Source organism: Macaca fascicularis, chromosome 15 (assembly GCF_037993035.2).
Source record: "Macaca fascicularis isolate 582-1 chromosome 15, T2T-MFA8v1.1".
Lineage (NCBI taxonomy): Eukaryota > Metazoa > Chordata > Mammalia > Primates > Cercopithecidae > Macaca > Macaca fascicularis.
In genome coordinates this window covers 87880023-87952111 of record NC_088389.1, presented here as the reverse complement: position 1 = coordinate 87952111, position 72089 = coordinate 87880023, and the positions used below count along the sequence as shown (strand labels likewise).

Here is a 72089-nt window from a genome sequence, read left to right as displayed (position 1 = left end):
ACTCACTTTCCAGGAACCTAAGCAAGTTGCATGGCTTTAAGCACAATCTTTATGCTGTAGACTTCCAACTTTATGTCGCTAGCCTAGAAATCTATTCTGAATTTCAGACACAAATCAAATTTCCTCTACCACATTGTCACTTGGATGGATAAGTGTCATCTTAATATGTCCCAAATGTAGCTTCCCAAGTAGTACATGATAATTACATTCTTCTAGTTTCTCTCTGTCTTAAAAATAAATTACTGGTATCTCTGCGTTTCCTTCTCTCTCTCTTTCTCTCTCTTTTTTTCTCTCTCAACCTCTATCTGTTAGTAAATTCTGTGACTCTACTTTCAAAATATAATCAGGAAGGTATCAATTTTCACCATAATTACAGTTGCCATGATAATCTGATCATCAAAATCTCTTGCCTTATTACTCAATATCTTCCTAACTATTCTTCCTTTTTCCATTGTACTTCATTTCCATCTGTTCACAAAACAGAAGCCATAATAAAAATATCCACTTTAAAAATCTTACATCAGATTATACAACTGTTTCTTCAAATTCTACAGTATTTTCTCATTTTATGTACAATCATAGGAAATGCATTTTGTAAATAAGTACATATTATGTACATAATTTTGTTGGAGATGATTATGGTAAGTGATTAAAAAAATTTGTCAGCATAAAAAAATTACACTAAAGTGAAATTCAGCAGTCAGAGTATAACAAAAACATATTTATAACAGAATAGGTATTAAATAAAAGCTTTTTTATGGCAATATTTAAAGAGTTGATATTGGGCAGTATATTGCAAAATATTTAGTTTTCATTGGATAAAACTAAATCGGTGATATGATTATTTATTTTAAAATATCAATACATAGAATACACAATAAATTATACCCTTTCAATTATATTAGAATTTATGGTGAAAAATGTTTAATTTCAACTCAAAATGTATAAGGGAGAAAATTCTTGAAATTAATTTATGTTATGTACAAACAGAAGTGCTTGGGGATCATTGCTATAGAGCGCCTTTTAATTAGAATTGCCAGGGCCATTTGCAAACACCAATTGCTTTGATAAACTCTCTCAGCTTAGGCAATTTTAACACATCAATCATGTTTTGCTCTTTTAAAAAAAACCATTAAAATCTTCAATAAGGGAAAACTATAAATTTTGCTTATTCATCTGAAAATACTTTCAATGAAAACCAAATATAAGTGAGGTACCAGGAAGGCTCTGTGAACAAGGTGCAATCTTGGAGCCTGGCTGTCTTTGCATAAGTTTCATGAACATGTTTTTCAAGCTAAGTCTTGAGAATTTAAATACAACTTACTTTTGCCTTTTTTAACCTATTTTTAATTATTTAACTATTCAATTTTGTGGGTATACTTTTCAATAAATTATCATGCTTGGTACAGAATCGTATATGAAGTGTGTTACTGTTACATAAGACAGTATATCTCAAAGTATAGTTTCTCTGAAGGGAGAATTCCTACTAAAGACTCACATTCTAAGGCGTTATCATAAATGAAATGAGAGTTTGATGCTGGGAAAAGAAGTTCCACAGTTAATTGTGATAAACACTATTTCAGAACGACAATGAGAGATTATATAAATCTATAAAGTACAAATTTGTAATACATTGAAGTGTATTACATTTTTCTAAAGAGTAGGAAAAGTTAGAGAAACACACGCAGAAGAGAAGATACTGAAGTAGTCTTGAAGAAAGAGTATGAATTTAGTAGGAAAGCAGAATATTCCAGCAATAGGAAGCACCACATGCAAGAGCACACAGCACTCCGTAACATGATCTTCTAAAGGGAAAACTGCATCTCATCCTTCACCGGCAGTCAGAGACAAAGTTAAGCTGTATTTTGTGGCTATTAATAAAGTAAAATAGCCATCAAACTGCGTGGCTTCCAAGTGATTTTTTCTATCTCAGAATTTAAGAAGGTATCTCCAAGAGATATGAAAGTGAATAAAATATATGAGACCCAAGTATAATTTATTTTATAAAATACACATTTTGTGGGAGTGATTTTAGATTTACAGAAAAGTTTAACAATAAAACATAGTTTCTTTATACCATTCATCCATCTTTCTTAACAACCTAACAATAATATATTTGTCCATCTTCTAAAGTTAACAAATTACATAACATTTCCTAAAGTTAACATGTTATATAACATAACATCTTCTAAAGTTAACATACTACATTTGTGATATATTTCTTTTACATAACTATAAGACATCCATCAAAAATTAAATGGTAACATTGAAACAATAAGCTAAACTACAGATTTTATTTGGATTCCCTCACTTTTTCCACTTTTTCTCCACAGGATCAACTCCAGAGAGGGTACCATACCGCACAGATCATTTCCCATCTGTCATATGCTTTATTGATATGATATGTTTAAAGTAAAGGCTGAATCTGAAAAAGTTTTTAAATAGACCAGTTACCTTACAAAGTCTGTACAAACAGTGTACCAGAAAGCCATATTAAATCTTTCAAAGACAGGCTGGGATACCTGCTAAGTCCCTGTATCACTGGTAAGTATTGAAACTTAGTAAGTTTATAAAAAAAAGTTCTACTTATCTGTCTATTCATCAGTCCATATGAAACAAATCAAGACCATGTTACATTTTAACAATAAATTAACAGTCTATTGCTTTCACTCATTTATACTCTGATATGAAAGCCATGCTAAATGCTGCTAATTTTAATATGGGTAATCAGAGCTATGACATTTAGTAGTAATTTGAAAATTAAATTCAAACTCTAGAATTGTGAAGAAAAATGTCTTTAGCTAAAATCTGAATGAGCTTGCTTGAGAAAAACAACTAGATTTAATCATTTTACAGGAGCATGTTAGGACATTTGTGATACATGTTGTGAAATTTATGACAAAGTCCTCTGTGAGAATTTTAAAATAACATTTTTCTTCTTGTTTAGTTTTACTGTCAAATTTATATTTAATTATTTCATTACCTTTATCATAATTGTTCTAATATTTAAAAAATCAGATATTTTTCTTCTGTGAATTTTACCTGCATTTTTTTCTGATACATGTGAATGTATATTGTCAGGGATGAGGTCTTACCCATTGCATTCTTTTCTTTAACTTGGTGAAAATGAACAGAACTGTCTTTAAATTAATTCTCTTTGAAAAGCATAATGCAAATTTCAGGGAATTGACTACGATGCCAGGGTCTAAACTACATGAAACAATAAAAACACCAACTTAACTACCAATCGTCCATCCAAGTACTCATCTATTAAGCACTTTCTGATTTTTATTATTGTTATAAAATACCAATTTATCATTACTTTACATCCTAAAATTATAAAGTAATAGAGAAAGTTGAGTTTAGAATGAAAATATGATATATCCTTATTAGATCGGTCTTTCTAGTTGCAAGAGCCAGAAACTGACATCATAAATGCTTTTCCATAAATGAAAAGTCTAGGATGAGTTTTCAGATATGGTTTGATCCATCAGCCTCCAGTGATTTTTTAAGATTCACCTCTTTCTTATCTCTGAGTTATGCTTACTTCTGTATACTCTTTACCCTCAGAGTCCTCTATATGTAGTGGCCTCTAGCAGAACCCTCTGAAATTTTGTTTTTCTCCTCAATTCACTAAGACCACAAGCTTTTTGTGTTTGGAGTTTTCCCTTTCTTCCTCCATAGTGAGAAAATCTCCTCTGGAAAAACACTGGAATAATTGTAGGATTTACCTTATTCATTTTTCTTCTTGCTGAAATCACAGTCCTGTCTTGACTACTGTAATATCTTAAAACAATTGTTGCAAATCTTTTGTATTATTTTCTAGTTGTTTATAATGGCATGCGAGTCGTGGAGGGGTTATACTTTTAGATTTAAAAGGAGAAGTCTGTTTACCCATTTTTAAACGTAATATATTGACATAATAGTTAAACCTGATGAAAAGACACCAGAAGTACTGAGATGTGTACTTAAAATGTTTAGGCAATGAGGGCCCCTATGCAGGAATTTGCAGGAAAGACAATGGCTTTCTTGGTTTATCTTATTGGATGTTAATTACACCTTTGAAAAATCTCTAATCTAATCTTGTATTTATTACCACCACAGCCTCCAGTACCACTGCTCAACTCAGATGCACTATGAACAGGTTCTTCACGATATTTCACAGTGTTCTATCTTCCTTCAGGCCTTTTCTGTATAGCTATTGAGTCTTTTTTCCTATTTAAACTAAATTCCCAGGAATCATTCTAATTAACTCCCATTAACTGAGGTAAAATGAGAGCCTGTTTCTCTCTCTTATTTAGCTAAAAGGAGTTCATAAGCAATAGTTTACGTTAACATGGTGACTAGACTCTTATATTTAGAATATGCATTTGGCGGTGACACCGGGTCAATGGGAAATTTATGAAAACTCTATCTGCCTCTTTGTTTGCATGCAGTGGCCAGTGGTATTTTGGGTCTTATATAGTTAAGTAAGAGAAGAAGTTGCTCTGAAGATGAGGGTTTGAGTATTTATTCACCGCTAATATATAGCATTAGTAGGTTTTTTTAAAGTGGAGGTAGAAATTTGTATCTTCTATTCTTAGAAACCTAAAGCAGGAAAGAAACCCATTATAGAAACATCTCTCCTATTCTGAGTGGTTAAAAAAATCCATTGTTGAATATAATGGCTATAAACTCACAGCTCAACTAATAAATCACCAGTAAAGAGCAAATTCCAAAATAATATATTTTATATAAATATAAAATTTGTAAAAATTAAAGCCCTGGTTGGTAATGATTTAGAGTTGCATATTTGAATAAACATTTTTAAAAGGATTTGGATTGGCTCATGTACATGGAAAATGCTACCTAAAAATCCTTTTTACCTAAGCATTGTGTGAAAATGGCAATATTCTTGTCTTGTAGAACATCCTATGACAATATTTAAAATAGTCTGGACTGTGGAGTGATCTGTAAAACTGTCTTAGGAAAGAAATAAATTATATTAAATTGAACTGCAGAAAATTTTAAGGGACTACATGCAATTTGTGGGGAAATATATAACAGTTTAGAGCATTATTAGATCTTGTATTAAAGCAGTATGATCAAGGAACAGGTAAAACATTGAAATATAAATCATTTTGGCTCAAATGGAAGTAATAGAGGTATTTAGTTCAAAAATAATCTAACGTGTACAAATGTAAGCTTTATGTTTAACAGCTGCCTTTCGTTCCCAGTTGATAAAGTATATTTAATACGGCCTACTGTGTGTCAGGATAAATTTCAGATATCTCTCAATTATTTTTCTTGTTTTAAACTTCCACATAATACTATGAAGATTTTATTATTATGCTTACTTTTTTATATATGAAATTTAAGGCTAAGAAAAATTACTAATGTCACATGCTTATTAAACAAACACATATTGCACAACTCCGGGGAATGTGGTGAAAGAGTTCAGTATATGTCACTCCAAAATATACCTTTGTATTAACCTGCTCTTGTACTACTATAAAAAAAAATACATGAGACTGGGTAATTTATGAAGAAAAGAGGTTTAATTGGCTCATGGTTCTGCAGACTGTACAGGAAGCATAGTGGCTTCAGATTCTGGGAAGTCCTCAGGAAGTTTCCAATCATGGCAAAAGGCAAAGGGAGAGCCAGGCACTTCACATGGCCAGAACAGCAGAAAGAGAGAGAGGGGGAAAGTGCTACACACTTCAACAACCAGGTCTCTTGAGAATTCACTAACTATCATGAGTGACAACACTAAGGGGGATGGTGTTAAACCATGAGAACTGCCCCCATGATCCAATTACCTCCCACCAGGCCCCACTTCCAACACTGGAGATTACCATTTGACATGAGATTTGAGCTGGGACATGGAGCCAAGCCATATCAATCTCTATGGCATATTGCCTATTTTGAAGTAAATGCACTTTAAAAATGGCAGGTGCAAAAACAATGCTGATATTCTTTCTACTTCTTAAAAGCAGGAGATAAAATTCTCATATAAAAGATGCCCTCCCTATACCACAAGGAAAACATCATTCTTATCATCAAGGGCAAAAAGTTGAGACTAAGGGACATCTGTAAACACAAACTTTGTTAAACTTACCCTTATCTTTCTAGTCAGTTCTCCACCCAATTAACTCTCTTAACCCAAATCCCTTTGCCTTTTCACATTTTCACAACTGACTACTCTTTGTCAAACCCATTATATAAACATTCAACACTAACTGCTTCTTTGGGTTTTCATTTGTTTAGGGGATCTTCATTTCTTTATGAAAGCTCTCATGTCATGTAAAACTCATGTTAAATAAATGTGCATGCCTGTTTCTTGTTAATTCGTCTTACGTCAATTTAATTCTCAGGGCCAGCACAAAACCCTAAAAGAATAAAGCTAAAAATATGCCTTCACTACACTGGCATAGTAAGATGAGAACAGACTTTGAGCAGGGGTACAGGAGTAGAGAGACATATCCTACTATGTGTCCTTTGTTCAGTTACTTAAATTCTCTGTGCTTATTCAGCTTTAAAATGGTTATGAATATAATACTTAATTTCTGTTAGTGTAAATGTTAGCCATGATCTCTCTCTCTCTTCCCTCTCTTTCTCTCTCTTATCTAATCAAGCAAAGTATTGGCCCATTCTAATTATTCTAAATGTTATAGTGGACATAGCTGTTCTTATTATGGTATATTGGCAGGTACTGTATGAAATACATTGCATTTATTATCTTATTTAAACAAACCTATCTATTTTTGATGACCTGGAATGACTAAAATGATGAGGCACCAAGGCTCAGACAGCACATTATTTTACTGTCTATTTAGGTTAAATAGATAACCTAAATAATATGGTTTGGCTCTGTGTCCCCACCCAAATCTCATCTTGAATTATATTCCCACAATTCCCACAGTTTGCAGAAGGGACCTGGTGAGAGACACTTTGAATCATGGGGGCAGTTTCCCCCATACTGTTCTCATGGTAGTGAATAAGTCTCACAAAATCTGACAGGATAAGGGGTTTCTACTTTTGCATCTTCCTCAGTTTTCTCTCGCTGCTGCCATGTAAGAAGTGCCTTTCACCTCTCACCATGATTCTGAGGCTTCCCCAGTCATGTGGAACTGTAAGTCCAATTAAATCTCTTTTGCTTCACGGTCTCGGGTATGTCTTTATCAGCAGCGTGAAAAAGGACTAATACGGTAAATTGGTACTGGGAGTTGCGTGTTGCTAAAAAGATACCCGAAAATGTGGAAATGACTTTGGAACTGGGTATCAGGCCAAGGTTGGAGCAGTGTGAGGGCTCAGAAGACAGAAAAAAAAAAATGTAGGAAAGTTTGGAACTTTCTAGAGACTTGCTGAATGCCTTTGACAAAAATGTTGATAATGATATGAACAACAAGGTCTAGGCTGAGGTGGTCTCAGATGGAGATTAGGAACTTGTTGAGAAGTGGAGCAAAGGTGACTCTTGTTATGCTTCAGCAAAGAGACTGGTGGCATTTTGCCCCTGACCTAGAAATGTGTGGAAATATCAACCTGAGAGAGGTGATTTGGGGTATCCGGCGAAAGGAATTTCTAAGCAGCGGAGCATTCAAAAGGTGACTTGGGTGCTGTTAAAAGCATTCCGTTTTAATTGGGAAACAGAGCATAAAAGTTCAGAAAATCTGCAGCCTGATAATGCATTAGAAAAGAGAAACTCATTTTTTGAGGAGAAATTCAAGCTGACCGCAGAAATTTGCATATGTAACAAGAAGCAAATGTTAATCCCCAAGACAATGGGTAAATGTCTCCAGGGCATGTCATAGGTCTCATGGCAGCTCCCCATCACAGATCAGAAAACCTAGGAGGAAAAAATGGTTTTGTGTGCCAGGACCAGTGTTCCCACGCTGTTTGCAGCCTAGGAATTCGGTGTCCTGCGTCTCAGCTGCTCCAGCCATTGCTAAAAGGGGCCAAGGTACAGCGTGGCCCATTGTTCCAGAGGATGTAAGCCCCAAACCTTGGCAGCTTCCATGTGGTGTTGAGCCTTCAGGTGCACAGAAGTCAAGAATTGAGGTTGGGGATCCTCCACCTAGATTTAAGATGTATGGAAACGCCTGGATGCCAGGATAAAAGTTTGTTGCAGGGGCAGAGCCCTCATGGAGAACCTCTGCTAGGGCAGTGCCGAAGGGAAATGTGGCGTCAGAGGCCCCACACAGAGTCCTTACTGGGGCACCGCCTAGTGGATCTGTGAGAAGGAGGCCACCATCCTCCAGACTCCCTAATGGTAGATCCACCAACAGCTTGCACCTTGCACCTGGAAAAGCAGCAGACACTTAATGCCAGCCTGTGAAGGCAGCCAGGAGTGGGGGCTATACCCTGCAAAGCCACAGGGGCGGGGCTTTGGAAGACTATGGGAACATACCTCTTGCATCAGTGTGACCCGGATGCAAGACGTGGAGACAAAGGAGATCATTTTAGAGTTTTAGAATTTGACTGCCCCGCCGGATCTCAGACTTGCATGGGCCCTGTAACTCCTTTGTTTTGGACAATTTCTCCCATTTGGTACAGGTGCTTACCCAATACCTGTACCTCCATTGTATCTAGGTAGTGAATAAGTCTCACGAGATCTGATGGTTTTATCAGGGGTTTCCACTTTTCTATCTTCCTCATTTTCTCTTGCTGCTTCCATGTAAGAAATGCCTTTTGCCTCCCACCATGATTCTGAGGGCCTCCCCAGCCATGTGGAACTGTAAGTCCAATTAAACCTATTTTTCTTCTCAGACTCAGGTATGTCTTTATCAGCAGTGTGAAAATGGACTAATACACTAAACCAATGCAATTATTTTTACATTGGTTTAGATTAAGAGATATCTTAGGTTAAGAGACAATACTATAAAGACATATCTGCAAAGATATTTTGGGATGATATATTCCAAACTCACCACATTTTCTGGAGTTGTGCATTGTTTGCTTTAATGAGAGTGTGACATTAGTAATTTTTCTTAACCTTAAATTTCATGTATACAAAAGTAAACTCAGTAATAGTATCTTTTAGTATTATGTGAAAGTTTAAAGCAAGAACAAAAATTGAAAGATATGAGGGAGCATTATTTTTGCACCTGCCATTTTTAAAGTGCATTTTCTTCAAAATACTCAATAAGCCACTGAGATTAATATGGTGTGGTTCTGTGTCCCAGCTCAAGGTCAAATTGTATTCCCCAGTGTTGGAGGCAGGGCCTAGTGGGAGGTAATTGGATCATGGGGGTGGTTTCACATGGTTTAACACCACCCCCCTTGGTGTTGTAACATCTATTATCTTATTTTACACTGTTAGATAGGTAAAGTAGGGTCATTAATTTAAAATCATACAGAAACTGATGTTTCTAGTAGTGTGTGGCTTTAAACTAGAGATCAATGTTATTGTACATTCTGAGAATCGACAAAAAATAATGCCAGGAGAATGGGCAGAACAGATGTTCTGCATAAAGCAATGTTAATTAGCTACAGTATTCTCTCTGTCTCTCTTATCAGCAGTTGGTCTCCATTCTACACCATACAGATTCTGACTCAAATCAATTTTTGTCGACTTTTTAAAAAAAACAGCAAAAAGATGAGATATTTATGATATATTTTAATTTGTGAAAACAAAAATAGTTCTTGTTCAATGTTTAATTTTGTTTAATAACAATGATTTGTAGTTATTGCTTTAATATTTTATTACGAAAATTACTTTTCAATAGTAAAAGAATCAAGTTAAAAAGAACGATAAAATGTAGATATAAATGTGTGTTTTAATCAAAACAAACATCTTAGGACTCCGATAATTAAACACACTATTTTATATATATTCAGTTTCACTTGTATTCATTTTTTTAACACTTGAACAAAAGTATCTTAAATTGTTTTGGGTTAGTCTGAGACAAAGTATAAATGTCTATCTAGATATTCACACTTTTGTGCAATTGCATTCTATAATGGCTTTAAGCTTTATTCTTTAAAAATTTAACAGTGTTTCAAACGTAATCACTTTTGTTCTGCTGTTCTGCAGAATTACACAAAAATATGTTTATGCTTAAGCTAAAGATCACATTTTCCTATGAATGTTTTTTTCGAATTTTTATTTACTGGGAGATAAGTAGGTTCAAATGTATCTTCCATATACAGTTTTGGTTTGATCTTTAAAAAATCTTTTATTTAGAAAAAAACTATTTTAAGTAAATAAATTAACTGAAGTTATTATGAATGTCTTCAATGTTTTCATATTTATGGCATTTTATAACTAAAGATCTTGCTTGTGAAAAATGTCCTTACTAAAATATCTACTAACAGTGCAACATTTTAGAACTCAGAAAGTACTTTCAATTTAATCTAGTCTAATCTCAAAGTAATTATACAAAAATAGTAACATTCAGGAAAACCAAATGACATGGGCTTCTAGAGTAACTGGATTATGATTTAGACTATGGGTGGCAAGCTCAAATTCTTCAATGGTCAGAAAAGAAATATAAACCTGTGAGACAAACGGCGAAGGCAGTGGGGCCGTGGCTTGTCTTTGAGATGTGAAGAGTGCATGCCAACTGGAATGCACTGAAATCTATTACAAAACAAAAATCTATTACACTGAAATCTATTACAAACAAAAAATATAGACCATCCAAGTAGACAAGCAACATGAACCGAGCCAGTCATTCTTTTTTTTTTTTTTTTTTTTTGAGACGGAGTCTCGCTGTGTCTCCCAGGCTGGAGTGCAATGGCGTGATCTCGGCTCACTGCAAGCTTCGCCTCCCGGGTTCACGCCATTCTCCTGCCTCAGCCTCCCAAGTAGCTGAGACTACAGGCGCCCGCCACCACGCCCTGCCAATTTTTTTTTTTTTTTTTCTCCTGCCTCAGCCTCCCAAGGAGATGGGATTACAGGCGCACACCATCACACCTGGCTAATTTTTGTATTTTTAGTAGAAACGGGGTTCACTATGTTGGTCAGGCTGGTCTCAAACTCCTGATTTCAGGTGGTCCACCCACCTCAGCCTCCCAAAGTGTTGGGTTTACAGGTGTGAGCCACCGCGCCTGGCCAATTTTATTTTTTAACATTGTTTTTTATTTTAAAATATTTAAAAATATACGTAAAATGAAAACATTCACGTACCATGATTAGCTTTCTCGGACATAAACATTCCAGGATATTTATGTCAGTATATATATATTTTTAAGTAAATATATTAAGAATAACAATTTAAAGGCTTCTATATATCCTTATTGTTGCATAGAGGTAAACACCATTCTAAATTTTGAGTTTATCATTTCCATGCCTGCTTTCTACTTTTCACTACATACATATATATGCCCATAAATAATAGAACTGTTCATAATGTTTTTAAACTTAACATGAATTTGTCATAATTTATGCAACTCCCTGAAATATTAATTTTTACTTTAATTTTATATATAGCAATGTTGCTGTAAACAGTTCTAGTCAATTATTTTCACTGTTTCCCATCATATGGATGTTTATTTCTTTATTCCCTATTAAATAGCATGTAGGTTTCCCCTCAATAGTCAGAGTATCTTACAAGCCATATTACAATGAGTTGTCTAGTATGTTTCATTAGACATACTTATGCGTAAATGTGCTTTTAGAGAAAATACTTCAGGTGCAATAGTTGAAGAGTAAGAATTGGAATTCCATAGGCAGGTCTGCAATGTTATTAACTATTGTCTAATATCTCCCCAAATGGCACTCATTATATAAATTTTACTTGACTGTGATGCATTTTTAATACACTGAAGAATTCAGCTTCCTAATATTTTACTTAGTGCTTTATGTCTATATTCATATTGATTTTTTAGTGTTATTTTCTGCTGTCATTTCTGTTCTCGCTTCTTTTATTCTATTCTCATAAAATGAGTTTGGTAACATTTCCTTTCTATGTTTAATCTGAATTCTCTAAAATGTGTTGGATAACACAGGAATTAACTGCAAGTTGGAGACTTGATAGAACATGTTCAGAGAATAATACATATCCAGTGCCATTTGCAGGGATATGGGGACCCCCAAAAAATTAAATTTTAAAAATTGTGGTCTTAAAAATGATCCTGTTTTTCCCACATAAATTTGGTAACGAATAGTTATACATAAAAATGCCAGTATTCCTCCACTTTAAATTTTTAAGCAAGAATTTGTTCATAGCATTTTTCTCATATTTAACTCTTCTTCAATATTTGAACAAATGTTTCTACTTCTCCCTTTTAATTGTATGGTTTTAATGTATGACAAATAAGGTAAAGTTACCTTTTATATGGAATTTCGAAGAATTAATACTATTTAGACTGATAAATGTCTATTTCTTTTTAAGTAAGAGGATTTTTTATTGTCTATTTTCTTGGGTGTTAGTTTTCGATTTGTATATTTATACACATATTTTTCTTCAATATATTTCTTTGTTTATCTCCTTTATTCCTTTATTTTATTAACATAAGTGTATCACATATTTGAAATTTCATTATTAATGTAAGTTCATTGAAAACCTGAAATTATATTTATTATTTTAGCTACACCCTGACATTTTTTACAAATGACACATTCATCATTGCTTTATTAAAGAAGATGTTATGTTTTCTATTGTGATTTCTTCTTTAGTCTGTGAGTTATTTAGAAATGTATTTTAAATTTTTCAATATATAATAATATAAAAATATATTTCTCTTTATCATTGAGCAAACACACAGAATTAAACTATCAAATCAGATGCGCACAAGCCAGACATCTAATCCAGTATCACTCTTCTAAATAATTTTAAGGATACAGGCAATCAAAAGGCTCAAACAAAGAGAGGGACGTCCAGGACTGGGTTGATACTTGTGTCTTTCTTTCCCAGTCAGACATGCCTTTGTGGCCTAGAATAAATGACCTTAAAGTGAGGGTCGTGCAGTTTCTCAAATAGCCAGATCATTTAAATTATGAAATCTCTATTTTATGCTTCAAACAGTTGTATAGCTTCATAGATCCTAGGTTCTGTTTACTATAGGCAATCCTTAGAGAGTGATGTCCTAGTAAGGACATTTCACAGGCAAGGCCTCCTCTTTGTAAAAAATATTGCTAGCCTATTTACTTTAGAGATAGAGTTGAAAAGATTAGGTCACTATGCTATGTAGGTTATAGGTTTTTTGTTGTTTTGTTATTTTTTAATAAGACACCTCCTTCCACTTCAAGTGAAGGGGGTGAATGGCTCCCAGGGCACTTTCTTCCTCTCATTTTAAATAAAATTGCAGTATGCACTACATTGTTTTCTTAAACTATTATGAGTTATCTTTGAGTTTCAATTATTTTCAACAATAATTGCTGACATTTTTGAAAAAATAAATATATTTGTACATAATATGTATCTATATAAATAAGTTATACATGTATAAAACTGGATTTTTCAAACTGTACTAATTCTTACTAATCCTTCATCAAGATTGTATGTCCCTAACAACTGTAAATTGGTCAATGCTTGCCTTCACAATTTTACATGTGGTTTGTATCTATTTTGAAGATACATTTTTAGAAGCATAGAAGTTTATAGTAGATTATTCCTTTTGTCATTTTGTAATATTCTTTTTTTACTTATTAGTTTTTATATGTGAGTATTTTTGGACTATTAATTGCTGCCTATAAAATGGCTCATCCTTTTATTTTCATTTTTCTGTAGGTTTTACATGTGCTTTGTTATATTTTTCAGCCAAACTTATCACCTTTGTTTTTTAATAGGTAATTTAATATTCTTTCATTTATTGTAATTACTGATATAATTAATATTAGTTTAATCTCATTTTGTGCTATTTACCAGTCTTTTCTGGTTTCCCCTCCATTTCTGCCTTGAATTGGTAATTTTTTTCATATTATTCTATTTTAGTTTGAAATACAATTTTTAGAAATTGGTATTAAAGCTTTATCATGCAAAACTATTTAATGCTATTTTTTCTCGCATTTTAGTTATTAATATTTTAATCCACTGCCTGAACTTAGTAAAAACTTACTCTAGCTGCTTATTAAGCTTTCTTCATCCTTCATCTTATTATTGTTCAGAATTTTAGATTTTCTTATTTTAATTCAAAACAATTATTTTTTGAAATATGTACAGTTAAATTTATTATTTTTTAGTGCTTAACAATGTTGCTTGTAACTGATTATTTCTGTCCTCTCACATGTTTATCTTTTAATGTTGTAGTAAAGTTTAGACGTTTTCTCTGAAGGTTTGATGATTGATTCATCCTGTCAAAATATACTTATAATGGACAGATTAACAGGAGAAAAGGTATGCAAATAGATTAATCTGCACATAGACCAAGGGATTTTCCAAATATGAGACTCGAGGAAGAGTCAGATGGTTGAGGTTTGAAGAGCACACTTCTCACAGGAGAGAGGAAGATAGGGAATGTAGGTATTATGAGAGGTAGTTAAGTGATTTTCAGGAGAGATAAGTGAGCCCAAACAACAGACAATAGCCAGGGACAAAGTTCCTCTAAGTTCTGGCAGCAGAAGGTGGTGGGAAGGTGACCGGTGGAACTTAGCCAAGAACAAAAGTTACCTTATTATGCAGGTAAAGTATCCCAGGCAATCTCTAGAGCTGTCTCAGAATAGCTGGAAAGGCTATCTTAGCATGGTGGCAACGTTTAGTCTTTTCTCTTCTCTAGTGGTTAATCGTTTCTGATAATTTGCTAAGAATTCTAGGGAGAAGGTCTTAAGACAATTGCATTTTTTTGAAAGAAATTTTTCTCAGACAGATAAGAGAACTTCCAGAGAGAGACACTCCCTGAACTTGGGAGAAAGTTAAAAGAGAAGGTTAGCAAGTCCTTGATTCTCAGGTAGTTTCTAGGCCTTCTGTCTTTAATTTAAAAGTGCTTAGCATGCCAAAGCACCAATTTTGGGTTATTTTTCTCTGTGCCCCAATAATGTTCACTTTGATGAAGTGATTTTTGGTGTTAAATACTAATTTTCATGTAAATACCAAAATGTTATTATTTTCCCATGCATGACAGGTAAATTGCATGTTATAAGATTGTAAGTTGACAACAGTTTTCCTTATATTAAGTTGAAAAGATCTATTTTTTTGTAAGTCAATTTATTTAGGTACATAATTTACATATGAAATTTGACCAATTTTAATATAAAATTTGATGAATTTTGATAAATGTCAAGTAACCATTATCACAATGATGTAGAATTCCTTTCACCAACTAAAATATTTCCCCTTGCAGTCTTTTCAGTCAATCGCCAACCCTTACCCTGAGCCTCTGGCAACAACTGATTTGCTTTCTGTTGCTATAATTTTATCTATTCTAGAATTTATTTAAATGAAATTATACACAAGGTAGCCATTTGTGTCTGCCTTCTTTCGCTTAGCAGGATGGATTTTTTCCTACAGTTGTCTATCAGTTATTTGTTTCTTTGTATTGCTGATCAGTGCTCCATTATAAAATGTAACCACAATTTGTTCATCCATTCACCAGTAGATGACATTTAGGTTGTTTCCAATTTTGGCATTCAATTAATTTTGATATATATAAGGGAAGAAGCAAGGTTTATTTTTGTGCACAGGAATAGTCAATTGTTCTGGTATCATTAAATGAAAAAAAAATCTTGCTAAATTTAATTACTTCGCCCTTAGATCCAATATTAATTTTCTGTATACGCGTGGGTTTATTTCTGAACTCCGTTTTGTTTCACTGATCCATATGTTTGTTCTCATGTTCATCTCACACATTTAATTTACTCTAGCTTTAAAGCAGTCTTAAAATCAAGTAATATAATATTCCAAATTTATAATATTAAAAAATGCTTTAGATACAGGAGCTAGAAAGAAATAATTTAGGCAGATAGTAAGGAGAACAGAATTCTCGGCAGAATTTCCCTTTTAACAAAAAGCAGCCCCCAAATCATTTACTTTCTAACAAAGAGCAGCCTGAAAAATCGAGCTGCAAACACAGATTAGCAAGCCGGAAGCTTGCACAGGTGAATGCCAGCAGTTGTGCCAATACAAAACGGTTACCTGAGGGCCAGGCAAGTTCAACATAGAGGCTCCATCTTCCCTTTTCTTCGTCAGCACGTGTACAGTAAAGAAACAGGCAACATGGCGCAGGTCAGGAAGCGAACACATCTGCGTAATAAAAGGTGAGGGTGGGGGCAGCCAGATTCCCGTGCACTATGCAAATGGCACACCTAGCCCTAACCAGTATTTTGTGCCTTATGCAAATGACACACTTGTTCTGACCAATCTTTTGTGCCCTATGTAAATCAGACACCACCTCCTCAAGCGTGTCTATAAAACCCTTTGCATTCCACCAGGGAACCAGCAACCCATTTCTCCAGCACCTCTCTCTGAAGCAGAGAAAGATTTTTCTCTCTTTCTTTCTTTTTCTTTTTTCTTTTCTTTTCTTTTTCTTTTTCTTTTTTTTTTGGGGGGGGGGGGGATATTCTTGCTTTTGTCACCCAGGCTGTATTTCAGTGGCAAGATCTTGGCTCACTGCAACCTCCACCTCCCAGCTTCAAGCAATTCTCTCCTGCCTCAGCCTCTAGAGTAGCTGAGATTACAGGTGCGTGCCACCACACCCCACTGAATTTTGTATTGGCCAGGCTGGTCTCAAACTCCTGACCTCAAGTGATCCCCCAGCCTCAGTCTCCCAAAGTGCTGAGGGTTACAGGCGTGACACGCCCGGCATGAAATTTTCTCTTTCTTTTGCCCTTTAAACTTGCTCTCTGAACCTCACTCTTTTTGTGTTCTTGTCCTAGTTTTCCGTGGCCGTGAGACAACAAATTTCATGTATTTATCCCAGACAATGACGCCACTTCACTTCGACTACTTTAGGTATAAATTTTAGATTCAGCTTTTGTACCTCTATAACAAGAGTTGGAATTTTAATAGATATTTTATTGAGCCTATAAATCACTTTGGGAAGAATCGATATCTTAATAATATTGAGTCTTTAAGAACATTGAGTCTGTGTTCATTTATTAAGATCCTCTTAAATTCTTTCAGCAACATTTTATAACTATTAGCTAAAGGTTGTGAATATTTACATATACTACTTTGTATAGAATATTTTCGATGCCCTTTAAAAGGTGTTTTTTAAAAATATTTTTACTATTATCTGTTTTAGCATCAGAATTTTTACATATTTTTGAATAATTTTATGCATGTTCAATTGGCTGGCTCATTTTTTGTGTGTGTTTATAGTTTTCTTTCTCTCTGTCTTATTCTTTTTCTCAGTATTTCTTACTCAGCTTTTTTTTTTTTTTTTTTTTTTTTTTTGGTGACTTATCACCCAGAGTCCCCAGTGTACAAGCCTATTTTGTAATGCTGCTTTGGGTTCTTGTCTTCTTTTGATATTACAGTAGAGTTAACTGCTGAATGGAGAGACGTGTTCATTCTCTCCAGGCAAGCCTGTTTCTTTCTTGCTATGTCTTATTGCCTCCTGGTACATAGAACTTTCCGTAAACGATAACCAAGCCTATAATTGGACTGGGAATTTTATTTGCTCTCCATTGTAGAGCATGGGCCAGCTCCACTCTGAACTCAAGATTTCAAGCTTTGAACTTTACTCTTGCACCTCCTATGGAGCATCTTTAGTTTCTGTTGCCTCTAGAATGTCAATATCCCAGCCACTATTGCCTCTTCCTCACAAGGAGCCCAGCGTATCTATAAGTAGTAAAATTCAATCATTCTTTGTTTGTTTAGTTGTTGGTCTTCTTTTTCTCTTCTTTGCTCAATGAGATCTTTTTTGTTTTAGCCATATTTAAAATTACCTGTCATTGGTATGTACTTCTAGCTGAACATGTGTATCAAAGCATGAACTTCTGGCATTGCGCTGTCTGTAAGTTCCACTACATAAAATTTCAAAATTTCTATATCAGATAATTATAGACTGTCATTTCTTGAGCTATAGTAAAGAATTTCTGGTTCAAGTAAAGACATTCAAAATCAAATTAGCCTTGCTTCTGACATCTAATGTTACTCTGAATCCCAGACTCTAAGAAATTGTACTCTTGTTATTCTCTGTCTTTTCAGTTGCAACAGTTGTGGCTTAGACAGGCAAGTGGTATTCTTTTAAAAATCACACAGCTCTTGCTTCATAGAGGAAAGACTAAAGGGAATCTTGAGTTTTTCTAGGTGGGTCTGCATGCTATCAAATTAACCCATGTACAGTGACATTCCAGACAGATCCCTGCCTACTGCAGGACAAAAGAAAATAACATCTGGCAATTAATGTCTCCATAATTCTTGAGTATAAGGCAAGAAGATCCATATTTTCCTGTGGAAATCTCGATTATGAGAGACAAATAAATATAAAATATTGAATATTAAAAACAATTTGAACCCTATAATTTCTAAGGCCAGATACAAAAAATGAATATGTGTTTTCTAGTTGTATGCAGAATTTGAAATGTGAAAAAAATTCAAATGAAAAGTTATTTGGTTTATAAAACATTTCTAGAGCAATTGGAATGAATGCTTATCCATGCATTGATTAAATTCACTTTTTGTGGGTCTTTGTAAAGTTGTAGTTGAAGTTTTAAATTCATCTGAGTTTTCTTTCTTGTTCCATGGCTAAAGCTGAGCCTTCTTAGTATGCTGCCTTAAATTATCTCTTAAATTGTAATAGTTCTGTGGAAATTCTATAATTCTGCATATACAGAGAGAAATGTATTCTGAGAATATGAAATTTCAGAAATATGCTTAAAAAGTAAATATAATTTTGAAAGCTCAAATATATTAAATAAAAGTAATTGTCTTTAAAATTGACTCCAGTATATTCTATAGAGCACTTTAGTATTATTTGGGTTTTCTCTCTTCCATGAAAACGAAGGCTCATGTGTTGCAAATAAAATAAATGACTTACCCAAAATAACTTAGTTGCCATGTCTACACAGTGCATAAAGACTGGCAATTTTTGGTGGAATGTAGGTGGTATGCACAGGCAATCCAGAATATGCTAGCCAATACTTTTTTTTTTAATATTGTTTCATTTATTTGAGTAAAAGTGGAAACAGAAGGGCAAAACTTGATAGTAGTAATGATTGGAACTTATTAAGTATTTAGTAATTATATGTACCTTTATAGTATTGCTTAGAATCTTCTTTTAAAAGTGAAAGCGCATAACTGTCTGTTCTTCTTGAATTTACTATTGATATTCATTGTCACTCTAAGAAAATTTCAGTAGGAAAATTAAAAAAAAAAAACTTTATTTTGTGTTGATTTAGGGAACACTAACACTTTGACAATGCTTTATGTAACTTTTCCATTATCCAAACAGCAGAGTAGGCCTGAGTGGGTGCTTAATAGACATGATTCATTGGATGTGTAAGTATCTGTATTGTCATTTATGTTGCTCCCTCTGATTAAAATTCCTTTCTCATTCTAGCCAGCTTAGAAAATGTCTAATTAACTTTTGACACTCAGATACTATTATTAATCTCTCCCTCAGATAAATCTGACCACAATCTTTCCTTTTTGTGCTCAGTTAATCAGTTAATCATAAGTGTCTACTGGTGAAAACATTGTTTGAAGACAAAAAAACATTTCCTTCACTGCTATATCCACAACATGGTTGTTGGTACTGTAGATATTAATAGTAGGGAGATGAGTTATAAAAAAATCCTTTTTCTTTTACTGTATTTTTACGATCAATAGACACAGACATCTTGGTTGTGCATGTTGAGTGGATTACACAGTAATTTTAAAAATGGTGTGCTGTTGCTTGAAGTCAAAACATATATTGATTTTGAATGATTTCATATGTAAAATATATCAACATAATCATGAATTAGATAATCATGAATGAAATACAAGATTCATCAAAATCTCATATAGAAAAAAATTTTAACAATGATGGGATCAACTATATTCCCACAGGATGTGCAAGATAATTACACACTTAAAAATCTATGAAATAAAATTTATGCAAGTGTGACCATGGGACTTTAAAAAATATGCAGTTCTTAATTACTTATTATTACTTTATAAGTATGCTATATCTATTAAAAAATGGTAAAAGAAAACATTCTAGTCTATCATGTAAATGCAAATATTTCTCTTTTTCTAAATGTTTGGAGGACCATAGTTTAAGAAATTATGTTAGAAGCCTCAGTAGAATCTTAACTATTTATTAATTATACATTATTCTAGATGTCACAGAACCCTCTGAGTTTCTCTTCCTCCTTCAATAAATTTCCAGGGCACTTTTAAGATTAAATGTATGTAGGTACTATTTTGTATAATGTTATATTATTATTTTTATTTTTAAATTCATATCATGGAAAATCATAAATGAATAATTAAGATAAATTTAGTTTAAGCATATTTTATTGTATTTTATGAGGATGACAGATGTTTTAGAAATGCCACTAAAATTACATGTTTTAGCCAAGTATGTTTCTAATAATGATAGTAATTTTTCACTTACTATGTTTTGCAATTTTTCTTTAGAATGAAAATACTGCTCATTACCTATATTCATCTCAGAAATGCAATTTCTAAAATAATTTTTTGCCATTTTCTTTATTTTTCAAATTGCATGTTACAAAGTATATTTTCATACTCTCCAGTAGATAACAATATAACCATAAAAATATTTGGAAGGAGAAATAGTAAGTGAATTTATATTCTGTATTAATTCAAGATAAACTTGAAGTCAGTTTTTTGTGTGCTTTTTTGAGGGGTTGGCCTTATTTTTAAATGTTGAAATCAGTTTGACAATAATTATGTTCACATACATAATTATAGTTTCGTTACCATATTTATTAAAGGTGAAAAGGGGGCTTTTAACACGTCATTTAAAATGTAGGATTAGAATTTACATAAGTAGTTTTGAAGTGACAATGACTTACTCTTTTTTTATATCATCTCTTTATAATGTCTGACTGGATTATTTTTCAGCTAAGATAAAACCACTTGAGATGGACTTTTTATTACAATCATTGATAGTTTATCCATATGTCATCATACTTTTAGGTCATTTCAAATTTCAGTTGGACCAGTGTTATTTTAAAATTACAGTGGTAGGCTATATTATTCAAGCATTTTATTCACTACATTTTTATAATATTGCATTGATTACTTAGACTGCTTTTGTCAATATACAGAAAACTTAAAATGACTTAAAAATAAGGAACTTGATTAGCTCATACAATTGAAATTCAGATGTATATAAAAGGCCTTACTTGGATTTCATTCAGCCAGTGTGTTCTCATTTCTATAATTTTTTGGGTATCTCCCTCCTCTGGGGTACCTCTGTTTTTTTGTTTTGTTTTGTGGTTTTGTGTGTGTGTGTGTGTGTGTGTGTGTATGTGTGTATGTGTGTATGTTTAGATGAAGTCTCACTCTGTTGCCCAGGCTGGAGTGTAGTGGCATGGTTTTGGCTCACTGCAACCTCCGCCTCCTGGTTTCAAGTGATTCTCATGTCTCAGCATCCAGAGTAGCTGGGACTATAGGCATCTGCCACCACGACTGGGTAATTTTTGTATTTTCAGAAGAGTAGAGGTTTCACCATGTTGGCCAGGCTGGTGTCAAACTCCTGACCTCATGTGGTCTGTCCGCCTCAGCCTTCCGAAGTGCTGGGATTACAGGCGTGGGTCACCATGCTGGGCCCTGTGGGGTACCTCTTAATCATTCATGTTCATAGAAAAATGGCTGTAGCTTTCCTAAGCCTTTCATTTGCATATCTAGCAAATTAAGACCAATTTCTTCTTCCTAACTTTCTTTTAACAGTGAGGACTTTTATCCATAATCTCCAGTGTGCTTCCCCATGGCTGTCCATGACCCCAGTTGGATCATATGCCCATTCATGAACTAACCTTTAGACTTCAGTCTGGATTTCTGACAAATCATCAACAAAGGAGAAGACTGATCATAATTATGTGAGTTTTAATCATGACCTACTGCGTAAGATTGGAACAAAATATAAGCTGTCTTCAAAATATAAGACTGCTGAACAAAAAAGAGAGGCCTACGATGTTATTGGAAAACAACAATACTCTCTACAAGTATTAACTGTTTACAAAATACTTTTACATCCATTATCTCACACTAAATGATGGTTCTAAATGCTTCCCCTTTTGCAGTTGCCCTGAGGATACATATGTTAACCCTTCCAACTCTATAATCCTTATCAACATTATATCCCATATGATAGTCTCCTAAATATCTCTGGAGTCCCAGAAAATAGTCGTGTATTTCATCAAATGCCAGGCATCAATATACAACTTGTTTCTGTATTTACGGAAAAATAGTTAAAGAATAAAAGTTAATCTTTCTATAAAAATTATTTTCATTAGTGGAAAAAAACAGTAATTCATATATTATTATCCATTAAAAAATATGCTGTTTCAGTATCCTAAGGCTAGGACTTTGCATACCAAACAACCAGACTGAAGCAGAACTTATTTAATCATTAGAGCCGTGTGAAAATCTGGACAGATTTCTACAGCATTCTTTTGGTTGCTAGGTATATTTAAATTGGCACAATAGTGGCAAGATCACCTGTGTAGTTTTCCTGATTTATGGATGTAGATTGATGTTTCTCCATGGAATCTCACTTTGCTATTTAGTCATTAAAATACATGCCTCTCATTTTACTGATTTTTATACTCCCAACAAATACTCTGAATCACCACCAGAAATAAATATCTTCTTTATGTTATAGGTTTTGCTTTATTTAGTTTCTCAAAATAGTACGTTTAGTAAAAGATGCAAACTCAGCTCTTATAATGTGGCACAAAATAATCCAACTTTGACCTTAGGGAAACCATACATGCACTAATGTCTGATGATTAAAAACAGCAACAAAACTGACAAACAATTTAGCAATTTTAAGCCTCTTACATTTGTTCAAAATGATTTAACTATGTTATTGAAACAAAATCACTTCAACATTTAAGCTGAAAATTCACATTATTTCTGTATAGAAGAGAAGAACCCAGGGATTGGAGAAATGTTATATTAATAATAACTCAGTAAAGAATTATTTTTAAAGAATGGGTATAATGGCCTTCTTCTGTTGCTCACCTAACGAACAACACACAACTGCCCAATCAAAGTCTTACATATTGAAGATTAAAAAAGAGAAACAAAATTTTAAAACTTGGTAATTTAATGGGCACAAGTATTTTCTTAATAATAGTTTTCACATAAGAAGGTTATAGTGTATAAGCAAACATCTAACAGTATTTACACTGTTGCTTATTTGAAAAGCAGTGCTACTTTTAAGGAATCAGGTTAACTCTGTTTTTGACTCCTCATGGTGTTGAACTATATGTTGGAGATGAAAATTAGTAGTATGTATGCCAAACCGTATCTTTCTGTTCCCTGTTATTGGAGGGAAGGACGAGAGCTTTGGAGTGGACTAATTCCTTCTGTTTATCTCAGACTATACTAGGAAATGGTTGTAATTTTGACTAATTTGGAAAGGTTGCCAAATCTCCAACTGTTCATTCTGACATTTATTAAACATTTTACAGTAGTGGCTGCTTCTGTTAGCTGCCTGCCTTGTAGTCTCATCTATCAGCTCCCATGAAAAATAAATGGCTTGATTTCACACAATGTGTGACTGTCATCTCCCTGCCCAAACATTTTTGTTGTAATCTATGTGATTTCATAGCAGAATTGTTTTTGTTCTTTAAGTGATATGGGTGTCTGCATGCCAGTGATTTCCAGTTTCAGTGTTTCTTATTTCATTGGATGTGGTCACCTATGGTGTTTTCAAACACTTTGACTAGAGATGGGTCAAATACAATCGCAATAATTTAAAGCTATGTGCAGACAATTATATACTTTCCAATAAAAATGAAAGCATAACTATTTAATGAAAATCCACACTGTAACTTAACTATGGGAAAATCTACATATCTATATGCAAATTTATATTTTTAAGCAATATACAGAGACATTTGGCCCTCTTTCCCTAGTTGGTGGGTACATAAGAAGAGACATGTACTATCCCTAATATAAATGCCTTTAAAGTTTTCCTATATATAAGAGGATTTATTTTTTATATTATATACATAAATATTTAATTCTGATGTTTATTGTTTTCCCAATCAATTTTTATTCCATTTCTTTATATTAGTCATCTCATAGGTTTTTTTTATTACCAGTGTGTCTAGGTTTCAGTAATACACATCTTTGCTTATTATCTTTGTGCTTATTTGTAAAACAATGAGTCAACTTTGTTTTCGAATTTTGTTTTTTATTTTTATTGGTCCATTATACTTTTTTTTTAAGTTTCATTAAATGTCCAAGGTTTAGAAAAGTTAAACAGTGTTGTAAATCCCTGAACTTATGCATTTTGAGTGTGAAGGCTCTGTGTTCCTGACCTACTTTGCCACGCAGAGACCTGTAGCCAGGGGGTGCTGGGCATCTGTGCCTCAACCATTCACAGGTGCTGCTAAATATGTTTTTGACTTTCAATACATAAAACACTGTTAAATTATGGAAAGATATGGGGATGATGGAATTTTCATCCCCATCGAATTTTTCATTCACATTTCCCATCAATATTTCAAACAATATTTTTACTTCTTTTATAGTTTCACCAGAGAGAGCAAGAATCCTGATAAATAGCAGCTCCCACTAATGTAGATTGGCTACTGAGTACATCATGTTTTGAAGAAGGTGTAAACACAACTCTTGCGGGAGGGAGAACAACTTCCAGTCTAGTTAAGCTAATGTCCATTAAAGACATATGGTATTTTGCAATAAGAGATAGTCTTTATGATGATTGTCCTAATGTCTACTTTAAGAAACAAGTGAGACCCATCAAACAAGAAATTGAATGGATAAGATTATGAGATTTTGAATCAATAAACAGACTGCATGTTTAAAAGAAAAAAAGTCTTTTAGACTCATTATCTAATTATTATCTAATGTGTTTTGTAACAAAATTTATTGCTATAACCAATTGCATTGATATACTCAGGCAGGTAAAATGAACTGAAACCACAAGGAAAGGGGATACTTACATCCACATTATGTTGTATGTTTGTGTAAGCGTAGATCCTGGATAGTAGACTGAAATGCCTTAAAGTAAGTCGCTAATATCCTACCTCCCAAAAGCTCGTTATTTTTGATAGTATCTTCAGATTATGAAATAAATCTAAGAAGACTGATTTTGTTTGACCTACCAGCATCTGATGAGTTTGCCACTGCTGTTTTAAATTAGAATTAAAGACATAAACATGGTAAGATGTGATGGTGGCGTCTGCATATTCTGCAGAGATGGTTTAATATGAAGCAAAAATGAAAACATCAATTTGATTATGAAACAATCATCATTATCACATTTTCTTTACAGGTTACAAAAAAAAAGACAAACATTAAATTATACACACTGATTACCCTGTCACTATCTTAACCCCCCAACCTTCTCATACAAAGATAAAAAATAAATTTCTTTTGTTGTTTCAATTGCTATGGCATCATGAAATTTTGTCAAAGCCCAAATGACTTGCCCAAACCCTACATATTGTTTCGAGACTTTGTTTACATTCCACTGTTTTTGTTTTTTTGTGTTTTTGTTTTTTGAGTTGACAACATGCTATTGGGGACACATAATAGTTGTACATATTTGCCAGGTACATATGACATTTTGATATGTATATAGTGTGTAATGATCAAGTAAAGGTGATTGGGAAACCACCCAATTTATCATTCCTTTGTGTTATGAGCATTCCAATTCCACTTTTCTAGTTATGTTGAAATACACAATGAAGTATTATTAACTTTAGTCACCCTTTTGTGCTATTGAACACTAGATACTGTTCTATCTAACTGTATTTTGTACCCATTAACCACCTCTTCTGTATTCTCTTCCCACCTTCTTGTATCTATCATTCTACTTTCTATCTCTACAAGTTCAATATTTTTTTGCACCCACATATGAGTAAGAACATATAACATTTATCTTTCTGCGCTTGACTTATTTCACTTAACCTAACAATCCTCCAGTTCCATCCACATTGTCACAGAAGACAGAATTTCATTCTTTATTAAGGATGAATAATATTCCATTGTGTATTTGTACCACATTTTCTTTATCTATTTATCCATTGATGGACACTACTTAGGTTAATTTCATATCTTGGCTATTGTGAATGGTGCTGCAGTAAACAAGGGAGTGTGGATATATCTTCGATATACTGATTTTTTTTTTGAGGGGTATATACCCCACAGTGAGATTGCTAGATCATATGGTAGTTCTTTTTTAGGTTTTTTTAAGGAACCTCTACAGTATTCTTTATAGTGGTTGTACTAATTTACATTGTCATCAACAGTATGCAAGTGTTCACATTCTTGACAGCATGTTATTGCCTGTCTTTGATAAAACCTATTTTAACTGGGGTGAGATGATATCTCATTGTAGTTTTGATTTGCATTTCTCTAAATGCAAATGAATGATGTTGAGCATTTTCGCATGTACCTGTTGGTCATTTGTATGTCTTCCTTTGAAAAATGTCTCTTCAGGTATTTTACCCATTTTTTAATGGGATTATTATTATTTTTTCATATTGAGCTGTTTGAGCTCCTTATACATTCTGATTATTAATCCTTTGTTAGATGGGTAGTTTGCAAATATTATCTCTCACTCTGTGGGCTGCGTCTTCACTTTATTCATTGTTTTCTTTCCTTGATATGATCCTTTTTGTCAATTTTTTTTGTTGCTTGTGCTTTTGAGGTCTTACTCAAGAAACCTTTACTCAGACCAATATCCTTGAGTGTCACACCAATGTTTTCTTCTAGTAGTTTCACAGTTTCATGTCCTAGGTTTAAACTCTCAACAAACTGGGTAGAGAAGGAACATACCTCAACATGATAAAAGTCATATATGACAAACACACAGCTAGCATCACACTGAATAGGAAAAGACTAGAAAACTTTCTTCTAAGATCTGGAACAAGACAAGGATGGCCATTTTCACCACTGTTCTCCAACAAGTACTGGTAGTCCTAGCCAGAGCAATTAGATGTGAGAAAGAAACAAAGGCATCCAAATTGGAAAGAAACACGTCAAATTATTCTTGTTTGCAAATGATATAATATTATATTTAGAAAAACCTAAAGACTTCACCAAAAACATTAGAACTGATAGATTCAATAAAGTTGCATGACATAGTATCAACATAGAAATTCAGTAGCATTTCTACATGACAGTGGTGAGCAATCTGAAAAAGAAACCAAGAAAGTATTCCCATTTGCAAAAGCTACAAATAAAATCCATAAAAATAAACTTGACCAAAGATGTGGGAAGGTAAAAATAATAAAAACTATAAAACATTAATTAAAATCTTTGAAGAAGGCAAAAAAATATAGAAAAAGTTTCCAGGCTTATGGATTGAAAGAATCAATATTGTTAAAATGTCCATAGGATGTAAAGCAATCTATCAATTCAATGCAATCTCTTTCAAAACACCAATGACATTTTCATGGAAATAGAAAAAAATTATATCATTTTATGGAACTACCAAAGACCCAGAATAACCAAAGTCATCCTGAGCAAAAAGAACAAAGCTGGGGGCACCACATTACCTGAACAATAAGAACACATGGACACAGGGAAAAGAACAACACACACTGGGGCCTGTCAGGGGTGCAGGGGGAAGGAGAGCATCAGGATAATTAGCTAATGCATTTGGGGCTTAATACCTAGGTGATGGGTTTATAGGTGCAGCAAACCACCATGGCACACATTTACCTATGTAACAAACCTGTACGTCCTGCACATGTATCCTGGAACTTAAAGTAAAATAAATAAATGAAAGTGTATGACTAATTTTTGTACACTTAATACCTTTCTTCATTTACAAATAGTTTATAACTTGTATCTTAACATACTGCCTCCCTCAGTGTTGTTGTACCAATGTGGTATCAGCTATTCCCTTCCATATACCTTTAAATTCTTACCTCTACTATTTTCTTTTTCCACCATTTTTATCCTTTTTTCTTTACTTTTTGTTTCTCTTTTTTGCTGTCTGTTGATCTTTTACCTTCTTTATTTTTTGTCTTTTACCATATGTTGTAAACCTATTTAGTGCAAATCCTGTCTGCTCTGCCTATGAAGTAGCCGTTCTTTTATTTCTTTACTTTCCTTAAAAACAAAAACAAACAGACAAAAAACATTTAGTGCAAATTCGGATGTTAAATTTCGAAATGGTTCAATGTCAACTGTCTGGATTCTGCCCTTGAGGTGCCGTCTGGTAGGACAGATGGAGCATACATACAAATTAAATATAATACAAATTATCAGTAATGAATGCCATGAGAAATTACTGATAAAGAATTTCCCACATACAAACCACCCTTTTGCAATGTTTCTAATCATAACTTCTGAGTCACCTGTTTACTAAACTACGTGATTTATTTTGCTTTTGCATATTTTCACAAAGATTCCTCTACTTTATTGTTAACTGAAAATTTCTCAACAGTTAGAATAAGACATGAGAATCTGTGAAATGTTTAAGAGTGGGTCTTGAAATATCTACATTTGATCTGAGATAGTGACGGTATCTGTTTAGAAAGGTTTCAATCAGAAGGAGGCATCCCTTTCCAAAGGCTATTGCATTGGTGCAGCAGAAGAAAATAAGCAACTCAGCTAAAGTATATAGTAAGGAGAGAGAATAATATATTAGGACTAATTTGAATAATAAATGTAAAATAGAGTTATTTTTTTCCTTTTTTCTTACATAGTTTTCTCATCCAAAGGCAAAACTCCTTAGGAGGAAGGAATGGACATGACATGTCTGAAAAGATGGCCAAGACTTAACTATGTTCAAGACTAATGGACTAGTGCTGATGAGCAGAATGGTGGGAACATACAAAAATGTCTGCTAACAATCTTCCATTCAGAACGGCCTCTCTCCCACTTGATTCACATGATCATTGTGGAGCTATTATCACTGAACAATGCCGCTCTGCCCATACAGACACACTCAATCTGTTCAAAGATGGGAAGCTCAACCAAGTGTGCCAAAGTCCTCCCTGATGATTAGTGTATGGATAAAGAACCATTTTCCACCTTTGGTTATCTATACTAAAAGATGAAGCCTGTTTTTGCCAACGGGTTTATGAGAATGAAGAAAGTAAAGCTCCTAAGAAAAATAGAGCAATTACTGCTGGTGATAGGATCCCATACTGTGCCAAATGGGGTCATAACAAAGGGAGGGAGAGGTGGAAGACACAAGGGCAGCCTTGGATATGGGAATAAATTATATCTCACAATTTCTTCAAGATACATCTGTAGTTATTTATTTATTTTTGAGACAGAGTCTTGTTCTTGTCACCCAGGCTGGACTGCACTGGCACAATCTCAGCTCACTGCAACCTCCGCCTCCCAGGTTCAAACAATTCTCCTGCCTCAGCCTCCCGAGTAACTGGGATTACAGGCGTCCACCACCAAACCTGCCTGATTTTTGTATTTTGAGTAGAGACAGAGTTTCAGCATGTTGGCCAGGCTGGTCTCAAACTCCTAACCTCAAGTGATATGCCAGCCTCAGCCTTCCAAAGTGCTGGGATTACAGGCGTGAGCCACCGTGCCTGGCAACATTTGTATACTTACGATAAATTCCTCTTACTTCCTTAAACAAAATCAAGATGTTTATTTGTGTTTTAGTTATCTCCCTACTCTGTATAGGCTGTGATATAATTTTGAGCAGGCATAGTGTGTACTGAACATACCTGATTATACTGAAGAAAAGGTCCTGTTAAATAAATTTATTATAATTAAATAATATCTATTTGGATGACATATAGAAAAGAAAAACACAACTGCCATATTCAAAGACAACAAATAAATTATTTTTAATATAAATTAGAATGCAGAAAATTAGCCCATGATGAACTTAGAATCTAGTTGTTGCAAAATATGGCATAATTTGTCTTATTTTTTCTGTTATAACCATGCCTAATCATAATAAACTAGAGGCTTTAGTAAAGTTTTTTAAGATAAGTTTAATTAATATGGCTTTAGTTATAAAACAACATTTCATAGTTTTCCTGAGTCAGCACATATTCCATATTCTCATATATTTTCTATCACCATTGATCTTTTAAAATTCTAAATAATTCTGGAACATTTCAAAATCATCAAAGCTCACAGATTATTTTAACTATTTCACTAGTAAATGTTCATCAAAACTGTCAAATTATAATCTTAAAAAATATTATAGTCCTCTTGGGAAGATTTATTATCATGAAGTAATCATGTTGATTATTATACAAAATATTTTTTCTTTGTTTAGCAATGATCATTGTGTTGCTAGTCACTTTCATTCAACCTGATTGCTATTCTCTGGGTTTGTTTATATAGGGAAATGAATATATTTCTATAAAATATTATATATTAATATGGGTTTGGGTAGATTTGCTTCTCACTCACAGAAGTTGGGTCCATAAATGTTTGAGGAACACATGATGACTAGGAGCAAAAAATTAGGACCTAATCCCTAACTCTAAAGACAAGCCTAACCCCTAACTCTCAAGGCAAGTTAAAGATTTTCAAAGTCAGAAAGTGAAAGTGGAGATACGATGAGGAAGAAGTTGATGGGGGACACAAATAGTTTTTTTAAGTGAACTGGAGTTGAGTCAGTAGCCATAGAGTCACAAGTTATCCTCTTGTGGATTCTATCACCAGTACCCAGTGCCGGCACAACACATCAGTTGGAATCCAGAAACCATTCAACCCTCACCTGAATGGGTCATATGGTGTGTGTGTCAAAGAACCATTAGTTTTCTTTTTAGTTGGCCTCATGAAGATCCTCTTGGTAACAGCCAAAACGTCACATAATATTACTGCCTTGCTAGAGTGATACTTATCGGTAGCTTTAGGTCTAACTAGGCGCTGCGATAGGCTAAAAAAAAAATGTTCCCAATGCTGTAACCACCTTCCAATCCCTTAAACTTGTGATACCTTATTGTGGAAAACAGTCTTTGCCAATGTAATTAGTTAAAATTCTTAAGTGAGAGAATCTTCCTGGATTATTCTGGTGGGCCCTAAATAACATGAAAAGTCAAAGCGAAAGACAGAGGGAGATGACACAGAGCAGAAGGCATTGTGAGGATGAAGGCGGGGATTGAAGGGATATAGCCATGGGCCCAGGAATGCCAACATCTCTCAGAAGATGGAAAAAGCAAGGAACACATTCTCCTTTAGAGTCTTCAGAGGAAATGTTAACCTGTGGACACCTTTGTGGGCTTCTGGCCTACAGAATTTGAGAAAATAAATTTCTGTTGTTTCAAGCCATTGAATTTGTGGCTTTTATCTCGGGATATTACCTTTACAATGTCACCTATATATATATATATATATCACCTAATTTATATCTAACCTATTACATTATCTATAGGAAACTAATATAGCTACCATGTCAGTCTATTCTGGCATTGGTTTAAATAATTACCTGAGACTGTGTAATTTATAAAGAAAAGAAGTTCAGTTTGGCTCATGGTTCTGCAGGCTGTACAGGCATGGTGCCAACATCTGCTCAGCTTCTGGTGAGGCCTCAGGGAGATTTCAATTGTGGTGGAAGTTAAAGTATAGCCAGTGTATCACATGGTGAGAGCAGGAATAAGCAAGAGAAGGGATAAGATACTAGGCTTTTCGAACAACCAGATCTCACTTAAATTCAGAGAAAGTACTTACTCATTAGCCTGGGGGTGGCACTACGCCAGGGATCTGCCTCTATGATCCAATACCTCTTACTAGGCCCCACCTCTAACATTGGGGATTACGTGTCAACATAAGATTTGGAGAGGACAACACATTCAAACCATATCAGCTACCATCCTACTTTTGCCAAACAGCATTCCTTTTGTTGATAGCCTGAGATAAAAGGTGGAGTCCTGGACATGTAGTGGAATGGTTGTGTAGAACAGAAACTGCCAAACACCTGAATATATATGAAAATGAATGTCACCAACTCAGGATCTTTCTCTAAGCTAGAATAGTGGTCAAACGCACTTCTTGGATAAATGTATAAATATATATATACAGATGTGTATGTGCATATATGTGAATATAAGTAATGCATGTTTGTTTAGAGGGAGCAAAAGAGCATATTTACTTTTCATCCTTAGGTTAAAGATATGAACAAATACTGTTTAATGCATTCTAATTTCTCTGTAACTATATCACTCTTTATCCATTTGAGGGAAAGTATGCTAAAAAACTGAAAAACTGAAAAACTGAAACTTTTTTTTTCCTCTTCATTTCTGGATGTATTTAGATTGAAAAGACACTGCAGTAGAGGGTAGAAAAAATAATCTATGCTTGGCACCTAGGCACTCACAATTTAAGACAATTATATACCCCAGGATGTTTTTAAAGAAAGATTCACCTGAAATGGACATTCCCAAAAAGAGAGTATTAACAGTACAGTTAATTATCCTGGCTAAAAGGTAATATTTTCACATCCATGTTATCTATGTCATATACTACCAGAGAACATTTCAAAACACTCAAGAGTGTAGCATGCTTTCTATTTAGGTGCCATATGCACAATCTACAATCTTTGTTGAGAGTCCCTTGCTCTCATAGTTAAAAGAAACACAGAAAGTACATGTCTTTCATCACAAAGCGAGGTTCAAGGCTCCATTTCACCAGTCACCTACCAGTGAAAACACTTGGTGGCATGCCTTTCCCTGAATTTATACAGAATTCCAAGCATAGCTTAAACATTTTACATCTCGATTTCATGAATGTGAATAGTTAAAGAGTCAGGGCATATGGACACATTATAAGGAAAACCTAAAGAAAAGTAGCAAAGTATTTTATTTTTTATTTCAACATTAAAGCAAATACCACCTGTGCAGTCAAAAATGCCCACATTCTTAACATACTGAGAACTGTGAGAAGTCAAGCAGGTGCTGAGAAGAAAATAGTAAAGAAAAAAAATTGTGTTTCTTAAAATAAACAAAACATTTACCTTCAAGTTTTTAACATCCTGCTTATTTCTTTTCATGTTAAGTTATAACAAGTATCACATGTATTGTTGAGAAATATTTTTCAAAAGAAAGACTAGAAGGCCACAGAATTACGACCTATAGAAAATGACAAGAAATAGATAGAAGTTTCAGGGCTTTCTTTTTTAAAAGACCATTAAATAAAGAAGAAAAAATTGTGAGGTGGTTATTATCTTGGAACCCAGGAGATTACAGAAATTAGCCAGTGGAAGAATCATAAGTTAATAATGATTGTGAAATATTGTAGTTCAAGAAACCACGTGTAAACATACAGTGAAATGTGTGCTGCAGTTGCAGTAACAGTTTGTCTCCTTAAAGAGAAGCTAAGAGACCTCTAGCTTAAATGAAAATTGCCTTTTAGGAAGGATACCAGGTTAAGAGTGGTCAAAACGCAGGGTGCCCCATAGTTATTTCAAATAAACAACAAATAATTTTCTACCATAACTATGTCCCAAATATTGCACTATTATGCTATACTTATGCTAAACACTCAATTGATTATCTAAATTTCAAATTGCAGCTGGATGCCCTGTACTTATATTTATATTTGCTAAATCTGTCAACCCTAACAGGAAAAATGAGAAACAGGATTTGGAAATATCACAGGAAACAATAAGTTTACATTGACTCTATCAGTGATTCTCTCTCTCTATTAAATCTCTGTCTCCTTGCCTCTCTCTTTCATCCAGAATTTATTTATTTTTTCTCTCTAGTTTATTCATTTTTTCTCAATGCAGAGCAATTTTATCTGTTTTTTAATGTATTTTTATGCATGCAATAAAGAAACAAGGTGTAACCTGGGCAACATAGTGAGAGATTGTCCGTACAAAATTGTTTTTAAAAATTAGCTGGGTGTGGTACCATGTGCCTGTAGTTCCAGCTACTGGGGAGGCTGCAAAGGGAGGATTCCTTAAGCCCAGGAATTAGAGACTACAATGAGCTATGTTCATGCCATTGCACTATAGCCTGGGTGAAAAAGTGAGACTCTGTCTCAAAAAAGAAAAAAAAAAAAAGGAAGGGAGGGAGGAAAGGAGGGAAGAAGGAAGGAAGGGAGGGAGGAAAAGAGGGAAGAAGGAAGGAAGGAAGGAAGGAAGGAAGGAAGGAAGGAAGGAAGGAAGGAAGGAAGGAAGGAAGGAAGGAAGGAAATAAGGAAATAAGGAAAGCAAGAAACCAGGAAAGCAGGAAAGAAAGAAATTGGCCCAGTTTTGCAGTTTTGGTTATTATCTACTTTCTGGTCAAAGTAATAACCACCAGGGTTTCTAGGTCACTTCACCCAGTGTCTTCTCAATAGATGCTATAGAAGCAGCCTTAGAAAAGAAATAGAAATGGAGCAGGGAAACTGAGTAACATGGCTATCTAAGTCACAGTTATAAATCATGTCTTCAAGGGTTATTAGCTTAAATATCACAAATTTACAAGATTAATTGAAAATATGAGTACATAGAATAATCTACTCTGCAAAACTCCAGTTTGCGTATATACAAACATGACTACATTCACACAAATAAAAAAATTCAAAAATATTTCCAAGTATGGTTGTGGTGATGATTAAAATTTTATCTTCTATGTACATTTTTATATTTGCCAAATTTTCTTCAAAAAGCTCTATTTACCTAAAGAACTCATGACATCAAAAATTGATAAGTGGAAGGAACACATGTTTTCTAAGAATTATGAGGGCAAAAAGGTTGTTTAGTAACCCAGGAGATTACAAATATTTCTCTTAATATGAACTGCAAGCTGTTCAGTCTGGAAAGTTCTGAAAATCTGCTCCAGAACACAATGTTTCAAAGGTAGAGAAATTAGAAAGGACAATACCTAAGATATTTTGAGGGAAAGTAATATATAAGGGAAAAGTGAAATATTTCAGGAAAATTACAGTATTTTAAATTATCTTTTAATTTAATTCAATTTATATGTCCTATACACATATAAACAGGGCCTGAAATTGGGAAGCATGTACCTCACTCTAAATTCAAAAATTAAAGAGCTAGATAAATAATTAAGGACATATAAGGTAATGAGTCTTATAAAGCTTTTATTATCAGTACACCAATATTATCAAGTCTTTTTGTTATCATTTTTGGAAACATCTACAGCTTTAATCTTCTAACAACATTTTCACCATTTGTTAAACATTTATTTTCTAACAAGCTGTCTTGTCCATATATTTTTCACTTTAACCTCCTGCCTTCTGTTAAAATAACAATTTGCCAAGGCATTTAGACTAAAACTTGCAGCCCACAGTGAATGAGTCACCAAGTTCTTCCAATTCTTTAAATTGCAACTTGAATCACTATGTTGATCTCTGTTCTGCTGCCACTTTGTATGTCATCATTATATCATCATTGTTTTATGCTTAGATTATTTAATTATTTAAAAAGTAGTCTGACTCTCAGCTTGATCTTAAGTTTTGAAATTATTCTGAACCTGATTAATCTTCTTAAAACACTGCTTTGTGTATGTATTAGTCTGTTCTCATGCTGATAACAAAGACATACCCTAGACTGGGTAATTTATAAAGGAAAGAAGTTTAATTGACTCAGTTCCACAGGGCTGGGGAGGCCTCAGGAAACTTACAATCATGACAGAGGTGGCAGCAAACATGCCCTTCTTCACATGGCGGCAGCAAGGAGAAGTGCAGAGTGAAGTGGGGGAAAGCCCCTTATAAAACCATCATATCTCATGAGAACTTACTATCACAAGAACAGCATGGAGGTGACAGCCTCCATGATACAATTACCTCCCACTGGGACCCTCCTATGGCAAGTAGGAATTATGAGAACTACAGTTCAAAATGAGATTTGGGTGGGAACACAGCCAAATAACACCAGTGTATAAGTAACTATGACCCCAAATTGTTCACGTAAAAAATAATAATGTGAGAATCTGCCCTTTACTTAGTACTTGAGGAAAAAAACAGTTCACAAAGAGCGTTTAAACAAATCTAATACATTGTTCATTACCATTTTTTCTGCTTGAAACACTTTTTATTTTATCAACACCTTAATGTTAAAAAGACTCCCACTTTTGTATGGAAAACTAACAATTTTCTCTTATACCCTTTGTTTCTAAGGCAATGTCAAAAAGTTTTATGTCAAAAAGTTTCTAAACTCTATAAAATGTATAGTTGCAAAAGCCTAGAAACTTTGTTCAGAAATATAGATTTAAAAATAGAAACTAATATTATCTCTTTTAAGAAAAAAAGCCAGAGATAATCCAGAAATCTACATATATCATAATTAACTACAACTATACTCAAGCACTATAAATCTTATTCACACAAAAGATATAATAGGATCTAATTCCTTGGAGTTACCTATGAGTCATTTAGTTGCACAAAGAACTCCTCAAATATGAAGCTTGTAAAAAGTTCTTTTAAGTAAAACACACACACACATACACACACACACACACACAAACACATACACACACACACAAACACAATATTCTTCCAGAAGTTTTTTTTTCTTAATTGGAAAAAAATTTTGTTCTCATAATATTTTGTACTTAAGCTTACCATGACTGGGAAGTAATTTTTTTCAGCTAGTTAGGGCTGAGAATGTCATCTGGGGGAATAATTGAACCAACATACCTGAACAGCTATTATATGAGAGTTTCATATCAAGCAATTACAAATGATCGAGGGATGAAAATCATAAACATTATTAGAACTTTAATTTCAAAGAATATAAATTCATGAAATTAAGAATACACTGAATTTTAATTTCCAAGAATGCATATTTGGAAATTATATTTTTGAAAGAATAACTTCATTGTTATAAGAGAAATCTAGTGATAAGTAGCTCCTTTTGAAATATGAGTTTTATATATATATTATAGAGCCTTGATTTTATACAGGATAGAAATATTCTTGTGCTGTCCATTTTCAGATACTGCTAGTTAAAATGAGGAAAGTGTAGCATAGTCACTCTCTTATTAGGTAAGAAAATTATTTTTCCACAGTAACCTCACTTAGTCTAATCCAGATTTGAGCTAAGAAATGGGGCTGAGAGTGCATTTTAGATTACACTTTGGCACAATGTTATTCAACTATGCTTTGGGTTTACAGATTGGTAGGTATTCCCACTATACTGTAGAAACAAGTAATGGATAAAGAAGTTAGGGTTGAGTGTGGAGAAAAAGAAGTCTAGGTCTTAAAAGAATATGAATGATATACTAAAAAGCTATCACTTTACTCTGAAGTCATTCAAGGTTTCTGAGCAGGATGATGTGACCTAACATTGCTATCCTATGACGTACTGTTCTATGCCTACTCAAAGAGAAATTTTAAAGATAATTCTCATAACAGGAAAGCTTTCTTCTCCTATTTACTAAGCATCAATGATGAAGCTTCCTTATTTGTCACTTCCCTAGGAAAAACTGTCAAATTTTTAAGAGTAAAGAAGCTGTCACCTTCAGCCTTGTCATTCTATAAATATTTGCTTTTGACAAGGAGGTACATATGTAAAGAAGAGCAGTGCTTTTCTGCTGGGCTATGCAAATATATTAATATACCATAATATTTAATTTGACAGTATAAAATACAATTGAAGCTTTATATTTCACATCAGTAAAAAAAAAAAAAAATTACATCCAAAAAAAAAAAAGATGTTTTCTAGGGATCTCCTTTTTTTTGAAAGATAGAAGGAAAACGTGATCAGCCAACAATTCATCAGGGACTTACTTTGTTGGAGGATACTCCAGGTGCTTTGTTTCTACTTCCTCTTCCTCCTCCTACACACATTTAGCTATTTACTCAGTGTATCTGTAGTAAAAATAACACATCAATGAGTCCACTTATTCTACTTTTTCCCTACTCTGGCTAAAGTATCCTAGGAGAGAAGTATGAATCATTTAGAATGAAGATCTGGGGCTTTGTTTTTCCAGGTTTTTGCTGTCCCCCATTACTGGGGAAAAGAGAATTGGCTTTAAGTATCTCTGGGCATCAAGTATTTCCAAACAAAAAGAAACTAGATATGTAGCTCCTAGGTATTAGAAGCTGGTAAATAACAGGGATGATTTTATTATAGAACAAAAAACAATGCAGGATATATGTGGTAAACATGTAATTGGCAAATAAAATCATTCATTTTAAAATAATCATGCAGTTAGTAAGTGACTAAAATTTCATGACAAACTTGAAAATCTTACACCAATTATCAGAATCAAATATTAATGGTTCACGTTAATATCAGTATTCTGACTAGTCCACTCTCTAATTAAATAAAGATAAAGCTTACATCTACTAATGTCTTTCATAATTAGAAAAACCATTTAAAGGGAACTTACCTCTTGCACCCACAATTTTACTGTCCAAATTCAAAAAAAGTTATGAAAAAAATATAGGCAGTGGCATTAACCCACATGAGGGTAAAATGTTCTCACCAGTTAGTGAATTTAAAATATTGCTTGACACTAACAGAGAAAAGTGATAATTTGAAACTGAGTTTGAAATTCAGACTAACTTGGTTTTAACTCTTTCTTACAAATTATGTAATCTTGAGTAAATTATTTGACGCCTGTGACACATTGTTTCTCCTCAGTAGGAATAATATAGCATAGGGTTTTTGTGAACCTTACATGCCACAATGTACGTAAATAACATTATATTATATACATTGATTTCTTTCCTTCCCCTTAGGGTAAAGATTTTATAACTGCATATTACAGGGCAAAATTTATGCTTTGTGTGGAAAAAAGTACTCTTATGAAACTTGATTCATATTTTATATTGCTTCTTTCTTTACTTAGAATGTTTTGCTGGAACATATAAAGGAACCTGCTGACATCCATTCCAGTCACTTTTTATTATAACTTTTGTATTCTCAGAGTACACACCCATGGGAGAAGTATACTCCCCAGGAGGCTATCCATTTGTGAGCAGATGCAGCATCTTATTTCTCACTAAATGAAAATCATGTAAATATAAAGATGAAATACATGTTGTTCAAGGTTAGCTACCTGAAAAGGTCATGGACACTCACTGTACTCTTTTTTCCTTTATGTATATACCTTACTAGTGCTGACATCAGCTTCAGACTTTGGAATTTACTGCATTTAAAAAAAAAACTTGATGTCTTCATCTTATAACCACACTGTTTGCATTACTGCTGTTAGTATTAACTAACTGTTGTAGCAAACACCTCCTGATCTCAGTGACTTAATATAATTGTTGCTCATTTGTTCTGATATTACAGTGTGTGTCAGAAAGCTTTCTTCCAACTGGAGACTCAGGAATCCAGTATGCTTCCGTCTGATACATGTGGCATCTTCATTGTAAGGCTTTCAAGATCTATGTGAACGAGATAATAGAATGTCAAGTATCAAGCATGGTTTTCAAGGATGTGCTTGTACATTATATGCATTAATTTGGCCAAACATAACTTTGGCTAGAACTTCATCACATGACCCCAACGTAACTACAAAGGATGCAGGTAAATGTAGTCTTTATGTATACCAGTAGGGAGATCACATATTTGGTGAAAACACAGTATTGTCTCTCCTATACTATCTAAATTGATGTCTGTGCTCCTTTGAGTATGTGTGCTCCATGAAGTTTAATTTTTTTTTTTCTGTGATGGAGTCTCACTCACTCACAGTCTTGGCTCACTGCATCCTGGGTTCAAGTGATTCTCCAGACTCAGCCTCCCAAGTAGCCAGGATTACAGGTGCGTGCCACCATGCCCAGCTAATTTTTGTATTTTCAGTAGAGACAGCATTTCCCCATGTTGGCCAGCCTGGTCTCAAGCTACTGACTTCAAGAGATTCACCCACCTTGGCCTCCCAAAGCACTGGGATTATAGGCGTGAGCTACTGCACCTGGCCAAATGTGCATCACCAGTGTCTAGAACAGGACTATAATATGTATGTGGTATATGTAGAGTAATTAAATACAAGTTACAAGTAAAACAAAAGATAATTGTGTGGTAATCAAAGGAAACACATATTGTTGTGCCCAGTAATGCAAGTATATAAATGCTACAGTTTAAAAATTCTCATCTAAAAAATAATATGCACTATTATAATATTGTTTACATGAGATGGATGAACAGTGTAATCTTGGATGTTATGGTGAAAGAGAAGTGTTTAGAAGTCTTACATAGTATTATTGATATGTATTACTTTTTATTGTGAAGAACTTTACAACAACAAATGTAGAATTCTGTTTTCCACTGGAAAATAAAAAAGTGAATTGTTTTGATTTTATATGTATTTACTTATATATGCTTACATTAGTTTAAACAGAGACAAAATAACTTATAGACATACATATACATGTATGTATACACACACACACAGGCACAAACCAGATATAAAAGCACAAGTCAGGCATGATGGTGTGCACCTGAAGCACCAGCAACTCAGGAAGCTGAGACAGAAAGATCTCTGAGGTCAGCAATTCCAGACTACAGTGTGCTATAATCATGCCTGTGAATATCTACTGCACTCCATCCTGAGCAACAGAACAAGATCCAGTGTCTAAAATCCAGGCTATATAAAATTTTTTAAAAATTAAAAATAAAGACATGTTGGGTTAGGATTGGTGTCTATTGATTTTTAGAGCAACTATTTTCAATATGCAGAATCATTCACCATCGAAGTATTTTCCCTAGTCCCTAAAAATGATTTTTAGTTATAAATGTCATAAAATTGCTGCTAAACAGATGTTAAATTCATCATTCCCAGACAAACCTAGAAGAATATTTGGATTCAGAAGAAATAGTTACATTTAGTGTCTAGAGTTTAATAAGAATTGCATAAATTGCTAGCTATTTGATGACAGAAGATGCATTGTAAATGGATAGATGGATTAATGGATAGATGGATGGATAGATAGATTGGTTGATGGATATAGATAGATGCTTGGTAGAAGGAAGAAGTAAAGCCATTTTGAAATAAATTTTCATTGACTTTAGAAAAGAAAATTTAAAAAAAAAGTGCTGCAACTGTTGAGACCACAGTGAGTGATCATGCAGCATTGTGTACAGTATTCCCTGACCAGGTCATAGACCTAGCCTCCTAGTTGTGCTATGTGATTATTTGTGAAATGTAAAATCAAATGCTGTAAATCTATTAACCAATATTTTCTAGAACTCAAAGCCCAAATTATAACTTTGCTAGACATGTATTTCTGCATCTCTTGTAAGAACAGATGGTTTTCCCTTCTAAGTATATTCTTTTAATTGGCTGTTTAAAGGTAATGAGGACTCCCAACCTGATATGCTGAGTTAGCAAGGAAATGCAGCTGGTCTTTCTCATGCAGACAAACAGCAGTGGCTCCAGTGGTGATATGCAGAAGTATTGTTTCCTTCACAGTGCCATCTTTTATACCCCACATTTTAGTAGTCTCACATAGGATTTTGATGTTAGTTAAGATTTTTAACCAAAGTGTGCAACTTTAAAAAAGTATGAGTAAAGAAGAAACTTAAAGAGCAACAAATCTTTTGCTTTATCTTAGTAAACTTTACTTATGTGTCTTTAAGTTGTACTTGAACTATTTATCCTAGTAGTTCCTAAAAATCTCTTTCAACTCCTTAGAAACTTACGGAGTATCACTAACACTATTTTATAAAATAACCCTGTGTCTCATTTTAATTCAAAGATCAGGAGTATATGAGATAAACTTTAAAATGCCCCTCTTACCCACTCTGTAATATCTCCTTTTGTTCTTGTCTTGTAGGAACCAAGTGCATAAAATTACCTAAATGGCCACAAGATAAAATGCTATTTCCTTTGTAGTCTTTCATTCCTTTTATTTGTCTCTGGTTTGTGCTATTGTACTTTTTCCAACAACAACTATAGCACATCTTCATGTGACATCTTGAATTCTCATTTTACCCTTGATTATCTTTCTTTCTACTTCACAGAGAAAATATAGTATCTTGAGCAGGATAAATTCAACACAAATATGCTGCGCAAATGCACTGTTTTTCTACATATTGTATTAGAGCTTATTAGAATCATTTATTGCTGTTGTCAAACCCATTTCTTTTTTCACTCTCTCCCATGTATACCTATATGTTGATGATTCCCACAATGCATTCCTAAACAAAATTTATTTTATATATGCAACACATATTTCCAACTCACCATAAGACTTGTTTACCTGGATGCTTTATGGTCTGCAAAAATTCAGCAAGTCCAAATCAATATATTTTCCCAGAATTATCACTACTAATCTAAGTTAATGTAAACATTATTTAATCAAGTCACACAAGGGGGAGAAAAAAACTACAACAAACAAACAATTCAGCATCAGATTGTTAACTCTCTCACCTCCCAACATGAAATTCATCATAAATATTTATCAGACTTACCTTTTCCCTTCTAGTGCCATCTTAATTCAAGCCCTCATTATGGTTAATATAATTTTTTTCAATAGCTGTCTCACTGTTTTTTTCTGTTTCTGTTATTATCCACTCTCAATACAACTTCTTGCACAGACTCACTGATCTTTCTAAACATGCAAAACATTGTAGAATCTCTCTAATTATAATCTTTCAATGATGGGGCTTGGTCTGTGAAATAATTTCAAAATACTTTGTAGTCCCTGCTTAATTTACCAAACTCTATCCTGATATTGGGAGACTTGGAACTTCTCAAATTGCTATACTCCATTGTAACTCCAAGTCATTGCAGAAGCTCCTCCCTCTACTTAGTTTACCTCTACTCTTGTCTCTAAATCATGAATATCTCTTTATTCTTTATTCTTTAAGATTCAGCTCAACTGAAGCCTCAAGTTGTGTTCATATTTTTACAGATGAAGACTACGTGGTTACACAATGAGTAAATGTTGGAGTAGGAATTCGAACAATTCTGTCTGCTTCAAAATTCTAAGCTCTTAGCCAGTGCTTGCTATTGTCTCCTACTTCGCATGTAAACTCCAAATGTGCTTTTATTTTTTCTGACACAAAATAAATGGAAATGTTCTTTGTGAGTCATTCATTCGAGTACCATAGCTTGCCCTTTTCCTGATAATGGCATGATTCAGAACTTTTAATAATGATTATAATTAAGCAATGATATCATTGCCCCTCTGTTTTATGAGACAATAATCCAATTCCTAAATGGCTAAACTAGAAGGCCAAAGGCAGAGCAGTTTATCACAGCTAGAGAATCAGATTACTGCTGAGTAAAACAGAGAGCCTTGATATTATTACTACATAAAGCATGTGTGAGGGTTAATAGCCCTCTATCCAAATTTTAAAAAATATTATACAGACAATATTTAAAACAGAAAGGAAGGACACTGGTTCCATTGGATATATCTGCTAAATGCTCTTTGTATGATGGAGAAAAATTACTTCCCTCAAATAGAGCAGTTGACTTAGAGTCAAGATAACTCAGACCTTTCTTACCTGCTATATTCATTAAGTCATTTAACTTCACTGAAATTCAGTTTCCATGTTAAAGTAACAGACTCCTTGTTCTACTATTCTATAATTAAATAAGTCAAAAGATCTTTTAATTCATATTTGATAATGGAAAGAAATATGTGCATTTGTTTGATCACTCTCAGTTTTCCTATATATATGAACAAACAAAGTATTGCACTATATTGGTACATAGTACATGTTAGAAAAGAGCAATTTCCATTTTCTACTCTAAAAAGGTACAACTTAATGCTTCTCACTTTCTTACCTCCTACATAGTCAAGTTAAAAAGGATTTCTCTACATAGGCCTCTTCCTAAGAATCTGTCACACAGTGGCTGATTGGCATATCAGACTTTCAAAAATATTAGACATTCTCACTTATTTTAACCACTGGTTTATGAATTTATATTAAAACTGTCTTTACTTCCTAAAACATCTGAAATCTACAAGACTGACTACAGATATTTGAAAGATATTATTGGCAAAAATGCATATATGTACCTATCTAAAACTTGTTTTTGAAACGAGTACAATTTCCAATATGGATACATGAAATCAATAATTAAAACACTGTATTTAAAACTGCAGGGGACTATGTGCATGGCTATAAAAACTAATATATTGTTTTAAGGGAAAAACAATGATTGTGTATAATACAATGAGTTTGACTTTTTAAGTAACAATGGCATGAAGAGTAGAGAGTAAACATGATCACTGCCCTGAGATTAAAATTTCCCTTTATTTTAGAAATTACTGGAAAATATCTAGGAATTGTTTTGATATTTCATTTAATTTTGAAAATTCAACTAGGCAATTCTAGATGATATAACTAAAAATAAAAATCAATTACTTTCAAACTAATGTAAAAACTTAATGCTTTTGACTGATTTTTATTGGTTAACTATTTTGCAACTATTGATGCTCCTCGATTTCCTTTGGGATTACATCCTGATAAACTCTTCTTAAATGTAAAATAACTTAAGTCAAAATGCATTGGATACACGTAACCTACCGAACATTATAGCTTAGCCTAGCTTACATTAGCCTACAGTTGGAAAAAACTCATTCAACACAAAGCCTATTTTATAATAAAACATTCAATATCACATGTAATCTATTGAATACTGTACTGAAACTGAATATCAGAATGGTTGTATGGGTACTTGAAGTACAGTTTCTCCTGACTATATCGCTTTTGCATAATCCTCAAGTCAAAAAAAGCATAAGTCAAACAATCATAAGTTGGGCATCATCTCTACACAGATATGACCTTTAAAATTATAATTTTTATCACTTACATGGCTTTAGAAAAGAAAATATCTTTCTTATATCTCTTATTTTCAACCATGTGCTACTACCAAAGTACGATCCACAACTCCATCCAGATTTCCAGATTCTGTGCTTGTCTCCTTGAAATACGTCAACATTTTTAGAATGACAGTGGGGTTCAGCACATGCTACCTTCAAAAATGGCACATTGGCATTTGAGACAGCAGCAGAAACAAGAAGGTCTCTCTGACTTTCTCCTATTCTTCTCCCTTAAGCAAGCCATAAAGAGTTATGTGCCCTTTCTCTAAAGTAGGTCATAAGGGTTTCATTTGAATGGTGCCCTCTCTATAACCCCAGGAAAGGAAAGTCCTTATCTCTGCAGATACAGGGACACAGAAGATAATCTGAACAAATAGGCCTTCCTAAATTCCCCAGTTTATTACCATTAGATAGTATCCCCTTTGTCCAATCATACTTCTGCTTGACTGTTCACGCTTCAATCTAAGCACAAAAATACTAGATTATAATTAAGCAATGATATCGTTGCCCCTCTGTTTTATGAGACAATAATCCAATTCCTAAATGGCTAAACTAGAAGATTTGCCTATTTCTTTGGGTCTTCATTTCTTTATGTAGTTTCTCATTTCATGTAAAAACTATATAATAAATTTGTATGCTTCGTCATGTTAATCTCTTCTCACAGGCGCCTCAGTCAGGAACTTTGTAAAGGGTGAGAAAAAAAAAATTACATATTTTTTTCCTACAATGGCATGCAACTCCCTCCTACGGTCTATGTCAAGAGTCAGGAAAGTATGTCACATGGGCCAAATAAATAAATAAATCTTTATTGAAATGAATCTCCATTCATTAGATTATGTTAATCTATGACTGTTTCACTGCTATTGTTGGGGCACAAAAAATGATATCCCAAAATATGGCACTTTGTCATGCTAAATGCTTTGAATTAAAGAACATTGAAAAGCCTCAGAAACAAATCTCAGAACTAAGGTCTCTCTCTGACTGTCTCCCACCCACCCACCCTTGCCTTGCTGATCCATCTTTTTTTTTTTTTTTTCCCTGAACACCAGGAAGAACTCTTTCTGGAATTCTTTATATTATCAAGAAAGCTTCTTTCCAAAAAGAAATGTAATTATCTTAACACCTCTTACCTAGGAATCTCATGAAATAACCAGAAAAGTTTGACCACTGGAGAAGAGAGGGGATTGGGAGTCACCACAATGCCCAGACTTTTCATCTATTTTCCTGAAGGCAGCTTCAAGAGGTAACCCAGGGTACTGTACCTGCATAAGACAACCTTTCGTTCACAATGCAGTCCTGCATCTCACCTTCCTATACCAAGAGAATCATTTACAAAACACCGTCTAGTCTTCAAACTCATTCATTTACAGCACCACCAAATTTCTCTGCCCAGTGAAAAGTACTTAAACTTCAACCAACTGAACCTTCTATGAGTTTATTCATTATTTGTACAGCTCCTGTGCTTATGATGCAGGATTTTTGCTCCTTAGCTCAGTCAATCCAGGTTCTGGTCTCACAATCAGGAAGAATTAGGCACCCGGAAACATTAAAGGGTGAGGAAGGTGGAATTTATTTATTTATTTATTTATTTATTTGAGATGGAGTTTCACTCTCGTCGTGCAGGTTGGAGTGCAGTGGCACGATCTCGGCTCACTGCAATCTCCGCCTCCCAGGTTCAAGCGGTTCTCCTGCCTCAGCCTCCCTAGTAGCTAGGACTATAGGCACGTGCCACCACACCTGGCTAATTTTTGTATTTGTAGCAGAAGCAGGGTTTCACTATGTTGGCCAAGATGTTCTAGATCTCCTGACCTTGTGATCCACCCGCCTCGGCCTCACAAAGTGCTGGGATTACAGGCGTGAGCCACTGCGCCAGGCTGAGGGCTGAATTTATTAAGAGAAAAGAAAGCTCTCAGCAAAGAGAGGGGTCCTGCAAGTAGGTTTCCATCTCCCAAATTGAATACCAGGGCCACCACACACAAGCTAAAGAGGCCAGGCTCCCCCTCTGCATAAGGTGTGAATTCCTGGTGGCTACACCCCATTCCCCCAGTGCGTGAGGGCCTTCAGTTCACTGAGGGCATGCCCAGGCAAGCCCACTGTGCAGTTTTCCGTATCTGCACCAAACATCTGGTGTAAACACTTGTGGGGTGGGATGGAGATTCTCCAGGAACCCTTCTCTATCTGGCTAGGCCTTGGTCTGCCTCCTGCCCCTATCACTTATGCATGTTAATAACTTTGTATGTTTTTCTCTTGTTAACTTGTCTTATGTTATAGAGGTATAAGTGATGACCTTTATGATAGGGAGGATTACCCTCTTTCCACCCCACACTATAATGGCAGAGTTACCTAGCTGTGGGACAGACTGTGTAATCCTCTAAATCTAAATATTTACTTCTTTGGTCCTTTACAAAACTGTTGGCTAGACTCTGTTCTAGGCCAAAACTCCTATTTCAATTTGATATTTTGTCTCCTTTTTATTTCTTAAAATCTTATCAAAATCACTTGTAGGAGTCTAAAATTATGCCATTTCCTTTTTCTTTTCTACACTTTAGCATAGGCAAATAGCTTTTAATAACAGTGAACCTCTTCCATTCCTCAACATCAAAGATCATCTTCTTTTTAAAGGCATAAGTCAAGTTTCACCCACAATCTCTGTTCAAATTGAGCTCTCCTTCTTCCGAGTCTTCATAGCATTTACTTTGGCAATTTTGATACTTATAGCATTTTCATAAATACTAGAATTATTTTTGGCCAGGCATGGTGGCTCATGCCTATAATCCCAGCACTTTGGGAGGCTGAGATTGGCAGAATGCTTGAGCCCAGGAGTTTGAGATTAGCCCGGGCAACATGGCAAAACTCCATCTCCACAAAAACATACAAAAAAATTAGCCTAGCATGGGAGCATGTGCCTGGAATCCCAGCCACCTGGGAGGCTGAGGTGGAATGATCACCTAAACCTGGGAGGTCAAGGCTGCAGTGAGCCATAATTGCACCACTGTTCTCCAGTCTGGGCAACAGAAGTTAGATTCAGTATCAAAAAGGAAGAAAAAAAGAAATTGTTTTTGCCTCTGTCTCATATCCCTTACATATTCATTAACTATTGAATAGTCATTGCTAGAAATTACTAATGTAATTATCACTATGAGATCCTTGTACATAAGAGTTAATTTTTAGAGCTGATAGATATTTTAGAGTTCACAATACTTACAGTTGAAGAAGCATAGAAAATGCACATAGATTGTATGATATATAAAACATTTGAAGGAAGAGGGGAAAGTATTGTGGAGGGAGATAGAGGAGGTATGCAAAATATATAATTATTTACAGTGCAAGTAGAGTAAAATCAAAAGGGCTTGCCTGCTTCAAATGAACAAACATTTGTTAATGCCTTTCAGGGTGGCCCAAACATCTACTATGAGAAATAGTGTTTTCGAACATATCAGATTATTTTATTAATTATTTAGAGCCTTTTTTATTTCCAAAGAGAAAGTGAAATATTTGGCTCAGGCAGCATTGCTACAAAAATTTAGCTATAAAATTATAACAAGAAATTAACGAAAAAGATAGTGGCCAATCAAAAGCCAGGAATAATGCCTGTTTGTCCTGGCTGAAATATGATAAGATATTTGAAATTTTTTTTTTTTTTTTTTTTTTTTTTTTAAAGAGCTCTATGGAGCTGGATGCAGTGGCTCACGCCGGTAATCCCAGCACTTTGGGAGACCAAGGCAGGAAGACTGTCTCTCTTTTAGACCCTGTTTTGGAAAAGGTTTTTCTGTTGACTGAATCCCCTTTGCAATTACGTTTGGTCCCTCTGTCTACTTCTTTACTTGGTATAATTTTTGCTGAGAAAAATGTAAAACATTATCGACATTTTGGACAGCTTATAATCGCACCAAATGTCTTATCTAACACTAACTCTCCCATTTCCTTCTACTTTTGCCTTTTTTTTTTTTATTTTGGCGATCTTTGATAAAACAAATATATCTAGCAGATTTCTAGAAACTCTGAGATCCTCTGAGGAATAAGAAAAAGGCACTAGATGCCCTTTTCGGGGGGGTTTTCTGTCTTCATAGAATCCCAAAAGTCATGGGCAGGTTCCTTTCAGGTGTAAAACTCTTCACTTTTGTACTGAGTTTCCTGATCCTTTGGCATTTTTTCAGTACCAGGGATTACACTGTACTGTGAGAGAACACTTGGCCTTTGCGTTTTCAATGACTGGCCATTCCCTGCTGAAGGCTGCTGTTTTGGAGGTGACTGGCAGCAGTTGCAGTGAGCGGTTATTACTGCAAGGGGGTACTCTTTATGTGATGAGGTAAGAAAGATGCAGTTTGAATGCTTGGAGACTGTGGAAAACCTCAACACTGAAGGATATAACTCCCATGGGGAATGGGCTGAACAAAGAGTGAGCTGATTTGTGTTTGGTCACCCACCAGCATTACAGAAATATCCTCGAAGCAAGGTGTACTGTGGAAGCATCACACAGCCCGTTCCTGTGATGTTTCCTTCTTTTGATGGCTCCAGATTTAGTATAAAAATGAGATCCTTGGTTTTTATTGATCTAGGTGTTCTACCTTCCAGTATGCTTGTTTTTCACATAAGTGTTAGGCTCTGGAAACTGAAAATGGTTTTTTGTTTTTGACTCTAGTTGTTGTCTCCACCCTGAGCTCAGTGCCTCAACTGGAAAGCAGAGATTAAAGTAAAAGCTACCTATCTAAATAAAATTGGTGTCCTTATACAATTCTAGGGTAAATTCCTATAGTTTTGTGTTACCTTGGCATCCGTTTTTAATCTTCCTCTAACGAACACACTCAAACTCCTTTAAAAAGCTTAAATTCTCTTTCTGTGCTTTGAAATGTAAATTTGCTACACTGTTTTCTCTAAAACTTGGTAAGGGTTTTGGCATGTGGGACAGATAAATTTATCTTGTTCCATTTACAGAGGCACAACTAAATCTAACTGTTCTTTTAAACTAGTGACTTATGATTTAAAAATGTAAATTAAAGCTATAAAGCCTTTATGCTCCTTTCCATTTTTCTGGGTACATGCCTACATGTCTGTTTATATATTGTCTGCATGGTATCACATTGGCTTATAAATAAATGAGTGCTGATAAATTAAACAAATAAGCCTAAATGTTTTTCAAGCTCATGTGACTTTAGCAACCTTTTTATAAATAAAACCAGTTTTAAAATTGCTAAGAAGGCAAAAGTGAAACATCTTCAGAATTTACTTTAGACATTTTTTCCTGAGTCTACTGGTCAGAAATATTTATGCTATCTCTCATAGATGTTTCAAGGTCATAACCTATTGTTCCTGTAATGTTTTTGATACTTGTTTAACTTGTTTGTGAGCTTATATCTTTGGATTTTAGCCTTTCTTTTCTGGTGTCTAGATTAGTGGCCATGCTGAGGCCCGAGATACATGTGTCCACAGCAACTGACCCACCAGCTAGAGAGCAGAACCAAGCCCAATATGATCCCATATTCCCTGGCCCAGGTGTGCCTCCTGACCACGTTGGGGAGGTGTTGGATCCTTCAAGAATTCTCTCTACAGCTCTGGTCTCTGTCCCAGGCTACGCGTCTAGTACATAACAATTAAAATTGCTTAATTCCTCATTTTTCAATGTAGATTAGGGTTACTAAGAGCTAACATTTCAATTAATATATTTAATTAAAAGTGATATATAAAAAACAATTGTGTATGAGGAAAGTAGGATGCATTTTTGCTGTGGAAAGTTGTAAGAAAGGCATGAGAACATGGTTTTTGTTAAAGAAAAGGAAATTTTGCTTAGTTGAAAGGTTATTTAAAAGTTGTTTTATTTATTCATTGATTCATTTATTTTTATATAGGTGGGATCAAACTATGTTGCTCAGGCTGGCCTCAAACTCCTGGGCTTAAACAATCCTCCTGCCATGGTCCCCCAAAGTGCTGGGATTACAGGCATGAGCCACTGAGCCCAGTCAGCAACTTTGAAATCTTTAAATTATACTTTAGCTAAATGAATGATGATTATTTTACAGTAAGCTGCTATCCTAATTTGCTCAAATGTCTTAAATCTTTTATATGTGACAAACTTTGCATAATTAAAATTGTAAAATTAAGTCTTTTGACCTCAAACTAAGTTTTGGACCTCCCAAAATGGTCCCCTGGAAGCCTGAGAGAGACATATTAGGCTTGTTTTTTGTTATGCCTTATTTACAATGCTTACAAGAAGCACTGTAAAATTAGAAATGTTTAAAATTCTTTGGGTTATATTTGCTTGAATATGTTATTAATGTGGGTTTCCAAAATTATATGAGGTTTTGAAAATTTGATAAGTCTTGGCATTTTCACTAATTTGCTTTATTCTAATGCTTATTTTCTAAAAGCTCTTTGCAAATTCTAAAGTGTTGATTCTACAAAGAGGTTTACAGAAAGAATAAAAAGACTTCATCTTGTACCTGAAGTACCAGCCCAGCCACATGAAGATAGAGCAACAGGCAGGCTCTTGGGGTCCCCAATTCTAAGACTTGGCTCTTGAACAGCATTTTTAGACCTACCCCAGGCCAGAGGGAAGCCAACTGCCTTAAAGGGTGAGTCCCAGCCAAGCAGCATTCACAACAAGCTGACTTAAGAGACCTTGGGCCATAAGGGAACGTTGGCAGTAGTCTGGCAGTACTGCTCATGGCCTGCGGTGGTGGTGGTTAACGGGTGAGACTCCTGTACCTTTGGAAAGGGAATGGAAGTGGGAAGGACTGTGTCTTGTGGTTTGAGTGCCAGCCCAGTCACAATACAATACAAGAACACCAGGTAAAGTTCTGATATTTTTGACTCTAGTCCATGACTCCTGTACAGCACATATGGACCCACCCAGGGCCTGGGGGACATTGCCACACTGAAGAAAAGGATACAAGCCTGGCTGGCTTTGCCAATTGCTGATTGCAGAGTCCAAGGGCCTTGAGAGAACACAGGTAGTAACCAGGGAGTTTTTACAGCAGGCCTTAGGCAAAACACAGCACTATGCTGGTTTTGGGTCTGAGCCAGTGTAGTCATAGTAGTGGTGGACATAGAGGTGCTTGTGTCACTCCACCCCCAGCATCACGTGGCTCAGAACAGAGAGAAATTCTCTGTATGTTTGGGAGAAGGTAAGGAAAGAGAACAAGAGTTTCCCTAGTAATCCAGAGAAATCTCCTGGATCCTGCCCAAGACCATCAATGTGGTGTCTCTGTAAGTCTTCAAGAACTACAGTGTTATTGGGCTTGGGGTGCCACATAAAGAAGATACAGCTTAGATGACAACACCCAAGTCCGTTCAAATATCTGGAAAGCTTTTCCAAGAAGGAAAAGTACAAATAAGGCCAGACAGTGAAGACTACAATAAATATCTAACTCATCAATCTTAAGACAACAAAGAACATCTAGCATCAACACCATCCAGAACAACATGTCTTCACTAAATAAACTAAACCAGGTTCCAAGGATTAATCCTGGAGAAACAGAGATATGTGACCTTTTATATAGAGAATTAAAAATAAGTGTGTTGAAGAAAATCAAAGAAATTCAAGATAACACCAAGAAGGAATTCAGAATATTATCAGATAAATTTAACTAAGGGTTTGGAATAATTAAAAAAGAATTAGGCAGAAATTCTGTAGCTGAGAAATACAATTGGCATACTGAAGAATGCATCAGTTCTTTAATAGCAGAATTGACAAAGCAGAAATAATAATTAATACAAAGTCAGAGGAAACAAAAGAAAAAAAGAATAATAAAAAGAAGCATGCTTGCAGGATCTAGAATATAGCTTCAAAAGGTCAAATCTAAAAGTTATTGGATTTCAAGAGGAGGTAGAGAAAAAGATAGGAGTAGAAAGTTTATTCAAAGAGATAGTGACAAGAACTTCCCAAACCTAGAGAAAGATATCAATATTAAAGAACAAGAAGGATATAGAACACTAAGCAGAGTTAACCCAAAGAAGACTACCTTAAGGCATTTAATAATCACACTCCTAAATGTCAAAGATAAAGGTATGATCCTAAAAGCAGCAAGAAGAAAGAAACACATGACAACAATGGAGTCCAATACGTCTTGCAGCAGACTTTTCAAGGGAAATCTTATAGGCAAGGAGAGAGCAGCAAGACATATTTAAAGTGCTGAAGGAAAAAATTTTACCCTAGAAGAGTATATCTGGTGAAAATATTCTTTAAACATGAAGATGAAATAAGGACTTTCCCAGACAAGGAAAATCTGAGGGATTTCATTAATACCAGACCCATCCTATGATAAATGCTAAGAAAGTACTTCAATTAGAGAGAAAGAAACATTAATGAGCAATAAATAATTACCTGCAGGTATAAAACTTATCAGTAATAGTAAGTACATAGAAAAACACAGAATATTATAAGACTGTAACTGTGGTGTGTAAACTACTCTTATCCTAAGTACAAATAATAAATTATGAACCAATTAAAAAAAAAAAACTACAACTTTTCAAGAAATAGTCAATACAGTAAGATATAAATAGAAACAAAAGGTGGAAAAGAGGGGAGACAAAGTTAAAGCATAGAGTTTTTGTTAGTTTTCTTTTTGTTTGTTTGTTTATGCAAATAGTGTTGTTATTAGGTTAAAATAATGTGTCAACAAAGAGAGGAACAACACACACTGGGGCCTATCCGAGTGTGGAGGCTGGGAGGAGACAGAGAATCAGGAAAAATAAATAATGGGTAATAGGCTTAATACCTGGATGATAAAATAATCTGCACAACAAACATCCAAGACAGAATGGAACAAACCTATACATCTACTATTTAACTTAAAACAAAAGTTAAATAAATAATAATGTGCTATAAGATAAAATTTGCAACCCTGAAAGTAACGTCAAGCCAAAAAAAATGCAATAAATACAGAAAAAATTAAAAGCAAAAAACTAAATCATATCACCATAGAAAACCAACTTCACTAGAGGAAAACAGGGAAGAAAGAAAGGGGGGAAGGAAGGAAGGAAGGAAAGAAGGAAGTCAGGAAGTCAGGAAGGAAGGGAGGGAGGACTATAAAACAACCAGAAAACAAATAACAAAATGTCCCTACTTATCAATAATAACATTAAATGTAAATGAACTAAACTCTCCAATCAAAAGACATAGACTGGCTGAATGGATGCAAAAACAAGTCTCATTGATCTGTTGCTTACAAGAAAAACACTTAACCTATAAAGACACACAGAAACTAAAAATAAAGGGATGGAAAAAGATATTCCATGTCAATGAGAAGCAAAAAAGTGCAGGAGTTGCTATACTTATTTTAGACAAAATAGATTTCAAGACAAAAACTATAAGAGGAGACAAAGAAGGTCACTATATAACAATAAAGGGGTCAATCAGCAAGAGGTTATAACAATTTTAAATATGTATGCACCCAACACTGGAGCACCCAGATATACACAAAAAATAGTATTAGAGGTAAAGAGAGTGATAGGCTCCCAAACATTAATAGCAGGAGACTTAACACTCCACTATCAGCATTGGACAGATCTTCTAGACAGAAAATAGACAAAGAAACATCAGACTTAATCTGCAATATAGACCAAATATCTAATAGATAGTTGCAAAATATTTCATCTAAGAGCTAGGAGAATGCACATTCTTTTCCTCAGCACGTGGATCATTCTCAACAATAGACCCTACGTGAGGTTATAAAACAAATCTTAAAACATGTTTTAAATCGAAATAGTTTTTCAATTATTTCAAGCACCTTCTCTGACCCAATGGAATAAAACTAGAAATTAATGACAAAAGAAACTTTGGAAACAACACAAATATATAGAAATTAAACAATCTGCTCTTCAATGACTAGAGTAAATGAATAAATTAAGAAGAAAATTGAAGAATTTCTTGAAACAAATGATAATGGAAACACAACATACCAAAACCTGTAGGATTCAGCAAAAGCAGTACTAAGAGGGAAGGCACTTATATAAGTGCCTACATCAAAAAAGACGAAAAACATCAAATGAACAATCTAATGATGCATCTTAAGGAACAAGATAAAACAAACCTAAAATTAATAGGAAAAAAATAAAGATCAAAGCAAAAACAAATGAAATTGAAATAAACAAATAAAGATCAATAAAAGTTAATTTTTTAAATTTATTTTTATTTTTATTTTTATTTTTTTTGAGACTGAGTCTTACTCTATTGCCCAGGCTGCAGTGCAATGGCACAATCTCGGTTGACCAAAACCTCTGCCTCCCAGGTTCAAGCAATTCTTCCACCTCAGCCTCCCAATTAGCTGGGATTGCAGGCACCCGCCACCATGTCCAGCTAATTTTTGTATTTTCGTAGAGACGGGTTTTCACCACATTGGCCAGGCTGGTCTCAAACTCCTGACCTCAAGTGGTCCATCCTCCTTGGCCTGCCAAAGTGCTGGGATTACAGGCGTGAGCCACTGTGCCCAGCTGTAAAAGTTGATTTTTAAAAACTTAAACAAAATTGACAATTCTGCAGCCAGACTAACTCAGAAAAAAAAAGAGAGAAGATCTAAATAAATACAAACAGAAATGAAAAAGGGGGCATTACAACTGATACTGCAGAAATTCAAAGGATCATTCAAAGCTACTATGAACAACTATATGCCAATAAATTGGAAAATCTAGAACAAATGGACAAATCCCTAGATACATACAACCTACCAAGATTGAACCAGGAAGAAATCCAAAACCTGAACCGACCAATAACAAGTAAGAGTATCAAAGCCATAATAAAAAGTCTCCCAGTAAAGAAAAGCCCAGGACCTGATGGCTTCACTGCTGAATTATACAAAATATTTATTTATTTTGAGAAGGAGTCTCCTTCTGCCATCCAGACTGGAGTACGGTAGCACTATCTCAGCTCACTGCATCTTCCACCTTTTGGGTTCAAGCAATTCTCCTGCCTCAGCTTCCTGAGAAGCTATGGCTAAGGTATGCACCACCATGCTTGGCTACTTTTTGTATTTTTAGTAGAGATAGGGTAAATAGAATTAATATCTATCCTACTCAAACTATTCCAAAAAATAAAGCAGGAGAGAATACTTCCAAATTTATTTTACAAGGCCAGAATAAACCAAAAAACCACTTCAGACCACTATCTCCAATGAATATATAAGGAACTCAAATAACTCTACAGGAAAAAAATTTAATAATCTGATCAAAAGATGGACAAAATATTTAAATAGACATTTCTAAAAAGAAGATATACAAATGACAGACATATGAAAAGGTGCTCAACATTGTTAATCATCAGAGAAATGCAAATCACAACTACAATAGGATTTTATCTCACCCCAGTTAAAAGGGCTTATATGCAAAAGAAAGGCAATAGCATATGCTAAGGATGCGGAGAATAGCGAACTATGGTACACATGTATTATGGTGGCGAACCATAGTACAACCACTATAGATCACAGTTTGGCAGTTCCTCAAAAAACTAAAAGTAGAGCTACCATATAATCTAGCAATCCACTTTTGTTTGTATATCCAAAAGAAAGCAAATCAGTATACTAAAGAGATATTTGCACTCCTGTGTTTGTTGCAGCACTGTTTACAATAGCTCAGATCTGGAAGCAATCTAAGTGTCCATCAACAGATGATTGGATAAAGAAAATGTGGTACATACACACAAAGGAATCCTATTCAGCCACAATAAAGAATGAGATCCAGTCATTTGCAACAACATGGAAGGAACTAAAGATCATTATGTTAATGATCACTATGTTAAGCCAGGCACAGAAAGACAAACATTGCATGTTCTTACTTAATTGTGGGATCTAAAAATCAAAACAATTGAATTCATGAACATAGAGAGTAGAAGGATGGTTGCTAGAGTCCAGGAAGGATAGTTAGGGATTGTGGGGGAGGTGGGGATATTTAATAGATATAAAAAAATATAGAAAGAATGAATAAGATTTACTATTTGATAGCACAATAGGGTGGCTATCATCAATAATAACTTAGTTGTACATTTTGAAATAACTTAAAAGAGTGCAATTAGAGTCTTCGCAATTCAAAGCATAAATGCTTGAGGGGATGGATAACCCATTCTCCATGATGTGCTTTTTTCACATCGCATGCCTGTATGAAAACATCTACCCCGTAAATATATACATTTACTATGTTCCCACAAAAAATTTTTAAAAAAGAAAATAATTTTTGTTAAAAAATTAGTAATTTATTAGCTAGTCTGAAACTACAGAAAATGGAAAATAATGCCTTGAAACAATTACCCCCAGGCATGTGTGTTCAGGGTGTGACTGAAGTCTCATGCTCATGTCTTCCTGGCCCTGATAAATTTCACATACATCGCATTCCTCAGTCTGCTCTGTGCCACTTTTCTTTCTCATCTGAAATGACTTTTTATGACTTCCTGTTTGAAACATTGCTGATTGTTTTTATGTTTTGTTTTCCATAGTTAAGAAAACTTTTTCTTTTGAGCTACTTATAGCTCACAAAAAATGGCTAAAATATATTTTCATGAGCAAAATTGAAACATTTTTGTTTCTGCCTACCTGATTTATTCAGAATTTGAAAACTATTCATAAATATTTTTATTTTATGGTCATATAGTTATTAGCATAAGTTCAATAGGAATCTGTTTTGTTTAGTAACAGAACACATTGGAAATATCAGTTATTTTACCGAGGCTTTCACTGCAATGTCATATTTTCAAATGTTACTAGACTGCTTTGAGATATTGAGACAGATTTTATAAAGCCAATAGACTTAGAAAAAGACTGGCCTGGTACCTTGTCTCCACGGTTCTCTTACAGGGTTTCTGAACTAGTAGTAAGTAAAATATGTGTTAAAAGAAAACCCTTAGACAAATTAAATTTAACAGAGTTTAATTGAGCAAAAAAACAATTCACAGATCAGGAAGCCTCCTAAGTCCAAGTAGCTTCAGAGAGACTCCAACACAGCCAGCCACATTGTGGAAGAAGATTTATGGACACAAAATGGGAAGTGACATACATAAAATGGAAATGAGGTACAGAAATAACCAGATTGGTGTTTGCCTTATTTGAACCTGATTACAGCAGTTGACCACCTTTGATTTGCCAAAATTCACTGATTGGCACAAGAGTAGGTTACAGCCTCTTTAAATGTCCAGTTAGACCATAGTCCTCTGTGCACAGAGAACCCTTTAGGTCAACTTAAAATATATAAGGAGGCGGCTGTAAGCTAAACTTAATTTAACAAACATCACTTTCTGAGAGCCCGAGCAACCTCAAAATATTTAGGGAACTTTGAAAAGACAGGAACTCACCCAATTTGTACAAGTATTACAAGCACAGTCTGATAGTAAATCCTGGCTTGCTTTCCTAGTCCTAGGAGATTTTTAAAAGTCGAATCTGAAATTTCTGAAAAAATTTAGCAAAGTCAACTTAAAAATAGCCCATATGGCCAATCACTATGCTTGCTGAACTTTATACAAATAATCAGGCTCAAGTATAATAAGACTAAAACTTATTTTGCCAACAAATTCGTTCTGCTATGATTTATCTTTGGTAAAAAAAAAAAAAAAAATAGTTAGCTGGAGAGAAAAAAATATATTTCAGAAGATAAATAAGCACACTTGTTATTAGACTCTAGCCCTGTCCATTGTTTTGTGAGATTTTATGATTTTCCTACAATAATTGCACTGAAACCTAAATTCTTTCCTGGCTACAAGCTCCAAACCAATGTTTCCATTTTTTTCTTGATTTTTCTTATTTGGACTTAATGAAGTCTTTTTCCTGAGACTCTGCAAGCTGAAGTTCATGTAAAAACCATCATGTGGCATACAAACTTACAGACCCGAAAAATCTGTCATATTGCCACTGTCTGCTTAAACTTTAACTGATGATGCCTTGAGTCTAACATCAAGGCAACTCAACTGATTGTTCTCCATACTGTAAGGAAACTGGTTTATACACTGTACCAAACATTAATTTTTGTTTTTCTTCCATTTGAGAGACTGTCCACAACATAATCTCTCCTAACACACACAAATATTTCATTGTATTGGCCTATTCCCGGAAATTCCTTTGCCACTCGTGTATTAACTTGATTATACTCTCCACAGACACAACTCAGCTTTTAATTTGTGAAACTTCTATGAAAGTTTCAGACAGGAGAATGTTGGGGTAGAAAAAATGATTTCCAAAGTATAACACTCAGTCATGCTGAGTGATTTTGAAGATTGAAAAGCCTCAAAAAATAAGCCTCAGAATCAAGGTCCCTCTAAACTTGTCTTATTTCTCTTCCTACCCCCACTCAAGCTCAAAGAGGGACTCCCTCTGGAATGTCCTTATCTAACCAAGAAAGCCTTTTAACAAAAGAAACACAACACAGTTCATTTATCTGTTAGAGTAGGTAGTTAGGCAGATATGAGCAGGGCAGAAGAGTGCTTCCCCCAGAAATGTCAGGCCACGATCAGGTGATGGTCAGGCAGTTGTTAAACTGTCTCTCTAAAATCATTGGTTGCAGCTGACTCCAAGGGAAAGCAGTCTCCCAAAAGACAGAAAACACTAGCAGGTTCCTGGTAAGATCACAGGAGCTGGGTAACTGCTTTCAAGCATGTGCACTAAAAGCCAAAATGGCAGAATTTAACTGGTATATGAACTCTCTCTAGGAACCCTTGACTGGTAAGGGAAAAACACCTCAAATGAGCATGCACACAACTTCAGTAAACACACTGTGCGTGTGGTCCCTCCTAAATGCTGGCAGGCCACTGCACAGGCAGACAGCTTGACCTAGGGAAAAATCAAGGGAGACGAAACGTCAATTTTAGAACCACGCCAAGGTATGACAATCCTAAGTCAAGGGTAGGACAGAGCACTTGAATCTCTCGTTACGGGCTTAGCCCTCTTCCAAGTGTACTTTACTGCCTTTCATTACTGCTCTAAAGCTTAATAAGTTTGATTCCTGCTTTAAAACTTGCCTCAGTCTCTCACTCTGCCTTATGCCCCTTGAACAAATTGTTTGCTCTGAGGAGGCAAGAACCGAGTTTGCTGCAGACAGATCAAATTCCGTGCTGCTAACATACTTATTAACCTATTGCAGAATATTTCGGTTGTCTCCAGCTTTTGGCAGTTGTGAATACATTTCTATAAACGTTTATGTGAAGATTTTTGTGTGGACATAAGTTTTGAATTCATCTGGTTACATACCAAGGAACATGAATGCTGGAGTGAATAACACTCAATTTAACTTTGGAAGAAAATGCCAGACTGTCTTTCAAATTGATTGTAGCATATTGCATTCTGCCAGCAATGAATGGAAATTCCTGTTGTTCTACTTGCTGTCCACTATTTAGAATTGTCAGTATTTTGAATATTAGCAATTCTATTAGGTGGGTAGTGGTTTCTCATTGTTGTTTTTATTTGGAATTCCATAATGACATAAATGTTGACCATTATTTTCATGCCATTTTTTTGCCATCTGTATATCTTTTGGTGAGGTATATGTTCAAATTTTAAAATTCCATTAAGATTTTTTTAAACTGTGAAGTGTGAAGAGTTCCTTGTATATTTTGCAAATAAATTATCATACATATATCTTGCAACTATTTGTCTGTATCTTTCTCTTAAATTCCCTAAAGTTTCTTTCACAGAGCAGTTTTTAATTTTAATAAAATTCAACACATCATTTTCGTTTTATTACTTTTCTCAAGATTGAAAAAGTGCTATTTATTTGACAAAAACCTTTTGCATTTAACAAAGAAATGTCAATAATTTGTATATACATTAATTAAAAATATTTTCACTAAGCACAAAATAGAATAATTCCCATTTTTTTTTTCACCAGTAACTCCTTTGAAAGAATGTCTAAAACTTAATCAGTTTATCTAGGTTTTGAACCAAGAAATCTAAAGCTGCTAATGAGAGTTTCTAATTAATATGAGATGATCCAGTTAACAACCTTGAGGTCAGATAATGTGAGGTCATATAATGTGAGCTTTAAAAAGCTTTGTTTAATCTATACATTCTAACTGAGGGGATTCGTCCGCCTCTGGCTGGTAAGCACACATCCATGTGCCAGATACCACACACACACAAACACAATTGAGTAGTATCATGTGTAGAAGATAAATGACATATGATCTTTGTATATTTGAGGAAAATAATGTCTAATTTTCTTTGGTGTATGTATTAGTTTATTCTCACATTACTATAAAGAACTGAGACTGGATAATTTGTAAATAAAAGAGGTTTAAGTGACTCATGGTTCCCCAGGCTGTACAGGAGCATGGCTAGGGAGGCCTCAGAAAACTTACTATCTTGGCAAAAGGCAAAGGAAAAGAAGCATATCTTTACATGGTGACATGAGGAAGAGAGTGAAGGGGGAAGTGCTACATATGTTTATTTATTTATTTATTTTTGAGATGGAGTCTCGCTCTGTCACCCCAGGCTGGAGTGCAATGGCTCAATCTCGGCTCACTGCAGCCTCCGCCTCCTGGGTTCAAGCAATTCTCCTGCCTCAGCCTCCTGAGTAGCTGAGATAATTAAATTAGCCCAGCTAACTTTTGTTTTTGTTTTTGTTTTTGTTTTTGTTTTGTTTTGTTTTGTTTTTGAGACGGAGTCTTGCTCTGTCGCCCAGGCTGCAGTGCAGTGGCGCGATCTCGGCTCACTGCAAGCTCCGCCTCCCGGGTTCACGCCATTCTCCTGCCTCAGCCTCCGAATAGCTGTGACTACAGGCGCCCGCCACCACGCCCGGCTGATTTTTTGTATTTTTAGTAGAGACAGGGTTTCACCATGTTGGTCAGGCTGGTCCCGAACTCCTGACCTCGTGATCCACCTGCCTAGGTCTCCCAAAGTGCTGGGATTTCAGGAGTGAGCCACCATACCCAACCCAGTGCTACACACTTTTAGACAATCAGATCTCGTGGTAACTCTATCATGAGGCAGTACTGTGGGGATGCTAAACTATTAGAAACCACCTTCTAGATCCAATCACTTGCCCCCAGTACCCACCTTCAACACTAGGGATTACAATTTGGCATAATATTTGGGTGGGGACACAGAGTCAAACCCTATCAGCATACAATTAGTGAGGAGCAGAGAGACATACAAATTATGAACCTACAAGGGAGAACCAAGCAAGGGCAGTAGAAGAGATGCAAGTCCTTTGCCCTGGGGATACCATGAAAGGACACAAGGAGGCTTCAGGGACCAAGTGGCATCCAGGTCAGACCAGGAACATGAGTATATGTCAATGTATGTGGGGAGGGATCTTCAAGGTTGGAGGAAACAAAATGATCTGAGACACCAAGCCACAGGACTACAGCCTGTTCAGAAGACAGTGAAGCACTTGTTCTGGGTAAAAGAATGGAATCTAATAAAAAGACTATATAAAATTCAGAAGAACCTCACCAAATAAGAGCCAAGAACAACACTGGTCTGTATATTTTAACATCAATTAAATAGAGAATCGGCAATGGCCTGTTAAAACTAAGAGAAGAGCAAAGTATCTTCAGAAAGGTGGAGGCATCGCATGATTAAGTAGCCAAGAATCACCCTATAGCCCACCTCTGCTTCTACCTCAAGACCCCAGTATCTTGGAATCAAAGCCACTAGCAATAACCGTCATTAATGAAAAATGCCTGCTGAAAATGTAAATTATAAATGATACAGGTAAACAAAATTCAAAACAAAAAGAGATAAACAGAGCAAACTTTCATCTCTCATACCCCACCTATGCCCTAACTGTCATGCTACTGAAAACAGGGTCTGCCTTGTTACTTAAACTGAATCATTACTGTAAAACATAACAGAATTCAGCATATTGATTATCCTCCTGCATCCCTCCCAATCAAAAAAAGTAAGCACCACACAAAATATAAACTTAGCCCAGATGAAACTAAGAAGCAACCTAAGGATCCTATTGTAATATTACTATACTAACCCTGGATATTTGAATTCTCTTACAACCTATTTACAAAAAAATCTCCATTCTGAGAGCTCTGAAAGCACTAAAAACATTGTTGCGTTTTATTCCTCCTCTTGAAGTAGTTCAAAGTCTTGAAATACAGCAAATTTACATCTTTTTCTACACTACCACTATAAGGGGGTGATCATTATAAAAGACCTACAACTGAAATCTTCATCCCATGATTCTTGGGCTATTATAATTTGTTCCCTCAAATTAAACACTAATCTAAGAATGGGAAACACACACACAAAGATGAAAAATCATACAAAAATTTTAAGATGCAAAAAGTAAAAATAAAAATCTGTATAATCACACTAACAATCCAAACTTTCCTAAAAACAACAACAAAAAATTATTTGGTTTACCCAAGCTATTGGCATTTTTAAAAGTACTCAAGAAATTAACACCTATGAAAACAGTGGAAAATTTAAGTAGGAGCATAAAACTCAAATCAACTCATTTTCTGGCAAAGAGTTCTTCCAAAATGCCAACTTCACAAGAAAGGATGTTTGGCAAACAGTTAAATTTTAGGTATTATGCTTTTTGTTGTTATATCTTAAATCTCATTGCCAAACCCAAAGTCACTTAGATTTTTTTCCTATGTTCTCTTTTATAAGTTTTATAGCTTTGAACTTTACATTTATGTCTATGATTCATACTGAATAAATTTTTGTGAAAAGTAGAAGGTCTGTGACTACATACATTTCTTTTTGCATGTAGATGTCCAGTTGCTCCAGTACTATTTGTTGAAAAGACTGTAATTTCTTCACTGGATTGCTTTTGCTCCTTTGTCAAAGATCAGTTGGTTATATTGCTGTGGATCTCTTACTGGGCTCTATTATATTTCATTGACCTCGCCTCCTATTCTTTCACCAATATCACACTATTTTGATTTCTGTAGCTTTATAGTAAGTCTTGAAGTCAGGTGGTGTCAGTGCTCCATCTTTTCCTTATTCTTCAAATTTGAGTTGTTTATTCCATAACTTTTGTCTTTTCACTTGAACTTGAATAAATTTATGTTTAAAAACCACTTTTTAGAATTTTTATTAGAATGTTATTGAATCTATTGATCAAGTTGGGAAAACTTGATTATACTAACCATACTGAATCTTTCTATCCATGAATATGGAATATCTCTCCAGTTATTTGGGACTTAAAAAAATTTTTTTATCACTATTCTGTCGTTTTCCTGATATAGATCTTTTACATAATTTGTCAGACCTATGTAGGTATTTCAATTTTTTTTTTTTTTTTTTTTTTTTTTTTTTTTGGTGCTAACGTAAATAGCGTTAGGGTCTTAATTTCAAATTTCTTCTGTTATTGGTGACATATAGGAAACCATTTGACTTTTGTATACCAATTTTGTACCCTGCAACCTTAATATAAGCACTTATTCCAGAAATTTTTGTTGATGTTGATTATAACGATTATTTGAGACTTTCTTTTTTTTTTTTCTTTATTATATTTTAAGTTCTAGGGTACATGTACACAATATGCAGGTGTGCTACATATGTATACATGTGCCATGTTGGTTTGCTGCACCCATTAACTCGTCATTTACATTAGGTATTTCTCCTAATGCCATCTCTCTCCCATTCCCCCAGCCCATGACAGGCCCCAGTGTGTGATGTTCCCTGCCCCGTGTCCAAGTGTTCTCATTGTTACATTGCCACCTACTGGTGAGAACATGAGGTGTTTGGTTTTCTGTTCTTGCGATAGTTTGCTCAGAATGATGGTTTCCAGCTTCATCCGTGTCCCTACAAAGGACATGAACTCATCCGTTTTTATGGCTGCATAGTATTCCATGGTGTATATGTGTCACATTTTCTTAATCCAGTCTGTCATTGATGGACATTTGGTTTGGTTCTAAATAGGCAATATTATCATATAGAAATATTTTAGTTGTTCTCACACTACTAAGAGAGTCTTACCCCAGACTGGGTCATTTATAAAGAAAAGAGGTTTATGAAATACTATGCAGCCATAAGAAAGAATGAGTTTATGTTCTTTGCAGGGACAGGATGAGGCTTGGCCTGCAAACTAACACAGGAACAGAAAATCAAATACCACTTGTTCTCACTCATAAATGGAAGCTGAACAATGAGAACACATGGACGGGAACATCACACACTGGGTTCTGTCAGGGGGTGGAGGGCAAGGGGAGGGAGAACACTAGGACAAATACCTAATGCATGGGAGGCATGGAGGGCTTAAAACCTAGATGATGAGTTGACAGGTGCATCAAACCACCATGACGTATGTATACCTATGTAACAAACCTGCACGTTCTACACATTTATGCCAGAACTTAAAGTAAAGTAAATAGAAAAGAAAAGAAAGAGGTTAATTAACTCACAGTTTGACATGGATGGGGAGACCTCACAATCATGCCAGAAGGCAAATGAGGAGCAAAGTCATGTCTTACATGGCAGCAGGCAAGACAGCTTGTGCAGGGGAACTATCATTTATAAAAACATCAGATTTCATGAGACTTATTCACTGTAATAAGAACAGCATGGGAAAATAGCCTGTGCGTCAGAACTTCCCTTCAGCTCACTTTACTTAAGTGTTAACAGAGCTATTTTAAAACATTTGACTTAGGATTTGATTTGTTTGTCAGAGTTCGATGGAGAGCCTGATCAGGAGGTATTTGGTTTGAGATGGGGGGAAAAAGTATTCATGAGTCAGTGACTAGATATATAAATTTCCTATTGTTGCTGTAACAAATTACCACTTCAGTGACTTGAAACACCATAAATTTATTATCTTACAGTCCTCTAGGTCAGAAGGCTGACACAGGTCACTAGTTTCACCAGGATAAAATCAAGGAGTCAGTAAGAATGTGTTTCTTATTAGAGGCTGTAGGAAAAAAAATCATTTTTTTGTTGTAGAACTGAAGCCCCAGTTTTCTTGATGGTTGTCAGCTGATTATCATTCCCAGTTTCTACATATTATATGCATTTTTTTTTTTTGGCTTATGGTCCCCCTCCTCTATTTCCAAAGCCAGCAACAGTGGGTTGAATTCTTCGCATGGCTCATGGCTCTGATCCACTCTTCTGTCTCCCTCTTCTACCTTTCAGGATTTGTTTGATTGCATTTGGCCCACCTGAATAATCCAGGATAATCTCCCCTTTTCAAGGTTTTTAATCTTTATCAACAAAGTTGTTTTTCCATGTAGGGTAATATATTCATAGGTTCCAGAGATCAGATCAAGGGTGTCTTTGGGACAAGGGTGCATTATTCTACCTGCCACACTTGGTAGTAAGGAGAACAAAAGAATTAAAGTCAAGTAACAAAATGTTTAAGTGAAGGTCAAGGAAAATTATCCATTTTTTGTATAAGAAAGATACAGTGGTTCAAATAAGAAAATCATTTATCATAATGGTGGGCATTTAATATATATATATTTTCAAGTTCATAGAAGATGGTTGTCTCAGCATTCATCGCTCTTTCCAGTTTTTTCTTAAAAGATATTCATCTGATGCATCTATTATCTTAAACTCTTCTGAGATATAAGGAAGTATATAGAATTTTAGCCTTTAGATATTCATTTTTCCAAAGGTTGGAGAAATACTTGTTTCATTGAAGTATCTGGAGTGCTTGAATAATATTAAAATTTTTACATGATCACCTATTACTATGACGACTATTAATGGGAAAGCAAAGGGTGAAGGGGAAATGGACACGGTTTCTAGGACGTTCAGGTTCCAGTTGAATGAAAGTATCATAGTTTGCTTTTCATTCCTACAATACTTTTCTTACCTTAATTTATTTAAGATTATGGTCTTAAATTAAATAATTTAGATGATTTTTAAACCGAATCTTCTCCAATGTGCAGTTTTAGCACAAGTCTGTCTTATTTCTTTGCGATATTTTTTGGTGACATTTCCCGGGCTGTTGTTTGATGTTTGATGCCCGGGCACATTGTTTAATGGATTGTGAGCATCCATATCTTGCACATTTGAGTTGAATTTAAAGACACAGAAAAGCCAATTTTTTTTTAACTTGGGTTTTAATTGTTTCCCACATAAACTATTAGCCCAGCTAAATACCTATTAGTATGTTTTATATAAAATGGAATAAACTCAAGAAGGAAGTTTCACTTTCATTTAACTAGTTTTATGACTTTATAGTGTGTAGTGGTAACGTTTTAGGATAAAAGGTAACATTTTGATTGCAAACTTTGAATTGCCAAGTATATTAACAAACTAAAGGAATGTCATAATATGTGCTAAAGTATATGTAATAAAATTAACCTACACATTTAAGGTGGTATTAAGTAAACCTTATTTTTAATCTACTAAATTCAGACATAGTAATTCCTAGTAGAAACAGAAATTTGATAGCAAACATAACAGTGTATATTATTGAAGCTCTTACTGATAATCTCCTGCAATCAATTTTAATAAAAATTCCAAGGCAGATAAATAGCATAAACTTGCACAGTGAATTGCAGGTCTAACAGTCTAATGTAAATACGTAATATTTCTTCCTATAAAGAGATGTGGTGGTCCTCTGCTAAATCATACTTCATAGTTCCATTTTTCAAGGGACTTATTTTCAACAGCAGTGTTGAGTATTCTTTAGGCCCTTCTTGGGAATTCTCATGCTCTCATGCTGCTATTTCTGGCAATCAGAACGTGGACAATGTCACCAAACTGGTTTAAAGTCTATTGCTAGGTGTATTGCTTCCACCTTGAGTCATCAGCTATGCTGTTCTTCCTGAACTGATTAGGAATTTTTCAGTTGCATATAAGCAAAATCTGACTTCAACTGCTTTTTTTTAAAGGGAAATTTACTGAGACAGTAATGTGTCTTACAGAACCCAAAGATAAAAACCAAAGCTCGCGGTCAGAAGCAAATGGAACTAAGAACTATGCATCTCCAGATTATGAGGCCACTTCTTATCCCTGCTCCTAAGTATGTCCCATTCCCTCCACTCTTCTTCCTGCCTTCCCTTTTATTCCCCTCATATCACTTCCTCTCCTGTCTCCTCCTCATTTTCTCCAGACATTTATTCTCCAGACATTTACTCTTACACAGTAAATACAATAATTCACATTAAGGGTTAGTACTATTAAATACCATCACCAGGTGGACATTCATCTCCATTTTCCCAAGTATAGAAAATGAATTTGTATTTAATAGCATTTTTACTGGTTGGTAGGTTAGACTTGGCCAAGCAAACATTTTCTGTTAAAAGATAGACAGTAAAATGTTTTAGGCTTTGTGGGCCATGTCGTCACTGTAGTTTTACTCAACTTTGCCAAGATTGTGCAAAAACAGTCATAGAGAATGTGTAAATAAATGAGTGTGACTGTGTTCCAATAAACTTTATTGACAAAAACAGAAAAGGACTGGGTTTAACTCACAGGCCATAGGTTGCCAGTTTTAAGTTAGGCTATACCACATACATTTTCTCTTCTAGTGCTCTGTTTTCACTGTGGACTCAACTATTTGAAGTGGCTGATAGGTTACTTGTTGCCAGTTGGTTTTAAATATTAGTTTGAGTTGCACAGACACCTCTAACCCTCCAAATTTGTCTGGGTTATATTCCATTTTGGTCTTTATAACCAGCCTATTCTCAATCAACAGAGTTGAAGAGCTACGGATTATTTTTCTTCTGCCTTGATGTATAGTAACACCAGATCCTTGTGATAGCTTACTTTTTGTTATAGTTGGCTTATAATTCTCAATGTCTCTTCACTTCTTAGAAAGCAACAATGAAGAATTTGATCTAAATTAAAAGTTTGATCTAGCATCAAAATTAATTTTGACTGCTTCAGATATTGGCACTGGGTGTTGCTTCCTGCAAGCAAACTTTGGACATAGCTACTGAGTGATGCTTCAGACATAGCTACTAGGTGATGCTTCCTGCATGCTGGTTGCTTCAGAAATTCCTGATATGCTACCTTTTACCAACATGAAGAGCTACTCAGTCTGTAACTTTTTTGTTCCTCTTCTGGATGCCACTCAACTACTGTATCTAACCTTCAATTTAGATTAGTGGGTTGCTGATGTGTTCACTGTTCTCATCTATTATCTTTTATTTCTAGGCTATTCCTAGAAACTGAGACTACCCAGTAAATTTATTCATTCATTTATTTATTTTGGTTCCTATTCCTGGTCTGTTTTGTATCTGTGATGATTATTAATAAATATAATTTTCTACTCTAAAAGTAGCCATTAGCCAGGAGAACAATGAGAAGACATTTAACTACACAATAATTTCCTTATCTTCTTTGACTAAAATGCAATAAAGTAGATTTAGATAGGTCTATCATGATGCCTACAATCTTTTCTTCCCTTTTCTGAGAGGAACAGCTATATTCCCTAATTCATTTCAGGAAAACAATCCTGTTCGCTATTAGAAATTACCTATTTCCTACCAAGTGAGACTGGCTATATCCTCAGGGCCAGGTTGACGACTCTGTCAAGTCAAAATATGCCTGGAGCGTCATTCAGTTAGTAGTAGTGACAGAGCACAGGAAGATTCAAAGAGAAACAGAGATAATTGTTAAATCATGTTAACGTAGCACATTAAATAGAAATTCAAGGATTCCTGTTCTGATTAGGAAACCCCCATAGACAGTGGCTCCTCCCAGACTGACTTGGATCCTGATCTGTCTTCAAAGCCGTAAACTATGTTACCACGTTGTTGAGGTCTGAGTCTCTGCCTATCTTTGGTTCCTGTGATTTTCATTTATTTTACTGACGTGTGCTGCTTTATAATAAACTCATTGTTAAAGATAATCTGAGTCTCTAATTCATGTGTTCTGAAGGAAATAATGAATGCATAGACCCTAACACAAACAAACAAACAAAAAATAGAGAAAACATTTTTGTTTTTGTGTAATCAAATAGAACACCAAGAGAATATACCATTGTAAAAATAATAGGTTTCCTGAGTCCTATTTTATTTTCTACCTATATACTTATGTTTGTATCATAAATTAGGAGATATTGAAAAAAGTTAATAATGTCACATTACAGCTATATAATATTGGAACACTCTGCCCTTACGAGGCTAATCAAAAAGTGTTATTACGAATGAACAGAACAGTGAGGGTAATTAGTGGAGGATTACCTTTAACAGATATTATTTTCATTTAGATCTGTTAAGTGTGGGTAATTTGGTGGGTGCTGTGAATAATAATAGAAAACATGGAGAAGTTGGATGTAAGCAAAGGATGTAATTTTAATGAACAAAAGACATTGAATTATAATGAAATTGGAAAGACTGGTTAATTTTGTGGAAAACTAATGCAGTCTATTAACATATTCTTGCACTGCATATGTAAAGTTCATAAAGATATGTGATGTTTCCAATTAACTTGATTGACATACCAGAGTTTTATATCTTTAATAGATGGTATATTTGTTGTGTTGACATGAAAATAAAATTTATTCTTGAAGTACCAAAATAAAGCATTTGTTTTACAATTAGTTTAGACTTCATTTCAAGCTATGATGTATAATACATACCATGTTAGTGTAGAAATATTTGTTAATTTTTGAACAGTTACTCAAAAGTAGTCTGATTTTTTATAGTAATAAGAAGATAGCATGAATTATAGTTTTCTTGATTTGAAAGCACAGCACTAGGCAAACTTTTCTAAAAACATGGTCAATATTTATTTTCCACATGGTAGTCATTAACATTTTATTTGTGAAGCTGATTTCAACACTATCAGATTATTTTTACTAAATCACGAAGATTTTGACTGATTTATTTAGTGAATGCTCACATACTACTAGGCACTTTTCCTATTTTGTCAATAAAACAATAGCTATCTTTCATTGATTTTTAAATGTGCATCAGGCAATGTGTTGAGCCCTTACATATGTTATCTTATTTAATCTCTGTGACAACCCACACAGACAAAAGTAACCAGGTTTCAAATGGTGAAAAACTTTTCCAGAGGTAGCTAAGATGGTAATAGGATTGGAGTTCAAAGCCCTGTCTTCCTATAATCACATCAAACATTTTATAATTTTCTAAAGTCAGTGTTCAGAGACATGCTGTTTTTAAGATGCTCTAAATCATAAACAATTTTATATGAGCAAATGCATAGTTTTCTGCTTATAAGAGATTTGTCATTAGCAGTTCTCAGATGCAAATGAATTTGCAACAACATCAATAACAAATTATCAGTATCATTACTACTACAGCCAGGTAATGTGGAGCAACCAAACTGAAGATTATTATTTGTCTGAGAAATTTACACTTTCTCAGAGACTCCACACTGCATTATTTACTGTTAAAAAGGAAGAGAGCACATCCCTCCATATTTAGATGTGTCACTTGCTGACATCATTTTACATAATTAATTGCCAAGACTCTTCTGTTCTAAGTCACTTAAAGGCAAAAATTGTATTTAATGCTGGCATATGGAGTATTTGTTATATTAACATTTTCTCCATGCAGTCATCCAAAATGAGAGATACAATTATTTTTTTTTTCCTGAGTTTATGCCTTCATCTCTTGCAGTAGGTGGTCCATCGGACTTAAGTTTAGTTTGAAAATTAAATTGCTATATAAAGGCTTTGTAGTTTCAAATTATGTTGTATAACTCAGAAAAACAGAAAAGTAAGCGTTTTCACAACTGTTAACGTATTATGGATATTAACATCCTAATCCATTAACAAATTATACAGCAGCAGCACTAATAGATAAATTATCATTTCAAAGCTGCTACTGGAGAAGTGACTTTATTGGTCTAATTTTTTTTTTTTTTTTTTAGTGTTGCTTTTCCTTTCTTAGAGAAAGCATCCAGCCTACGAAAGCATGTGGTGAGCATTTTAAGATGACAAATGGGAGGCCAACCAGTGAAAAGAACAAAGGGTGATTTGTGGTTCTTTAGTACATAACAATAATAAATAGCAAAAACCTTCTTCATAACATCTTTTATAATTGTGAAATTCTTGTAGTGCGGTATCCATAACATTTTATAATCAGATATTTGCTTTTATAAAGTATTATTTATTCAATTTTTTTTCTGATACTGTATAATAATGATGGACTGAGGAGACTACTTTTCTGAATCATATGCTAAATCATGCAAGAGATTAAACTACTCAACCTTAATATGTACTACACAGATTGTTGCATTTTAAGTCCTAAAACTTGGTGTTCCAAATATGGAGCATATGATGTGTTTCTAGGATTAGCTTTTAAGCATCTCCACATTCTTCTAGTAATGGCCAAAGATTGTCAATTTCCTGAATTGCCATTTGTTTTTTGGTTGTTTTATCTTCCCAGTCTAGTTTTTTGCATTGCTTGCTCTTAGATAGATTTAGGTTTAATTATAATGTGTTAAGTCTACATCTCAGATCCTGTGTGTTGGCAATGTTTTTACAGACTTGTCTACTACATTTACTGATTTAACATATTTGCATGCTGAAATTAAAGGGACAGTACCTCTGCCAAAGGTAAAACAAATGGAGGACCAGGCATAGGATACTTTTGCTAAAATAGCAATGTTTGGTAACTTAATATGTAATATTATTATCATTAATTTTAGTGTTTCAGGAAGTAATTTT

At 34.6% G+C, this 72089-nt stretch overlaps 1 long non-coding RNA gene across 3 annotated transcripts; it reads left to right on the top strand.

Moving 5' to 3' along the window:
- Nucleotides 1-16294: 16294 nt before the first annotated feature.
- Nucleotides 16295-41120, top strand: LOC102124086 (uncharacterized). Of its 3 annotated transcripts, none has more exons than XR_006692662.2 (3): nt 16295-16536; nt 21708-21856; nt 39145-41120. It is a non-coding gene; the product is annotated as an uncharacterized lncRNA (long non-coding RNA). The 3 variants fall into 3 exon arrangements; XR_010581564.1 differs by lacking the exon at nt 39145-41120 and adding an exon at nt 28676-31215; XR_010581563.1 differs by lacking the exon at nt 39145-41120 and adding an exon at nt 24524-24818.
- The last annotated feature ends 30969 nt before the right edge of the window (nt 41121-72089 follow it).